Source organism: Benincasa hispida, chromosome 3, assembly GCF_009727055.1.
Source record: "Benincasa hispida cultivar B227 chromosome 3, ASM972705v1, whole genome shotgun sequence".
In the NCBI taxonomy this organism is placed as follows: Eukaryota; Viridiplantae; Streptophyta; class Magnoliopsida; order Cucurbitales; family Cucurbitaceae; genus Benincasa; species Benincasa hispida.
This window is the reverse complement of record NC_052351.1, coordinates 42702940-42755779: the sequence shown is the minus strand read 5'-3', so window position 1 is coordinate 42755779 and position 52840 is coordinate 42702940. Positions and strand designations below refer to the sequence as shown.

The 52840-nt window shown below is 34.2% G+C and overlaps 2 protein-coding genes across 3 annotated transcripts; one reads left to right on the top strand and one right to left on the bottom strand.

Moving 5' to 3' along the window:
- Positions 1–27127: 27127 nt before the first annotated feature.
- On the top strand, positions 27128–29792 carry LOC120073209. 2 transcript variants are annotated; one of them, XM_039025917.1, is made up of 2 exons: positions 27128–27359; positions 27955–29792. In XM_039025917.1, the coding sequence occupies exon 2, from the start codon at positions 28027–28029 to the stop codon at positions 29533–29535; it is 1509 nt and encodes a 502-aa protein (XP_038881845.1). In that variant the 5' UTR covers positions 27128–27359; positions 27955–28026; the 3' UTR covers positions 29536–29792. The 2 variants fall into 2 exon arrangements, with proteins under 2 accessions (XP_038881845.1, XP_038881844.1); XM_039025916.1 differs by having other exon boundaries at positions 27837–29792.
- A 2715-nt stretch (positions 29793–32507) lies between these two features.
- LOC120072752 (heat shock cognate 70 kDa protein 2) lies at positions 32508–35502 on the bottom strand. Its single transcript, XM_039025231.1, has 2 exons — positions 35173–35502; positions 32508–34498 (listed from the first exon to the last, which is right to left on the bottom strand). Exons 1-2 carry the CDS (start codon positions 35384–35386, stop codon positions 32769–32771), a joined length of 1944 nt encoding a protein of 647 aa, XP_038881159.1. The 5' UTR covers positions 35387–35502; the 3' UTR covers positions 32508–32768.
- Positions 35503–52840: the final 17338 nt, after the last annotated feature.

Below are 52840 nucleotides of genomic sequence, written 5' to 3'. Positions count from 1 at the left end.
GAAGGAACGCGTCTTCAACCATCGTGTATCAAACTCCCCGCGATTGTCTACAAGAAAGAACAAACGATTCGCTCTATTGTTTACCAACGCTCCCAGAGCTAAACGATCGTGTACCTTTTACTAAGCGATGAAGCCCGAGGTACGCGATCTCCTAGTGCATTCGCACAACGCCAGCCTTACGCGATCGTTTAAACGACTATGATGCAGCAAAACACCAACGCCTACACAGTCGCCTACGCGATCGGCAACCAACGCTACGCAATAGATTAAACAATTTACCCCATCCTTTAGCATTAGCTAAACAATCATTTAGTAAGTACTACACGATCGCTTAGATAAATCCTAACAATCGTTTACCTTAGGTTCACGATATGAAAACTCTTGATCTTCTTCCTCGTTGAGAACCGCATCACCATGCTTCGAAACTTCATCACGAACAATTCGACTAAATCAAACCCTTTGAATTACAGACTCGATTGCAAGTTAATTATACTAAAAAAACACAAGGGCCCTTACAAATTAACACTTTGTAATTAAAGAAAGCTTTAACCAAAGACAATTAAACCCAAAAATATTCATCAATCCATCCACAAATGCACTTAATAATTAAACACAAATGCAGAAAACCCACCAAGACTGTAATAGAAGTTCAAAACAACATTGAAATTTAGAATATCAGAACAACCTGGCTCTGATACCAATTGAAGGAAATCGAACACGAGGATTTCCATGAGCAGCAGAAGGATCATTCCAAATTACAATCATATATGAACTTTACAATTACAATCACAAACAAAAAATACGGTTATGCAAAATACAAAAATTACAGCTTGCTATACAAAATATCAAGGACAAGAATCAACACACTTTTGTAGATTCATCTTCAAGTTCCTTGGTCTCAAACGCTCGATCACAGCAACATAGCAACACACGAACGCTCGTTCAACACGACCGCTACATTAAACGAACACCACGAACTCGAATTAAGCAATCGCCAAGATCACGAACACCGTGAAACCCACAAACGGCCTCCACAGAACCTTGACAGTGTCGAGTTGAGTATGACACCACTAAGAAGGTTGCCTTGGTATTCTCAGTGTGAGAATTCAGAGGGTGGGCTCTGTGTGAACTTGGTTTGAGGCAGAAAACAGAAGGAATCACAATCATGTAAACGATTGAGCAAGTGGGAGATGGAAGAACCTATCGTATAGGTCGATGCCCAATCGTTTAGGAAAAGTTATGCAATCATCTAGGAAAAGCTATGCGATCGTTTAACTCATCGCTTAGCTGAGTGTCGATTGCCTAAGAACACTCCACGATCATTTAGCTAACTCCAAGTTGTCACTTAGTAAATTTAATTTACTTGACAACTATCTGTGAGTATTTTCTGAGATTGGAAATCTCAAAACCACAAATTTCTTGATTACTAAAATTAGAAAAACATTTGTCCTTTTATCTCACAGTTACCATGAATACCACCAATAACCTCCCACTCAAATGGCTATTAGAGAAAAAAAAATAATTATCCAATAATTAATATTATTATAAATACAAATGATAATTAACTTACCATAATATATTTATAACTTATAATTTTAATATTTCATCTCATGAATCATATAAATCATAGCTCTTTTTCTATTCCATGTTACTTAATGTAAATCTCATTGACATTAATCCTTCACTAGATGTATCTCATACATCATACCGATCATATCATATATAATCGAATTACCTCTTATCAATTTGAGTATTTCAAATCAACACCAAGAACTGATCCTCAACTTGAATCCATTGAGCTACCAAGGGAACCTTCTGGACCTATAGCTCGAAGCTCCAACGGTACGTGAATAACTAACTAAACTCTTTAGTCATGTGATCCACCATTCGTTAACTGTCAGACACTCCACTAAATACCGACAGCTGAACTCTCCTTCCACAGATATATTATGTGTCCATCTTAAACAATCAACAGTGCAACAACCCTTCACAGATTGCTCGTAAGTACAGCTCGGCCAATAACCATTACGTCTTTGTAGTTACATCTAACTCCTTAAGTACCATTGAATCATTTAATGAGCATAAGTCATAGTCCTACTATGACTAAGTCCTCTCTTCTAAAGAGAAGTTGTGGCCACTATGTTCAAGCCCCTGAATCGGCCCTTAAGAGATCAATCTATCTACTTACCCTGCTTCGGTGAAGGAGTGAATTCCATCTCGTGTAAGTGAGTTTCTAGCTCCCAAATCAGACAAGTCCCCAAAAAGGTAGGCATGTTGAGTTAGCAATCTGGCCACTCTCACCCATACTAATCAAAGGATTGCTCTCAAATGCAGGAGTTTCCAAAGCACTTAGAATTGAGGTCGTGTCACCTATAGTCGTTTAGGTGAGATGTAAGTCTCCAGTATCAACGGCGTTATATACAGAGTCTAGTCATCTCGTGGTCTGATCTTATACAAACTCTTTGTACAGGACACCCTCGCTCGCATGTTTCCACATGAATGGTCAGGATCTACCATCTGTAGTAGTTTACAATACTTGCAAACCTCTACAAAGCGGGTTGTATCCGTAGTGTCACTAAGATCAGGTATCGCACCTTAATCCTTATAATACAAACCTATTTAGGTTATCACTTAAGGCATGATCCGCTTGTATATCGCATATACATGCTTAAGTTTACATAAAATAACCATGAAGCTTTGTTTATTAGATATAAGTAAATGCCAAAATGAAATAATAGTTATTTTATCATAAAAATAATGTGTATGATTACAAACAACGAGACTCCGGGAGAATTAGGACACCAATCCTAATAATCTTGCCTTCAAGGCATGACTCACATACAGGTAAAGAATTTTCTTCTAACTCGCTTAGAAGTCCATTCTTCACCAATCTCTCAATCCTATTGAGATTAATGTGTCCTGGTCTTAGGTGCCAAAATTGGGCATTTTCCTTACGATAAATACTAAGTCACTTATGTTGAGTTACGACAGTTTTAAACATCTCTATATTATGGAGGACATTTGTTGCAAACGACCTTAGCACATATAAATTATTTTCCAATTTAGCAGAACATATATCAACACCATTTTTAGTAATAAATATTTTATTATAAGAAAATTTAAGATGATAATTAAGTTCCAAAAGACACTTTAAAGAAACTAAGTTCCTTCTTAAATCAGGAACAACAAATACATCATTCAAAATGAGGAATTTGTTCTGTAATGTTAACCGAAGACCTCCCACTTCCATAGCTGTGATGACGTGCCCAGTTCCAACTCACATCGTCATCTCACTAACATCAAGTTGCCGCCAAGCATTAATTCTCTGAAATGAAGAACAAACATGATTAGTGGCCCCAGAGTCAATAATCCAAGCAGAATCATCATTCTCCACTAAATAAGTTTCCAAAACAAGCAAATTACATTTACCTTATTTGGCCTTCTTCTTTTTTTTCCAAATAGCTAGGACAGTTCCTTTTCCAGTGTCCATCCTAGTTGCAATGGAAACACTTTCCATTGTCGACCCTCACTGGTTGTCTACCTCTTGGAGCAGCAACTCTTGGGTTAGTAGTAGCCTTCCCCTCTCTACCCTTCTTCTTCTTCCACTTTTTGATGTCGAAGGAAGAAGGTGCAGACTTAGTTCCAGAGATCAAACCTTTGAGGAACTTTTTAGATGATGAAAAAACATTTTCTTCACCCTTATTCTCCTTGTTTTTCAACAAGGATTGGAAAGTCTGCAGCTCGTTAAGCAGAGTAGTCAGGTTGTAGTCAATCCTGTTCAGAACAGCATTGCTACGGAAGTGAAGGAAGCTATCTGGTAGAGATTCCAGTATGATACTAACCTAGTTGGCCTCATCGATGTTTGACCCTTTCATCTTCGTAACGTTGAAGTGGATCATCATGTTGAGAACATGTTATCAAACAGATGACCCTTCTTACATACTTGAATTGAAGATGTACTTGAGAGCGTCGAGCTTAAGCTGTGTGGACAACTGTCCGAACATTCCTCTCAGGGACTCCATGATCTCATGTGCAGTGACCATGGGCTCATGCTTCTTAGCCAAGACTTCGTTAAGGCTTGCCAAGAGATATGCTCGGGCCTTCTCGTTTGCCTTTATCCATCACTCATATGCTTCCCGAACATTTCGAGCAGTAGTAAAAGGTGGAATGGAAGGACATTTCTTCATTAGGAAGAAACGTAGATCATCGATTATGAAAATTGTGTTTATGGTGTTTTTTCAACTAGTGTAATTTTCGCCAGTTAATTTGTCAGCGACAAGTAAACTTAGAGTCACGGTAACCATATAAATTGCTGAAACATAACACACTTAATTAAATCTACTTGCATTAAACCACTTTTAGAAAACCAATCATGTTTTAGCAAAATAGTCTAGTGTACCCTAAGTGATATCTATTTTTCAATGATGCTTCAGTGAGGCAGGACAAAAGTCATCGTAGGATGATCAAGTGCCCCTTCACTGAAATGAGAAATTTCCAACCATTAGACAGAAACAACTCCTTGTAATTGTAACTAATAGTCACCATTATTCGTTCCAGAATTTGTTAACATCCTTAACAATTTTGTGTAAGTATAACCCCTTATTTTAGGTTCTAGAGTCCCACCCCCAACCTTAGGAAAAAACCGATTAGAACAAGAGACTAAAGCAACCCTATCCATTTTTGGAGATCAAAGCATTATGCAAAACTGTCATCCTGTAGGGGGACACGATGCCTTAAGGCGATGCATGAAACTTTATCCAACCTAATGAGAGAGACCGAGGGATATGTTTTCACACGTCCCGCTCCCACTTACTATGAACACTCTTTCTATTCACCTTGGTATTGGCCTAACCAAATGCCACCCATAGGGGGATACCCTTGGTGCCTCGAGGCCTAGAGTAGATCTCACAGTGTGAACTTTTAGGGAGAAATGTGTAGAGGTAAAAGTGAAGTATCATATACCCCATTTTCCTCCCACTGAGTGTTCTACCTATGATTCATTAACTTAGAAAATATGGATACTGATTTTATCTAAGTGTTTGTTTAATTTGCTCACAAACAACTCTTTCTTTTATATATGATTAAACAACTTTGATTCAAGTCCCATCAAACTTTTTAACAAACTTTCATCAAATTTACATGCATGTAACAAATCTATCTAATTCACTTTTCCAGGTAGATTCTCATGTAGGGATGCAACATTTCCATCGACTTAAGTACCCCAACCTAGCCAGAAACAGCCTTAGACAAAAGGTCCCCTATAGATACATTTGTTATATATTTAATCTTTTATTAGGAATCAATTTAATCCTATTAAACCGATTTAAAAGATTAAACTTAGATTTCTAATCTCAATAGAAACGTGATCTTAGGTCTACCTCAATCAAATTTTAAAACATTTTAAAAAAATGATTAAAGCCTAAGGTTTGCATGCAACTATCTATTATTTATTTTAATTCTAATTTCATTTATTATAACACTCATAAGAAATGAAACAATTAAAACCAACCATTGCAAGCTAGACATTCATTTATTATAACACTTACCCAAAAGCTATACATAGTGTCATGCTTCATGCAATGTTCATTCATTACTAATATATAACTTTTATATAACTAAGTAATGAACTATGATATAGCATACATTCCATACAACCATTCAACCTTATATTATAACATTTATAATATAAATTATGCATGGATATGCTATAATGCATGCATGCATATGGTACAACTCTTATATTATATGATGCATGAGCATGTTTATAAACGATCGTGTAGCAAACTCCTGATTGTTGAGTATAAATGATCGTTTATATGTGATTACGTAGCTTTTGACTATGCGATGAGCATGAAAGTCTACGCAATCGTGTAGTGAGCATCGAGTATCGTATACTATGAGATCGTGTAGCTAATGACTACGCGATGAGCATGATAGTCTACACGATCGTTTAGAACGCAAGCTTGCGTCGAGTATCATATACCATGCAATCATCTACCCATCGAGCACCTACGCAATCATGTAGCCAACGCAACACAATATGTGGCAAACTCTACACGATCGTGTAGCATTAGCTATGCGATCGTTTAGCAAATGCTACACGATCATGTAGTAAACTCTACACAATTGCATAACAAAATCTAAACGATCGTTTAGCTCCAGCTACACAATGCGACAACCTTCGTTTCGTCTTCTTCATCGAAACGCACTGCAACCCTTCTTCTGAAGCCTCAGGAGTGACTCAAAACGAAACGAATACATACTTAATTGCAATTTATTGCCCAAAAACACAGGGGCCCTTACAAATTAACTTTGTAATTTAAACAGAAAGCCATAAATAAAGACTTTTTATCCCATAAACATCCATCAACAACCATCCACAAAGATTTATCATAAACTCAATGCAGAAATTAAAACCCACAACTACTATAAACAATTTCAATACATAAATAGAATTTGGATTTAGAACTACAACGTGACTCTGATACCAATTGAAGGAGCTCATTTTACATGGAGATCCTTGAGCGGAAGCGGATCGTCCAAATTTCATTTTTATTGAAAACTAAATTTACAGTAAACATACTTCAAGAGATATTACCTTTGAAGAACCTTTCTTCTTGTAAATCCCTCGAACAGTCACGAACTCAAACTCAGCAACTCTTGAAGACCGCCTTCAAGAACTTCTCGAACTAAATAGAGAACTACCATAGAGAGCCTTTGGTATTCTCAGGGTAAGAACCCAAGAGTGGTGGGCTCTGACTATTTTGGTTTGGAGGGATTGTTTGAGTTTTGGAGGAAGAAGATTGAAGAACACTTACAGAATGATTCTGTGATACATTATCGTATAGATAACTTCAATTGTGTAGTCTTTCACCTTTTTTTCTCTAAAGGAAGAATGGAAACTAATTTCTTTTATTTCTTTTTGCCATAAAATCAAATAACCACCCACTAAGGTAGTTGGAGAGCAAATAGGAATTTATTATTCAAAATAATAAAATCATATAAATAAATATGATAACTAACTTATCATATCATATTTATATTAAACTATATGTTATATCAAATATAACACATAATCTATAGTTCTAATATTGTATCATATACAATATAAACTATAGTTTCTTTTCTCTAATAACTATGAATCTCATTCATAGAAAATATATTTGAATCTCATTCAAATATTTATTTTCTCCAATTAAACTATAATGTATCAAATACATTATAACAATTATATCATATATAATTGAATCAATTTAATTATATCATATATAATTAAATTCCCTCTTATTAATTTGAACAATTCAAATTAACCCAAAAATTGATTCTCAACTAAAATCTTTTAATCTACCAATGGGACCTTTTGGACCTGTAGCTTGAAGCTCCAATGATACATGAATAATTAATTAAACTCTTTAATTACATTATCCACCATCCGTTAATTGTCAAGCACTTCACTAAAGACCGACAGTTGCACTATTCGCACTACAGATATATTTCTTTTTCCTTTGGATATAACCAATCAACAGTATGATGACCCTTCACAAATTGCTCATAAGTACAGCTAGGCCAAATTACCATTTTTCCCCTGTAGTTACATCTAACTCCTTAAGTACCACTAATCCCTCTAATGAACAATAGATCATTGTCCCACTATGACTAAACCCCTCTCAGCCCATGAGAGGGTGTGGTGTCACATTGTTCAAGGCCTGGAATCAGCCTTTAAGGGAACAATTTATCTACTTACCCCTGTTTCGGGAAAGGAGTGAATTCCATCTTGTGTAGCTGTGTTCCCAGCTCCCCAATCAGACGGATCCCCAAAATGGTAGGCTTGTTGAGTCGACGATCTGGACACTCTCGCCCATATAAGTCAAATAACCACCCTCATAGACAGTAGTTCACAACTCACTCAAGATTAAGGTCATGTTACCTATGGTCATCCTGGTGAAATGAAAGTCTCTATTATGAACGGAGTTATATAATGAGACTAAACATTTCGTGGTCCAATATTATACAAACTCCTTTATATAGAATATCCCCGCTCGCATGTCTAATACATGAATGATCAGGATCAGATCATTTGTAGCACTTTACAACACTTGTAACACCTACAAAACGGGTCATACTCACAGTGTCACAAGGACAAGGTACCCAACCTTATCCATCTACTATAAACCATTTAGGTTATCACTTAAACATAATCCACCTATATGTCTCCACATACATGTTTAAGTTACAACGATAACCTTGGATGTTAGTTTATTGGTTTATGGTTAATGCAACTAAAATATCACATATTTTATAGACAGGAGTTTACTCAGGATAACCTTAGATGTTAGTTTAAAATATCACTCAGGATCCGCTACGAGTATGGCTCGATTTGTAGATGTTACAATTGTTGTAAAGTACTACAAATGATCTGATCCTGATCATTCATGTATTAGACATGCGAGCGGGATATTCTATACAAAAGGCTTTGTATAAGACCGGACTACGAAATATTTAGTCTCATTATATAACATCGTTCATAATAGACTTTCATTTCACCAGGATGATCATAGGTAACATGACCTGAATTCTATGAGTTGTGAACTCCTACCTATGAGGGCGGTCCTTTAATTTGTATGGGTGAGAGTGGTTAGGTCGTCAACTCAACAAGCCTACCATTTTGGGGATTCGTCTGATTGGGGAGCTAGGAACACAGCTACACAATATGGAATTCACTCCTTCCTCGAAGCAGGGATAAGTAGATAAATTGCTCCCTTAAAGGCTGATTTCGGGTCTTGAACAATATGGCGCCACACCCTCTCTTGGCCCAAGAGGGGTTTAGTCATAGTAGGACTATGATCTATGCTCATTAGAGAGATCGGTGGTATTTAAGGAGTTAGATGTAACTACAGGGGCAAAACGGTAATTTGACCTAGTTGTACTTACGAGTAATTTGTGAAGGGTCATTGTACCGTTGATTGGTTATATCCAATGGACACAAAAATATATTTGTAGTGCGAAGAATGCAGCTATCGGTCTTTAGTGGAGTGACCGACAGTTAACGGATGGTGAATAATGTGATTAAAGAGTTTAATTAATTATTCATGTACCGTTGGAGCTTCAAGCTACACGTCCATGAGGTCCCCTTGGTAGTTCAAAAGGATTTAGTTAAGAATCAATTTTTGGATTAATTTAATTGTTCAAATTAATAGAGAGATTTAATTATATATGATATAATTAAATTATTTCAATTATATATGATATAATTGTCATAATGTATTTGATACATTGCAGCTAAATGGGAGGAAATAAATATTTGAATGAGATTCAAATATATTTTTCTATGAATGAGATTCATAGCTGATAAATTTAATACAAATATGATTTATATTAAATGTTATATAATAGGGAAAAGAAACTATAGTGTATATTTATGTGATACAATATTAAAACTATAGGTTATATGTTATATTTGATATAACATATAATTTAATATAAATATAATATGATAAGTTAGTTATCTTATTTATTTATATTATTTTATTATTGTTATTTGAATAATAAGGAAGGGAGTTTCCCCATCTTTTCTCTCCACCCAGTTATGTTTTTTATGGCAAAAACATTTAAAAAAAAAAAAAAAAAAAAAAAAAAGTTTTTCTTCCTCTTCAACGTTGATGTTGTTGGACAATTGAGAGTTTTATAGAAGTGTTCTGTGTTCTTATGTTCATGAGAGAATTCTCAATCCACCTCCTCCACCCAAACTTTCCTTCAAACCAAAATAGTCAGAGCTCACCGCTCCTGGGTTCTCACCCCGAGAATACTAAGGACTCTATTGTGGTTGTGTTCGAGTTTCTGTTCGAGGTTTCGTTGAATAAGGTCTTCAAGAGGTTCGTGACTGTTTGAGGGATTCGTGAAGAAAGGTTCTTCAAAGGTGATAATTCTTGAACTTATTTCTTGTAATAGCATGCTGTAATTTAACTTTAAATGCATATCTGTTGTATGTTTATTGTAAACTTTACATTCGATAATTTATGAAATTTTGTCGATCCACTTCCGCTCAAGGTTCTACTCACAAGAGTTCCTTTACTATAATGTTGCTATTGATATTATATCTGAAAATAAAGATCCTGAACCAAAATTTTTTGAAGAATGTCGACATAGAAAAGATTGGCTTCAATGGAAGGAAGCAATCGAGATAGAATTAAACTCACTTTCAAAACTTTAGGTTTTTGGACCAGTAGTTCGAACACTAAAAGGTTTCAAACCTGTGGGATACAAATTGGTATTTATGAGAAAAATAAATAGAAATAATATGGTCACAAGATATAAAGCAAATACTAGTTGCATAAGGTTTCTCACAAAGACCTAGTATTAATTATGAGGAGACGTATTCTCTATGGTGGATACAATTACATTAAGATATTTAATTGGCTGACTGTGTATGAAAATCTAGACATGCATCTTATGGATGTAGTCATGACATATTTATATGGGTCTCTTGATAATGATATTTATATGAGACTCCCAGAAAGAGTTAAAGTATCTAAGACATATAAATCAAATCCCCGAGAATTGTATTCAATAAAGTTACAAAGATCACTATATGGATTGAAACAATCAGGATGAATGTGGTACAATCACCTGAGTGGATACTTATTGAAAGAAGGATATCAAAATAAGCAAATATGTTCGTTTGTTTTTATAAATAAATCACAGTCAAGATTTGCAATTATAACTGAATTTGTTGATGACTTAAATATAATTGGAACTTCTAAAAATCTTTCAAAAGCAATAGAATATCTTAAGAAAGAATTTGAGATGAAAGATCTCGAAAAAATAAAATTTTGTCTTGTTTACAAATTGAGCATTTGGCTGATGGGATATTTGTTCATCAATCAACCTATACAGGAAAAATTTTGAAAATGTTCTATATGAACAAAGCACGTCCATTAAATATTCCAATGGAAGTCTGTTCATTTGATATAAAAAAAGATATATTTCGACCTCGAGACAATAACGAAGAATTTCTTGATCCTGAAGTACTATATCTTAGTGCAATTGGTGCACTTATGTATCTTGCTAATTGTACAAGACCAAATATTATATTTTCAGTAAATTTATTAGCAAGATATAGTTCTTCTCCAACAAAAAGACATTGGAACATAATTAAGCATATACTTCGTTATCTCCGAGGAACAACCGATATGAGTTTGCTTTATTCAAATAAATCAAACTTGGATATAGTTGGTTTGGTAGATTTTAGATATTTATTCTAATCTACACAAAGCTAGATCTTAAACAGGTTATCTATTCACATGTGGAGAAACTGTTGTATCGTGGCAGTCAGTGAAACAAACCACAATGGTTATTTCCTCAAATCATGCTGAAATTCCAATTCACGAGGCTAGTCGATAATGTATATACTAAGATCAATGACTCAGCACATTCGTGAAACATGTGGCTTGTCTTCTAATAAAAATCTTCCAACAATATTATACGAAGACAACACAGCATGTATATCCCAAATCAAAAGATGATTTATTAAAGGAGATAGAACAAAGCATATTTCACCAAAGCTTTTCTATACTCATGATCTTGAAGAAAATAGTGACATCATTGTATAACAAATTTGTTCAAAGGATAACCTAACAGACTTATTTACAAAATCATTACTAGCCGTAACCTTTGAAAAATTGGTGCAATTGGAATGTGGCGACTCAGAGATCTTAAGTGATGTTTTTATGAAGGGAGTAAATATATTGTACTTTGTTACGAGTGTATATTATATGAAACATGTATTCTTTTTTCTTCACTGGGTTTTTTTTTTTCCATTAGATTTTTCCTAGTGATGTTTTAATGAGGCATATTTCATATATATAATGCATCTAAAGGGGAGTATTATAAATATTATGATAATAGGTGCCCATTAGATGCTCATGCTTAGTTTCCATTGACCATGTGTCATACTTCTATTTTTCCAAGTGTTGTTCATGTGTCTCATGATTACACACTATTAGTGTCCACGTAATCTACCTCGTACTTGCCAAATTTCCTATAAATAGTGGCATGTGGTAGGTTTTGTAAGAGACACACATATTGGTATGAAATCCAAAAGGTTTGGAGGAAAATTTTCATATTTTTCCATTCCCTATCATTTTCTTTATTTAATTTAATTATTTAGTTATTTTATTTTATTTTAAATATATTTTATTATTATATTATATTTTCTCCATATCCTTATTCCGTTGTACTCCTCAATTTTACAATGAAAATGAATTTATAGATATTTCCAAAAAATAAAATTAGAAGGGGAAAGAAATGGGAAAAACTAGGGGCGAATTTAGATCTAGATTCAAACCTCACTCATTACATTTATTTTTACTAAATTATATAAAATCTCGTCAACAAAATTTTTGGATCTACCACTGGAAAGAAAGAGATGGAAATTAACAAAAATGAAAGATGTCCCAATAATGTCTACCTGCAAAGCTTGTATGGTTTTGAAAAAATAGTAGTTGCATATATAGCAATCAAGTATAAAATATTTACATATAATATAATACAAAAGAATTTGTAGATACAGTGAAATTTAGATTTTGCTTTCGAAATCTATTAGTGACAGATCATATATCATTTGTATAAGTCTATTAATAATAATCTCGTACCAATACAATCATTAAAAAAATAATAATAAATAAAATAAAAAATATTCCAATAATTGGGCTGACCCATGAAGTTGACCTAACAAGACTGATAAGTCCTCTCTCCTCTCAAATCATTTTGAAAACTATTGCCTCATTCAAGTTCCAACAAAAAGAATTATTTGCTATTTTTTAAAAAAAAAAAATACATTACAGTTTTCAAACCTATACCTATTTAAAATTAAAAACAATAATTTAAACAAAAAAAAAAGGAAGTAAAAATGGCTGAACTACAGAAAATAAAATGACTTATTTATTTCAATCATATATCTCATGCTATTAGATATTGACACGATTAATATGAAAGAATTATGGTTGAGATTTTAACGAAGAAATTTGCATTGTGGAATGAATATGAATTTATATTGATTTTTACGTGGGTGTAGCATAATCTCTAATGTTTGATACGATTATTTGATTTTTTCTGTCGAGTGTATGCTTCATTCGAAGGATGCTAGTTATTCTTGAACTTGTATTTTTAACTTGTCTTTAAAGGAGATTTTTATCTTTAAAATAAAACCGTCTCATCTTCAAAGTCTTCAAAGCTTAAAAATCTTTGATCATCTTGAATGTCTATGGGCTCTCAATTTTGTGAACATTGAACACAGGGGAGGTTCTATTTAGAGACTTTTTTTATGTTTTCATGGCATATCGTGGGCTTGAGCTTTGATGGATTTTGGGCCTAACTTCTTTAGACTTTAAGCCTGTCTATTTGGATTAGGATTTGGGCTTTGGACCTAACCCTTTACATTTGGGCTTTGAGCTAAATTGGGCTTGCGCTCATTTAACCAAAATAGCTATTTTAAGGACGTGTGACATTATTTAGAATTTGTCTTTTTTGTAAATAGAAAAATCAACTTTAAATACATGTCAATTTGTAATTGATAAAAAATTAATTATTTGTGATTTCAGCAATGATTTGAGAGTGATGATAATTTGTATTGTCCGAAATTTCTTAACCATCCATTATAAAACGCTAGAAACTCATAAAAAATTGTATTCTTTATTTCTATTTAAAATTGTAAGAATAATATCAACTAGGGGTGTTCAAGACCCGAAAAAACCGATCAACCCAATCCAACCCGTGTAGTTTGAGTTAGGTTGGGTTCAAATAAATGAAAATTTTATAGGTTGAGTTGGTTCATGGCTCACTTAATATAACCCAAACTAACCCGAACCAACCCGAGTTTATTATTAACTTTAAAATATATTTTTTATTACTTATAACACAATTTTTTATACATATATTGATTTTAATTTTATTTAATTCCAATATTTTTTGAATAATTTATTCTTCAACAACTCTTAAAAGTAGTTTCTTTGCACTTTAGAAAAAAAAATTCATTATATAAATTGAAATTGAGTTGTTAATCTTAATTCAATATATGAAAATAATTAAATTAGATTTTTACATATTTACGTTTTGCTTTTTTTTAGAACAAAATTTTAAATAAATTACCCAATTAACCCGAACCAACCCAACCAAAATCTTTAATGGTTGAGTTGGGTTTAAAAAGTCTTTCAACCCAACCCATAAACACCCCTAGTGTCAACGTTAAAAAAGCTTTTATTTTTAGTTTAAAAATTGTGGGGTGGAGAGGATAACACCATATCATTGACCTTTAAAATGGTAATTGACTTCCTATGCACTTACATAGAACATAACTAGTTAAGATTGTTAGATCATCAAGTAACAGATTAAAACTTTAAATTTTTCAGAACTCAAAAAATATTATGTAAATTATGATTATTTTTATTTGAAACCTCCACTTGCTTTAATTACTAAAACAAATTCAGTTCACTCAATTTGAAAATGCTCTCTTCTTTCCTTTTAAAGACAAGTCATGGAAAAATGATATTAAGTAATATTGATTGAGTCACATAGCACATTGATATTAAGGAGTGAAATAGACCAACAAATAATATGTCTTTTGGGGAAAGGAGTAAGATATTTTCATGCCCACACCCATTTTCTTGGTTTTTAATTTTAAAACCTTGTCAATGTCATTTGCTTTCAAAGATTCTTCTTTATCTAGTAGTTTAGTTTGATATTCAAAAGAAAATGATGTGGAGGATAACCAAAAAAGCCCAACATTAGGTTTAAAAAATATTATCCAATAAGAGTAAAAATGTTTAAAATATAAAATAAATCCCTTTTTTTTATTTATGATTTTATTTAATCTGTTTCATATATTTGATTTCGTTTTTAAAATTTGACTAAAAATTTATATATTTGTTTGAAAAAGCAAAAAAATTATTATAAGAATACGATAGTAATTTTTCAATAACTAAATGTTATTAGAATTTAAGACATTTGAGTTAATTGCTTTTTTAATATTTTTAATATCCTCACATCTTAAACTCAAAAAAGGAAAAACAAAAAAGTAAAAGGAGGAAAAAGAAAATATCTCTTCCAATGAGATATTTGAATTGCAAAAGAGATTTGATTCCAACCAAATCAATCAATTGGTCCAACTTAATGGGAGTGGCTTTACTTTTCTATGTATAAATATTAGCCTTTTGGATTTGTGATACAAGTTGGAATCCAATTACCACCGGTCATTTCAATTATTGATTTTTTTTTTCTAATAAAATTATTTAATGTGATTTAATCTCCATTATCAAACCATAATTCGACGGATAAAGTACCAATTATCATTTTAAAAATTGATCTTTAATCATCATTCTACAACTAAAAAAAACTTACTTGAATTCTTATTACTACGACTACTAATATATTTATAATTTTTCTCTTAATTTAAGAAACCTAAATGACTTTTATGAGGTTGGCTTATTCTAAGTCCGGTCTTTTCAACTACGGTAGTACAATATCAGTTCTTTATCATTTTTATTATTACTAGATATATACTAGTTAAAAAATAAAAAAATATATCTTTTAATTTTATATTTCATAATCATAAAGGTGACCGTCATATTATAAATAAGGATTTGAAAAAAAATATATTTTTATCTTTAAGATTTAGATATGATAAAGTATTTAGGTCTTTGAGTTTTGAAACTAACATTTTAACTCGTGGGTTTTCAAACTTGTTTCAAGAGGAAGCTCCCTTGTTTTATCTCTTTGAAATAACTAATTTGATACTATGTACAAACTCACGTATTTAATAAAATTTAAAATGCATCTTAACAATTTTATATATAAGACTAAATTAATGATTGAAGAGAACAATTTTGAATTAATTTTAGTTTATAAGTAAATAATTAGGTAATTATTATTATGTAATAACAATTAATAGCTAAAATATATTATTTATTTATTGCGATATATGGATAGAAATTTTGATGGACTTTAAATCTACCCCGAGAAAATCTAATGATTAAAAGTTTGTTATTCTATTATTATTTAATTTAATGAATAAAAATAAGTTTTTTTTTATTCAAATAAGTATATTTGTTGTCATAAAGTAAATTAAGAGTGGTTTAATGTTGGAATAACTAAACAATAAAAAATAGTTATAAATCTCAATTAAAAAATATAATAAATAAAAGGGGGGAAAATATCGATATGGTCTCTAGATTTTGAGTTTCTATTTGGTCTTTAAGTTTCAAAATTTTACACATTTAGTTCCTAAGTTTTGAGTTTGGTTTTAACTTAGCCCCTACGTTTCAAAATGTTATAATTTTACCCTTAAAATTTAAGTTTTATTTTAATTTGGTTCCTATATTTCAAGATTTTACATTTTTAAAATCAACTTTCATTAAATACGTATTTTCAATTATTGAAGTTGATTTCTTTTAATTAATTTAAAATAATTATGAAATGAAATTTTAAATTTAACTTTAAATGTATGATTAAAAATGGTGGTGAAACTTAACTGGTTATAATTATATTAATTGTTTTAAATTTATTAATATACATTAACACTAAAGACAAGAAATGGGTCTTTAGTGAAAAATCGAGATTAAAAATGTAAATATTGAAATCTAGAGACTAAATTGAAATAAAACTTAAATGTCAATGGTAAAATTGTAACCTTTTGAAATTTATGAATGACTAAATGTGTAACGTTTTGAAATTTAGGGACTAAATAGAAACTATACATAAAACCTAGGATTCAAAAAGATATTTTTCTCTAAATAAAAATATGTATCCTATTCAAATAAGTACAATTTTTTATGATAAAGTAGATTAAGAGTGGTTTAATTTTGGAATAGCCAAACATTCAAAACTACCCTAAAAATAGTTATACTTCTCAATTAAGAAATAAAATGTAGAGGGAAAAAGAAGGGACACAGGTTTAAGGAGAAAGAGTATATATATATATATATATATATATTATATATATATATATATATATATATATATAATATATATATATATATATATATAATATATATATATATATATATATTTATTTATTTATTTATTAAACATGTATAAGAGTAAATAAGGTGAAACAAACATGAATGCACCAAACCATATTCATAACCTGAAGGAAAGGGGGGAAATAGACACAAGTCATATTTAAAAAAAACTATAAAAAAATAAATACAAAGAAACTTCTTCAATAGAAAAAATAAAAAATAAAAACAAACCATGTATATATCTGAAAATAAATGGTGTAATATCGTTAATTTATAGACGAGAGAAAGACTATAGAAATAAATACAAAAGAAAATTTTTCAATAAAATAAATAAATAAAATAAAAACAAAACAATTATAGGAGCTTGGTGTATATACCTCGAACAGAAAAAAGAGATAATAAAGAAAGAGCGATTACCTTATAAAATTAATAATGTAATGTAGTTAATTTATAGATGAAGTTTAGATGTAGCTAATTTTTTAAATAGAAATTAGAGTTGATCTTAAGTCAAATCTTGAAAAATAAAATAAAAATAAAAATAGAATTGTGAAAATCAATCAAAATTGAAAATCGAATTATTTTAAGGTGATTATAATGCGATCTCCATAATATTTTGAAATTAACAAATTGTTTGATGATTATAATTGAAATATTTTTTCTTTTCTTCTCTTCTTTTTTTTTTTCAAATAATTTAAATAGATATAGATATAGATATAGATTTTATATAAAATGGGATTTTTCTAAGGGAAATTGCATTGTATGGCAAATACATCTTAAGAATCCAAAGTCATAACTTTCAACTTTTTTGTAATTGCAGGTGTGACAATCACATAGAAATCACATAAAAATCAGTTAACAATCACATATAAATCAGATAGCAATCAAATTTTCAAGTAGAAATTTTTTGACATGTTTGCAAAAAAGTAAAACTTAGAGATACGCGCCAAATTTTCATTTTTTTTTATTAAAGTTGCAATTGCCCCTTTTTTTAATGCCATTATACATGAATGGTTCCCTTTTAGAAAATAAGATTTTTTTTATATATACATACGATCATTTAAGTGAATTAGATTTTCTAAACTAATTTATTATACATTTAACTTAAATCTAATTAGATTATTTTAAAAATTTAATGTGAAATTACCCATATATCCTCATGACCCTCGATTAAAGGGGCAAAAAGAGAAATCAAATGTTTCTTCTCCTTTATGAGTAATCATTTGAATTATTAGTCAAATTCTAAATAAAAAAATAATATTTAAAAAAACAAACTACTTTTTAATCGGTTATATAACCATTTAATTTTTTTAAAATTGTATTTGATTCTTACCACTATTTTAGTATGGATTTTATCTTTTTCAATTAAACATTCGATTTCTTAATTCGAAAAAAAAAATTACATTTCTTTTTAATTTTTAAAACTCTGACTTGAATTTTAAAAAACATCTTTAAAAAATAAATAATAAATAAAGAAAGCAATAAAAAATAATAGCTCACTTAAAACAAATGTATAAAATGATGGTGTCTCAATAGCATCCAACTAAAGGACTCCAAAACTAAATATTAATAAAAATGAAATAAATCCTCTCATTTTGAACTCTTCCCAAAATGTACTTGAAGAACTATATATCTAATATTTAATTAAAAACATTTTTCAACTTTTAATCATCTTTAAACACCAATATTTAGCTTTCTAATTGGATAACTTTTCTGTTTATCCTAATTAAATAATCACTCTTTTTTTTCTCTCTTTTTATAATGCCTCATCTTTTTCCAACCAATCCCACTTGAAGATTGAAGACATCACAACTACTTCCAATACATAACCTCCACTACAACTTTGGCTTCAAAAATCAAAACTTTATTTCCATTCATCACAATCAATTTGTAATACATTGGTTTTATTTTTTAATGTTTTATTCTTATCATTTTTTTTGAATTATTAACAAGAATAAAACAATTTTAAGTTTCTACAAAATATAATTATGACCTTTCTTATTTTAATTAGAGATTTCTTTATGAAAAATGGGTTGCCAATTACTTTTATATATAAAATATTATCGGGTACATGAACTATTACTCAAGCTCAAAGTCAATTCAAACATATTTATATATATATATATATATATATATATATATTAATTTAATCATGAGTCAAATTATCTATTTTTAAGATAATAATAACTTTAGGTTTGAATTAGTTTGTAAATAAAATGCCCAAAGGTTCATTAGTTTAATCATCTTTTCTAGTTGAATTTAAAATATATATAGAAAAATTACTTTTTTAGTCTTCGAATTCATAAGAATATATGTTTTTGGTCATCAGATTTTGAAGAATAAGTGCATTTGGTCTTTAAATTTTGAAAATGTACATTTTCAGTTCTCGAATTGTTAAAAATAATTTTAAAAAATCTTTAAAGTAACTTTTTTATTATGTTTAAATTATTAGATGGCATTTTAAATTAAAAACAAAAATTTAAATATATATATATATATATATATATAATATATATATATATATTATATCTCAAACTATTTTTTTTATTATTTTCTAACTTAAATGTCATTAGTTATTTGTAATAATAAAATTACTTCACTAAAATTATTAAGTAAATTTTGAAAATTTAGAAAACAAACACACATATTCTTCAAAATTAAAAAGTTGTCCTACATAAAAAAATTAGAAATGAACAAATACTTTTTGAGGTCAAATTAAGCTTAGTTTATATATACTTAGGAGTGGCTTGGTTGGAGGCCATGGAAATGGGCACATGTATCCAAAACTCATATGTTTGGTCGCATTCAACCATTTTTCTGGGAATAAGTTATTTTCAGGCACCCTCATTTCTTACAATTAGTTACAAATAAAAATTTTCATTTTCCTTCCAAAACTGTGGGTTTTCTGTTTATCAATATATTAAATGATATTTATTGTTTAATTAATTAATCTATTAAAATTATGTAAGATTTTTATGTTTAATTTCATAAATTAAATCCAAACATAATTTTTGTTCATAAAATTTTGATAGCATTTTCCATGTACGGCACAATTATATTTGATTTCCAAACATTCTACTCCCAGACATCCTATTTTCAAGTATTTTTATTCTCAGACATCTATGAAACCTTAAACCAAACGACTCCTAAAAGGTTCTTAACGTCTCTCTCTTTCCTTTTTTTCAAAGGTCTAAAGTTTGAATTTTTTTGGTTATGATTTCACATACAATTCTTCATCAAGTCCTTAACGGTCAATAAAGCTAAGATTTGGGCTGAAAAGGAGAAAAAGGCCCAAGTTAGAACCAACCCTTAACCTGGCCCGTTACATTTCCTTTCAGATTTTTTTCTCTCTTTTTTCCCCCTTTTTAAAAAAATAAACAATTTATTTCCATTTTTACCCTTTACTAGTCAAAATATCTCAGTCAATTTGAGGCAACTACCTGCCTAGGAATGTTCAAAACCCTTCATTTTCATATGTTCGCACATGAAAAGTTAGGCTAAAAGGCAACAACATTTTCCTTATTTTCCTTATTTATCAATTTCTTTAACAATAATAATAATTGGTTGAGTTTTCTTTTTTCCCTAGTTGAAGAATGATTTTAAGGGGAAGGAATAAGCTATTGGGGTTGGTAGCCCAAATCTTGTGGTTCTCGTAATTTGTAAATTATATATATGAATTATTTATTTAATAAAATAAGAAGTTATTTTATTTGACATTTAGATTGCATTAACTCAATCTAATAAACTAAGACTCAATGTTATTTATATAACATGAATACTATGTGGTAGACATACAAGTGGATCGTGTTAAGTAATAACTTAAATGGTCTGTAGTATATAGATAAGGTTGGGTGCTTTATCCTGATGACATTATGGATACGACCTATTTTGTAAAAATTACAAAAGTTGTAAGTGTTACAAACGAAGTTATCCAAATCGTTCATGTCGAGACATGTGAGTGAGGGTATCCTATACAAAAAGTTTTTATAAGATCGGACCGTGAAAAGATTAATCTCTCCTTATAACACCGTCGACTGAAAAAATTAACATTTCGTAGGATTACCATAAGTAACTGGACCTCAATCCTAAGTGAGTTATGAACTCCTGTTTATGAGGGCAGTCATTTGATTTATATAGGTGAGAGTCACCCATATCGCTGACTTAATAAGTCTACCATTTTGGGGACTTGTCCAAGTAAGGAGCTGGGAACATAGCTACACGAGATGGAATTTCTTCATTCTCGTCTTTAAGGTAAGTAGATGAATTGTTTTCTTAAAGATTGGTATCAGGTCTTGAACAATGAGGTCTCACCCTTTCATTTGCCCAAAGGAGATTTATTTTATGGTTAGATTATAAACTGATCGTTCATTAAAGGGATCAATGATACTTAAAAGAGGTAATTATAGGGGTACAGTAGTAATTTGACCCATTTATAATTACAAGCAATTGTTGACTTACTGGTAATGGTTTTATCTGTGGACACAAAAATATATCTACAGTGCGAAGAGTGCAGTTGTATGTCTTTAGTGAAGTGACTCAAAGTTAATGAATGTTGATTAATTTAGTTAAAGAGTTTAGTTAATCAATCTTGTATTGCTTTTAATTTGTAGACCCATTAGGTCCCCTTGCTAGCTCACTAAGGACAAAACAAGAATCAATTAGTTTTGGAATAATTTGAATTGTTCAAATTAAATAAAGAAATGTAAATTAATTGTATGAGATACAATTAAAATAATGCATATGGATATGTTGTAATCTAAAGTTAATTTTGAATGAGATTCAAAATTGAACTTTACAATATAAGAGAGAGATATATTTAAATAAGATTCATATATTAATTATATCAATGAAATTCATATAGAAACTGCAGGTTAAAAGTAATATGAATGAGATTTATATTTAAACTATAGGTTATAAGAGAGATATGCATTTAAATATGATTTAAATGCAATTAAATATGTGATTTTAAATTTAATTAATTATATTATATTATATTAAACGTAACATAATTTAATATATATTTAATTAAATAAATAATATTTTTCTTTAACTTCCATACTAGGAAGTTACATAGTGGGAATGGGGAGTTAAAGTAACTCCTTGAATTTGCAACGTGTTTGTAATTGTTGGTAGAAGAACACATAGTTCTAAAAAGAACTCTCTCAACTCCCTCACAAGATCAATCTCACTCTCACACATTTTTCAGAACATTACATCTTTGTAAAGTCAATTCCTTATTCCAAAAAGGTTTTGGACCCCACAATTCAGATTCTTACCTAAGAATAGCAAGGTAGCTTAATGATAGTGTTCCTCATATTGTTTGTGGAAGAAGTTTCATATTCGTGGGAGTTCATGCAGAAAGGAAACTCGTTGAAGACAGTCTTTAAGGTTCCATACCCTGTGGTATCATGCTTAATGTTTTTCTCGTATATTGTTTCTTCTATTCTTCTATCTTTCCAAAGTTGAAAGAGAGTACATATTGTATATAATCTAATACTCTTGGAAAGAATACAGTATATTTACTTTCCCCTCATGAAAACATAACTTGAGATCTCTGAGTTGCCATTCCAATATTGTACAATAATTTTCAAAGGTTGTTGTAGCTTTTGTAAATAAGTCTGCCAAGTTATCCTTTGAACAAATTTGTTGTATAATGATGTCACCATTTTCTTCAAGATCACGAGTGTAGAAAAGTTGTGGTGAAATATGTTTTGTTATAGCTCCTTTGATTTGGAATATGCATTTTATGTTGTCTTCGTATAATATTGTTGGAAGATTTTTACTAGAAGATAAACCACATGTTCCAAAATGTGTTGAGTCATTAATCTTAGCTATACACATTCTTGACTAGCCTGTGAATTGCAAGAATTTCAACATGATTTGAGGAAGTGACTGTTATGGTCGGTTTCATTGATCGTCATGATATAATAGTTCCTCTATATATGAATAGATAACTTGTTTGAAATCTAGCTTTGTGTGGATCAGATAAATATCCAAAATCTGCATAACCAACCCGATCAAAATTCGATTTATTTGAATAAACAAACCTATATCAATCATTCCTTGGAGATAACGGAGTATATGCTTAATTCCGTTCCAATGTCTTTTAGTTGAAGAAGAACTATATCTTGCTAATAAATTTACTAAAAATGCAATATCTGGTCTTGTATTATTGGCAAGATACATAAGTGCACCAATTGCACTAAGATATGATACTTCAAAACCAAAAAATTCTTCCATATCATCTCGAGGTCGAAATATATATTTTTCTAATAAACGAACTTCCATTGGAATGTTTAATGAATGTGTTTTGTCTATATAAAATCTTTTCAAAACTTTTCCTGTATAAGTTAACTGATGAACAAATATCTCATCTGCTAAATGCTTAATTTACAAGTCAAAGTAAAATTTTGTTATTTCGAGATCTTTCATCTCAAATTATTTCTTAAGATATTCTATTACCTTCGAAAGCTCTTTAGGAGTTCCAATTATATTTAAATCGTCAACATATACAGTTATAATAGCAAATCCTGACGGTGATTTCTTTATAAAAACACATGAATATAATGGATTATTTTGATATCCTTCTTTCAACAAATATTCACTCAGGTGATTGTACCACATTCGTTCTGATTGTTTCAATTCATATAGCGATCTTTGTAACTTTATTGAATACAATTCTTAGAATTTGATTTTTATGTTTCAGGTACCTTAAATTCTTCTAGAATTCTCATATAAATATCATCAATAGATATCCATATAAATATGTCATGACTACATCCACTAATTAAACCATCTTCCTCTCCAAATTTTAAACCAACAAATTTTACATTTCATAATCCTTCAAAACTCAAAAGTTCCATTGTTGCTCTAAGTTCCCAATTTTTTTTTCATCTTATTCTTGAGAGAGTGTTATTGTATTGTGAGGATAAATTTGTTGAGTGCTTAAACTTGTAAATTCACTCTAGCGAGAGTTGTATTGTGTTCTTCAAAAATTTCATCATTTGTAACAGTTTGATCCTAAACCGTGGAAAGGATCGGGTTTGCTCTTGAACCCGAAAAAGGAGCGGTGTAACGGTTGGCTCTAATCCGTGGAAAGAGTCGGAAAGATTTTATTCAAATTCTCAAGAGGCACTTGGGGAGTGGAGTAGGTCGAGTTTGACCGAACCACTATAAAAATTACGGTGTCTTCTTCTCTACTCTTTCCTTTTTATTTTTGCAATTAATTTAAGTAATTTATTGTAAGTTTTATTTTGTTCTTATTTATTTTCTAAAATTTGATAGAATTAAATTATCACATTTTTGTCATCTTATTTGTTGCATAAATTGAATTTTTCTTATTATTTATAAAAAGTGTATTAATTAGTTTAATTGGATTAATTTTAAAAAAAAGTTTAATTAAATCCTATTCACCCCCTAGGGTTGCCATATCAATCCAACAGGTTTAATTATCAATTTTCCTTGAGAGCAAACATCACATGATAATTCATTAGATTGAAGATGATAAAAAAAAACATTAAATCTAGATATTTTCAAAGTCAAATGAAATACCTGATGTTCCATCAATTCTGCCGATTTTCTCGCCACATCCAATTTGTCATTATGGGATGGGTCAAATATGTCACTATCCTAGTATGCAAAATTTGTTTTCACATTTTTCTCTTTTTCCTTTAGGGATGCTTGATAGAGATCAACCAAGTGTTTTGACGTACAACAGATACGTGACCAATGACCAGTCATTCCGTATCGGAAACATTTATTTTTAACATTTTTTGAACTCTTATCTTGTAGAGATTTTCCTTTGTACTCATCATTTTATGTGTTGAAATTTGAATGTTTAGAACGATCACTACGAAAATAATAATTATTTATTCCTCTGTCATGATCACGATCTCGTCCCACGACTCGATCATGATTATTATTAATATTCACACCATTCACTTCTGGGAATGGTGTCGTTCCAGTTGATCGAGACTCATGATTTTTCATCAATAACTCATTATTTTGTTCGGCCACCATAAGACATGACTTAATTCAAAATACTGTTTAAAACCTTTTTCTCGATATTATTATTACAAGAGTATATTCGATACATGAAATATAGAAAATGTCTCTCTAACATATCAATATCAGTAATTTTCTCTCCGCATAATAACATTTCGAATTGATTTTAAATAATGTGGAGTTGTAATCACTTACTGATTTGAAATTTTGTAGCCTCAAGTGCATCCAAGCTTTAGGAACAATAACTGTTTTTTTATGATCATACATTTCTTTCAAATTTTTCTACAAGATAATGGAATCTTGTATTGTAAGATACTCTATTTTCAATCCCTTGTGGAGATGATAACGAAGAAAAATCATAACTTTTGCTTTGTTCTAACTGGATGTTGTATTTCCTTCTTTAATAGTCTCTCCAAGATAAGCATCCAAGTGGATTTCAACATCAAACATCCATGACAAATAATTATTGTCATGGCAACACTATCATAAAATATTGTATTTATGTTATAAATTTAATAGATATTAAATATACAAAATAACACTAAATTTATTAATTATATTGAAGAGGAAAAAATCGACATACCTTTAGGACCTACTTTTAGCGGAAAAAACGATAGAAACTCGTGCTGACAAAGTGTTGTGAATTTGAGGAGTACAAAGGAACACGAATGCCAATAAAATATAATATTAAAATAAATTAAACATAATATATATAAATATATAAAATAAAATAAATAAAATAACAAATTATGGATTTCTCCACTTTCTCCAAAGTTTTTGGAATATGCTCAATGTATGTCTTTTTGAACCCACCAAATGCTACTATTTATAAACAATTTGACAAAGTATGAGGTGGATTACATGAATATAATATTTATAGTAAATGGATAACACTTTGTAAAAATAGGGACATAACACATAGTCAATGGACACTAAGTATGCCTATTTAATGGATATCTATTTTCTATAATATTTATAATAAATTGTATTATTTGACCAAAGTAAAATTTCAATCTATTTAAATTCTAAGATGAAGATCAACTCATTCAACAAAACACACTAGAAAGAATTAGGCTAAATTATTTTTAAAAAAATATATCATTTAAATTTTGTACTTTGTGACAAAATACTTCTAAACTTTTAAATATTTCAAAAGTATCCTTTAACTACTAATATACTAAAATGGTATTGACAAAATCGTTAGTTTTAGATGAAAATCGTTAGTTTTCTTAAATACTAATATACTAAAAAAAAATAAAAAATACCTTCATCGCTAGTTTTAGATGAAAATCGTTAGTTTTCTTAAATACAATTTTGTTAAAATACTCAAGTCGTAAATTAAAATCATACAAAATTCCAAAATCAAAGTCTCTTTTAACTACTAATATACTAAAATGGTATTGACAGTTTTCGTTCATATTATATAGTAAGGATACTTTTGAACATATTTTGAAAAAATAAATAGTTTTGAAATTTTTGAAACTGTAGGGGTATTTTTTACACAAAATATAAGTAATTTTTATCCAAAATTAGTGGAAAGAATATTTTTGAATTCATCCTTTAATTTTGAAACTTTTAAAAGTTGAAGGGTATTTGGTATAATTTAGCAAAAAAAATAAAATAAAATAATTTATATGGTTCTCAAGGTTATAACTGATTCAAATTTATTGTAGTTTAATTAGAGAGAAATATAAGAACAAAATATATCTTTTCAAACAATTAGTTTATAAAAAATAATAGCTTTATTTTTAAAATTCGTTTAGTAAACAAAATTTGAGAACGTGTCTTCACAGCCACACATCTTATAAAACGTCAAAAAAAAACCCAAAAAAATACAATTTCTTAAATATAATAATTATTTAAAAAGAAAAAAAAAAAGGAAATCTATTGGGGGGGAACAATCAAATGCGGGCGAGTAGATTTTAGCAGAAAATCCCAAAAGCACAGCACAGACGAATTACACGTAACGCCGTGTGTCAAAATCTAAAGGTTTGACCTTTCTTTGTGAAATTGGCAACGTCACCGTTAACAAACAGCGAGGCAGCGTTTTGGGTGTCATCCAGTGAAGGTTTTAACCCACGAAGGCCCCCTCTTTATAATAAGATGCTGCTTCTCGCGTCTGTTCTCTTCCTCCGTTCACACCTTCACTTTCCCATTAATTTTTTTTCTTCTGGGTACTTTTTTTCTTCCTTTTTTTTTGGGGGGGAACAAGAAAAATTAGTAGTTCTTGGTGGGTTGTGTTGTTTGAGAAATGGTTTTTGATGATTTGAAGAAGACTTGCATCATGGTTGTTGGTTATGGAGGAGGTCACTCATCTTCTCGATTCCCTGACCTTTATACCAAAAGGTACTCTCATTGAAGATCCAATTCCATTTTGTTCTTCCTGGGTCAATGGAATCTAGAAATTACTTTGTTCAATTAGCTTAGTTTGTTTGTTTCTTGATTTCTTGTGTATATGGGTGAGTTTGTTTTGATGTGAGAAAAGGGTAATTTCTGGAGATCTTGTTGGAATTTCGAAATTGGAATGGATTTGATGGGTCTGATTCTGTGTTTTCCTCCTATGTGTGGGGGATATCAAGAGATTTTAGGGTTAGGGTTGGATATTGTGTTTCTATAGCGCCTGTGAAATCTGTTCTTAGATACCCTTTTTTTCTTCTTTTTTTTTTCTCTGTGTATATTACTTCACCTCCTTGACTCTGTTCTGTTCTGTTCTGTTCTTTCACCTTCTTTTGGAATTCTGTTTCTATATGGTTTTTGTTTTTGTGTTGTGTTAAATTTCTTGTGAGTTTGTGAGGTTTGTGTTATTTCATTTGATACATCTAGGGTTTTGATGGAGGGAAGATATTGTGGGGATTGATATATAAGCCACAGCTGTTTATAAGGGTTCTTCTTTCTTGAATTGTGTTTTTTGGGAATGGCTATATTTGATATAACCCATCAGCTTCAAAACTTACCACCAACAAGGAGATGATGATGATGATGAGGAGGACGACGACGACGACGAGGATTTGAAATGGGAGGTTCTAGACTTACAGCTCTTACAATGGAGAGTCATCACCCATCCACACTCTTGTCTATGGATTCCAGTGCTTCTTCTCATGATGAATTGGATTTGGAAATGAATCGCCAAGTCGTACTTTTGCGCCCGCCCGATATCAATCTTCCCTTGTCTGCTGAGCGCAGCCCACCGCAGCAACCGTGGAGCTCTGATCCATGTGATATTCTAGATGTTGGACTTGGTTCACAGGTTTATGAGACCGAGAGCTTCCTCACTGCCCCTAAGGTTGGCCGAAAATTAGTGAAGCGTGTTGATTGTATATGGGGTGCTTGGTTTTTCTTCAGTTTCTACTTCAAGCCCGCGATGAACGATAAGTCGAAGGCTAAGATCATCAGGGATAGCAATGGAGTTTCTGGCTTTGAAAAGTCTGATCTTAACCTTGATCCTTTCATGGTTCAACATGATATGGAGAATATGTATATGTGGGTCTTTAAGGAGAGGCCTGAGAATGCACTTGGGAAAATGCAGCTTAGGAGTTATATGAATGGTCATTCTCGTCAAGGGGAACGTCCCTTTCCCTTTAGTGTTGATAAAGGTTTCGTTCGATCTCACAGAATGCAGCGTAAGCATTATCGGGGTCTCTCAAATCCTCAGTGTGTTCATGGAATTGAGGTTGTTCCATCTCCTAATTTAATGGGCCTTGACGAAGAAGACAGGAAGAGGTGGGTGGAACTCACGGGCAGGGACTTGAATTTCACAATCCCCCCTGAGGCAAGTGACTTTAGTTCATGGAGAAATCTGCCGAATACCGATTTTGAACTTGAGAGGCCTCCCACTCTTAAGAGTGCATTGAATTCTCATTCGAAAAAACTTCTCAACGGATCTGTGCTGAATTTGTCAACTCAACCATCAAACCACGGTAACTGCGATGGGATGGATTTGTCACCTGTCAGCAGCAAGAGGAAGAAGGATTTCTTCTCGAATGGCAACGATGATGATTGCTACTTGGCTGTGAATAATCACACTTCCGATCGCATTTGTGATATGGAGGTCCACCCAAATGAGCCACACTGGTTGAATGACTTTAGCGGGGTAATGAAGAATGTTTATGGACCAGTAACAGCTGCTAAATCGATATATGAGGACAAAGAAGGTTATTTAATCATCATCAGCTTGCCTTTTGTTGATCTTCCAAGTGTCAAAGTTTCATGGAGGAACACGCTCACACACGGTATCATAAAAGTATCTTGTGTGAGCACGTCGGGCATGCCATTCATCAAGAGGCACGATAGGACATTCAAGCTCACAGATCCATTCCCCGAACACTGTCCCCCAGGTGAATTTGTTAGGGAGATCCCTCTAGCAACTCGGATTCCTGAAGATGCTAATATAGAAGCATATTACGATGGTCCAGGATCTGTCCTTGAGATTATGGTGCCGAGGCTCCGTGTCGGTCCCGAGGAACATGAAGTTCGCGTCTGCCTTCGTCCCCATCTCGGGGGTAATGATCTTATGTTAACTTGAGATGTCCCATCTGTTTAGATCAATAACAGTTGTTGCTGGAGGTAGCCACACTTCACTGTTTACTAACTAAGCTTCATTTTAGCGTTCTTTTATGGGAAGAGAATGTACTTTTCTATCTGTTTCCTTTGTGATTCTTTGCTCACAAAATTTATGCATCATATTTAGAAATTGATTGCAATTATACTGGGGATATTTATGAACTTGTATTTTATTTTATTTTTTTTCCAATTTATACAAATATCATTGGTTGGATTAAACCTTTTTCTTATTGGAAAACTTCTACTGTTCTCGATGAAATGTTCATAATTATTGACGTTTCTTTAATCAAATTATTGACCTTTCAGATAGTAAGATTATGATCATGTGCCGATCTTTTGGAATTCATAACATGTGAGTAATTATTTGTGATTTTCACATGCTTAAGGAACTATTAATTTATTTATGGATTTGATTTGTATATGGTTGGTGGTCTATCAGCTGCTCTTTTCTTAATATTCAAATTTGACGACTTATCTTATCAATTCCCCAAAATCAAACTCACAGCAACAGCTTTTTTTCCTTGTAAGCTCCATGTCCACTTATCAGTTTCCATAAAATTTGAATATTACCACCGACATTGACCTTAAAAAATATAATAATAAAATCCATCAAAATTATCAAGTCAATTGAAATGATTTGATTCGATCCATTAGACAAACCTTTGATCGGATCCATATGATCGGTAATTCAACGTATAAATGGGTCCACCGAATTTCTCTTTTCTATTTCTCACTTTTTAAAACCATGATATTATTATTCAGGTAATTTTATACCCTTTATACGTGCAAGACTTTTAAAATAAATAAATATCATTGTTAATTTTAATTAGTTATTAAATTTAAATATATTATTTAGACTTAAAAAATTCAATTGATACATTTATTATAGATATTTTATGTTATTTTAACTATTTAATATAATTTTTTTTTTATTAATGGTTAGTATTTTAATTAATTAAATAAATTTAATTTAAGTAATGTGATTTTAAATATTCATTTAAAGATATTATTATGAGAAATTATTTTAAATGACAAAATTGCTAAAAATATTTACATTTAATAGCAAAATATCATATTCTATCTGTGATAGATCAATACTATTCATATCTATATGTGTTGATGGACATAAATAGTAGTCTATGTTGTCTATCACAAATAGACGGTGATATTTTGTTATTATTTATAAATATTTTGATTCATTTTCCTATACTTGAAAATATTTTATTTTTATTGATTAAATAATTAATCAATATAAGAATATATTAAATAGTTAAATTTAATTATGGCTACATTATTTGTTCTCTTATATTTAATTAAATAATTATTTAGTTTTGATTTCTATATATAAAGTTGGTAAATCAAATATATTCATTTAACTTTCCGATATTAATTATCATGCATATCGAAACATAAACATTAATTATTTCAAACATTTAATATTTATACCTATGAAATAATGTGTGATCCAAAAGGCCCTTAATGTTATCAAAGAATATTAAGGAAAAAGATATTTTTGTATGGATCATTATAATTGAAAAATAACTATAAAAAAATGGAACAATGATCTTTTTAGTCCTCCAGTTTTGAGGAATATGTGCTTTTGGTTATTTAATTTTCAAAATATACTTTTTTTTAGTTCATCAGTTTTTTAGAATATGAACATTTGATTCCTAAAATTTTTAAATGTACTTTTTTTGTCTCCAAATTTTTAAAAATATGTTTAGAATGTCCATACAATAATTTATTATTATTATTATTTTAAATTAGAAAAAAAATTAAATTACCTACTCCCTAAAATTATTTTTCTTATTTTTGTAATTCAAAATGTCATAATTATATAAAACAATTAAAAGAAATTTAAGGGACCATTTTAATGTAAAATTTAGGACTAAATGAACCTGTTGTAAATTTTTTTTTTTTCAAAACTCAACTAGAAAGGTAGTTTTTCTAAACAAGAATATCGACAACTACTTCAATAATCTTCTCCTACTCCAATTTTCAATCTTCTTGAATTCTAAATTATCAACAAATTTACTAATAGTGTAATCAGTTATCAGTCCCATAAAATTTGAATATAATCACCGACAATAGACATTTAAAAAAGTTAATAAAAAAATCCATCAATATTTGACTAAATTAGTTAATCGAATAAATTTAAGTTACAAAATCAATTGAAAGGATTTGATTCGGTACATTAGATTAGCCTTTTTCCATTTGGACACGTCTCGATTTTGAATAAAAAATTATATAAATAAGTAGTACCTTCAACGTATAAATGGAGATTGGAGTCCTTCGAATTTCTGTTTTTTCTTCTTTTTTTTGAGGATTTTTTTTGTTTTTTTTTCCCTTTAATAATATAACAAATTCAGTAATTTAAAAAATAACTAAAAGAAATATCGACAGCGACTTAAACAATATTCTGATACTTCATTTTCAATACTCGAATTCCCAAACAATCAACGAATTTATCAAATAGAAAATCAGCATAGGCAAGGGTTTTTGAAACTTCAATGGATGGATTTGTCTAAAGGGGAGAGAGTCAAGTCAAGGATGGCGCCTGAGATAAGGCCTAACACATTTCTAAACCAATTATAGCCTCTCAATTATTCCGTTTTTTTAATTTATAATATTATTTCTTTATATAATAACCAACCATGGTTTTATGACAGCTGACAACGCGTGTTTTTTTTTTTAATTATTATTTTATTGTTTTTTTGTCCCTGATATTAATAAAATTAAACCGAATTTACATTTTTATTTTAATTTTAATTTTAATATTAAGTAACCTGGATAATTATTTATAATTTAGCCAATAGCTCAATAAGCCCACGAACCCAATAACTAATGGGCTTGGTTATCAACGAAACAGAAAGCCCAATTCGTATGGATGTTCGGGCTAGAAATTAGATTTTCAGATGAAGACAAAACCAGAGGGAACTGAAATATGACCACCAATTAATAAATTTCACATGCAGGAAAATATAACACAGTGTTTTTTGTGGCCAAAGTAATTTCCACCACTAAAATAAAATGTCTTCGAAACTTGAGAGAGAAAAAATTAAGCCGGTAAAGTGGCTTTCACTAATTAAGCCACGAAAATGATAATCAAAATCGATTGTTCCAAAATAAAAAAGGAAAAAGAAAAAGTAAGACAAAAGACGACATTGGAGAGAGAGAAAAACGGGTAAGCTAAGCTTAGTCGACTTCCTCAATCTTGGGACCAGCACCGCTGCCGCCGGAAGGAGCACTGTCATCAGCACCGCCACCCATGTCAGCTCCGGCACCTTGGTACATCTTGGCGATGATTGGGTTGCAGATGCTCTCTAACTCCTTCATCTTGTCCTCGAACTCGTCTGCCTCGGCGAGCTGGTTGGCGTCGAGCCATTGGATGGACTGCTCAATGGCATCGTCGATCTTCTTCTTGTCGGCCGGGGAAAGCTTAGCACCAATCTTCTCGTCGTTCACTGTGTTCCTCATGTTGTAAGCGTAATTCTCCAAAGCGTTCTTGGCTTCCACCTTCTTCTTGTGCTCCTCATCCTCAGACTTGTACTTCTCTGCTTCTTGAACCATCTTCTCGATCTCCTCCTTGGAGAGTCTACCCTTGTCATTAGTAATGGTGATTTTGTTCTTTTGACCGGTGGTCTTGTCTTCAGCAGAGACGTTCAAGATACCATTGGCATCAATATCGAAGCACACTGTGATTTGAGGAACACCCCTAGGAGCTGGAGGGATACCGGAGAGTTCAAATTTTCCAAGCAAATTGTTGTCGCGGGTTCTTGTTCTTTCGCCTTCGTATACCTGGATCAACACACCGGGCTGGTTGTCTGAGTAGGTAGAGAAGACTTGCTCCTTCTTTGTGGGAATTGTGGTGTTCCTTGGGATGAGAACAGTCATAACACCACCGGCAGTTTCCAAACCAAGAGAAAGAGGGGTGACATCCAATAGAAGAAGATCCTGCACCTTCTCATTGCCTTCACCACTCAAGATGGCAGCTTGAACTGCAGCACCATAGGCAACAGCTTCGTCGGGGTTGATGCTCTTGCAAAGCTCCTTGCCATTGAAGAAGTCTTGCAACAATTGTTGGACCTTGGGAATCCTAGTAGAACCACCAACAAGAACAACATCGTGGACGGTGCTCTTGTCCATCTTGGCGTCTCTTAAACACTTCTCAACGGGTTCCATACACTTTCTGAAAAGATCCATGTTCAATTCCTCAAATCTAGCACGAGTAATGGTGGAGTAGAAGTCAATGCCTTCGTACAAAGAATCAATCTCAATGGTGGTTTGAGCAGTGGATGAGAGAGTTCTCTTAGCTCTCTCACAAGAAGTCCTCAGCCTTCTAAGAGCTCTTGGGTTGCCACTGATGTCCTTCTTGTGTTTCCTCTTGAATTCCTGAACAAAGTGGTTGACCAATCTGTTGTCAAAATCCTCACCACCAAGATGAGTGTCTCCGGCAGTGGCCTTCACTTCGAAGATACCCTCTTCAATGGTGAGAAGAGAAACATCAAAAGTACCACCACCAAGATCGAAGATCAGAACATTCTTTTCACCGACACTTGTTGCCTTCTTGTCCAGCCCATAGGCAATGGCAGCAGCGGTGGGCTCGTTGATAATTCTCATGACATTGAGACCAGCAATGACACCGGCATCCTTGGTAGCTTGACGTTGAGAGTCGTTGAAGTAAGCAGGAACAGTGACAACGGCATTCTTCACTGTGGAACCAAGGTAAGCTTCGGCAATTTCACGCATCTTAATAAGAACCATGGAAGAGATTTCTTCAGCAGCGAACTGCTTCTCTTCACCCTTGTAGTTGACAACAATCATGGGCTTGTCACCAGGTCCAGGGATGACCTTGAATGGCCACAACTTGATGTCGCTTTGGACTGAAGAGTCGCTGAATCTTCTACCGATCAACCTCTTTGCGTCTGTCCACAGTTCAATAAGATCATTTAGTAAATAACTCAGACAAAAGAGCATCAAACAGGAATTCAATAACATAGACAGAGTTGGATTGCAATTCGACTACATCATGCGATTGGAGACATATATACGTGAATCAATGCTAGAAAACTAAAAACTATTTGGCACTATCGCAAATCTACAGAAGAACATTACAAATAAAGATCCTTCAGATACATTAAACTATGTACTGATCTCTTCGATAGACCCTAAAGATTAAAAGAATGTATATCACATGAGAATAAAGGTTATGCATGATCGAATCAATCTAAGTATAGTATTCCTATCAGATTCAAATTTCCATGAAAAGAATAAAGAACGAAAAAGACGTACCAACAGTTCTAAATATTGTTCATAAGTGGTCTCTACGTCCAAATAATTACTCCCATCGTTCTAATATGTGCTAAATAACATACATGGAAAATTCCCAACTCATTATATAACAAAGCACAACAGATCCAGATTATAATTCGATACAAGACTCAGATCCAAAAACTAGATCTACAACCACTAACATATTCATAGCCAAACGCATTCATCAGAAGCAACATTACTAACATAAAGAACAACAAAACGAAAGAAACACAATAGATCCAATAAGAAAGAAAGAGAAAATGAAAGCCAAGAAGTTAGATCTTACCAAAGACGGTGTTAATCGGGTTCATGGCGACCTGATTCTTAGCAGCATCACCAATCAAACGCTCAGTGTCGGTGAAGGCAACATAGGAAGGGGTAGTCCTGTTACCCTGGTCATTGGCAATGATCTCAACACGATCGTGTTGCCAGACACCGACGCAAGAGTAGGTTGTTCCGAGATCGATTCCGATAGCCGGACCTTCTCCCTTGCCGGCCATTTTGGTGGCTGTGTAACGGTGGTGATAGCAAGGAAGAAGAGAAAAATGGGAAAGGAGAAAGAAGCGGAGATCTGGGAAGAAGAGAGGCGAAACTAGGTTATATGAAGTGGGCGTAGCAGAGAGGAATAAGATGATTATATAGCCAACGAATTCAAAAAATTCGAGAAGGTTCGGAACCCTAGCTGAGGTTTTGAGCCGTTGGATTGGAAAGAGAATGAACGGCCGGATCGGTTCAGACGAGGTCGGCGTAGACTTCAGATTTCCCACTTTCCCTCTCGCTCCATGTATTTTCCCTACGCTTCCCTTGCGCATCACATCCAGCGAATCCGGAACAAATATTCATTTTTTTTTCTTTTTCTTTTTCTTTTATTCGTTGTTTTTGTTGAATTAAATTATCATTTTAATGTATAATGTTCCTATGATAACCATGGTGTTTAACAACCCAATTATCCATCACATGTTATTGAGAGAAGTGAAGAGAACGAAATCAGATTCGATGTCATTCTCTGTTTGTTGAAAGGTTGTCACTTTTTCGAAGGATGATTTTTTGTTGATGACTGGTTTGTGGCAATCCCCAACACGAGTTGATCAGAACCAGCAGTCCTCCTATGAACTTGCAATCAAGTATTTTAGTAATCGAGTGATGAAGGATACCTTACATCTTCGTCAACTTGAAGAAAAATACAAGGAGTTGGAGTTTGAAAATGATGAGGATGTTGTGAAGATCACAATAGTCTACTATACTGAGGTTGCAATGATGGGAAAAAACAAATAGAAAAATGTAGTGGATCTCAAACGTTTTAAGGACGTTCAAAACTTAGAGTACTACAACAGTCTTGATTGGGGTACCCTTATTTGGGAGAGGACATTGGATGCCCTAAAGACGGTGTTGAATGATAAGAGCAGTCTATACAAGACGAAGGTCAAAGGAAATAAAAATTACGTTGTGAAGTACTCTTTACGTGGATTTCCACAAGCGTTCCAGGTAAATTTGCTTAACATAATAATTGTGTTGTTTAATTTACCATTACTATTGTTCTTAATATATGTTAAATTTTATTTAGGTATGGACGTACAAGATCCTACCTGCATCGATAGCTAGGAACATTGTGGAGGGAAGGAGCAAGGTGGCTTTGCCCCACATATTATGATGATTATGCTCCCACTCAGTGTCCTTCAAAGTACTCGAGAGAGAGATATTTGAGTCTAACAATGTACGTTTACTCTATGCATAATATGTTTATTTGGTTGTTAAATTGACACTAACCAGTTTACTGGGTTGTTAATGCAGATAAAGGTTAAAGAGGGTACTGTCATGACAAATGCTGAGAGGGAGTTTCGGGATACCCCAGTGGACAGACGACCTATATTTCATCTAGGTGCGGATGATGATAGTTTTGAAAGTGGGCAATAGGTAGACCAGTGATGGGGGTAGTCCTGAAAGTGAAAGGGACGGTGATGATCATCGTGGAGATGACAATGATGAAGTTGTCAAGGTGGAGAGATGGGATGAACCTGAGCATTCTGAGCACGAGGATGCTGAATATGGAAGGGTGGAAGGAGGGACATACACACCTAGTGATGATATGTTCCATGATGTGATGGGGGACGTACGCGATGAGGACGAGTTGAACCAACTTGATGTATATCTTGCGGACTCCCGTAGAGAGCGATCTATGGATGAGGAGTGTCCTGTGTGTGCTGCCGGCCGCAAGAGGGAGCCAATCTCGACGATTCTATTTATTCGTACTTGCGGACAATTGACAGCTCACTGTTGAGGTTGGATGGCCATATATCAGGTTTAGATAGTCATGTATCCAATATGGAGGAAAACATGACGGACATGAAAGGGCAATTGTCAGCCATCCTGTCACTGTTGCAATCTATGTGCAAGGTTTGCATTTACTATCATTTATGTCTTTATGTGTTTAGTTTTTATGTGTTCGTGAACTCATCATTTTAATTTACTAATTGAAGGGTTCCACGGTGAATGAGGAGATGACAAGGTCACCTATCCCATTTTGGGATCCTGATACCAATAATGCGACTGCCTTTGACACTCCTATCCCCCCTCTACAGCCCGATACCACCATTTCACCTACTCTCATTCTCTCTCTACAGCCTGATATCACCACAACATCACCAACTGATATCGAACCTATAAAGGCCAACGTCCCACAAATAGAGCCTGACATGTCTACCTTACTCACCATGCCACATACAGAGGTTGACATGTTTAGCATCCCAGAGCCCAACACTTCTGGGATTGTTATGACCACAGAAGGAGTTACATCGGTGAGTAATTTATTGATCAGTAATCTTTGTTTATATTTTTATATTTCTTGATGAGTAATGTTTTGTTATTTATTTATGTAGAAATCTCAAAAAATTATTTGTAAGAGGAAACCTGTTGATAAACATACACCTCCAGCTCAAGTAAAGAAGAAAAGTGTGGTTAAGCATCCTCTCCTAGGTGTAGCTACGTCACTATCAGAGCGATTGTCACATACAACGTAGCACATGATATTCCACACAATATCGTTACAGAAATGATGGGCTGGATCTTGGACGAGAATACCGACAACGAGGTTCAAGAGAACTCTTTTAAACCACTCGCCAAGCAATTCTTCAAGGAATTGATTTCCTCGAGTTCGTGGGCCGAGTGTGATGTAAGTTTCCTAGTCTTGACTTCTTTACATGTTGGCTATCTTGTACTTTTACTGACATAGTAATTTTTTGTGCAGACCATAAATACTTTATTTTATTTTATGAAAGAAAAATTTTATACCCGACCCGACATGTGCATGTACAAGTTTACCATCTTGCCAATTGATGTAACGGTAAATTTTGATATTTCGTTTCTTAACTTCTCATTATATTTCGTTACTTAACTTCTCATTTTATTTGACAGAGTCACCATAATGCTTGTAGCAGGGTATTTAAACGAATAAAGAATAAGACACTTCTGGAGGCTGCCCTAGCATGGGAAGATGAAGACACGTATAAGGACTACGTCACCGGTAAATTCGATGTCAAATGGGCAGATGTGGATTTCGTTTATACAGCGATGAATATCAGTGAGCAATGGACATTAATAGAGGCCACATATTCGTGTTTGATTCACTTCCGTCATACACACCAATGAGAAAGCTGGTGAATTGGCTAGAGCCATTGACTGTCACAGAACCATCCCTACTTCACTACTGTGACGTGGATCGTTCAAAGTCGGACCTATCCACAGTCCGTTGGAAAATCTTGCGACCTATGAATTTCGACATACAACATGGGTCGCTTGATTGTGGCATCTTCGCAATAAAATTACTAGAACACTTGGTGACTGGTGCTGATCCGTCCGTAATCACTTAGAAGAAGATGAGTGAATATAGGATGCAGTTAGCGTGTCAACTATGGGCAAACACTCCATATTTTCATGTTATAAAACATGTATTTTTTATGTATGTAAAAACATTTATTTTTTATGTATAATTGAGCTACTGCTCTTTTCATTGTATTACTGTATCAATGGTACACATGTATAATTGAACATATATTTTTTTATGTAAGTTTAAAGTTCAAAATTCAAAGTTCAATATCATAATTTTATCAGAACATGTATAATTGAGCTACTGCTCTTTTCATTATATCAATGGTATGTAGAACATTATATGGTTCAAGGTTCAAAGTTCAAATATTGAGAGAGCGAGATTTTGATAGAGAGCGAGATTGAGAGTGTGAGATTTTGAGAGAGAGCGAGATTGAGAGAGTATGAAGTTATTGTTTTTTGTTACAAGTATAAAGATTGAGAGAGTATGAAGTTATTGTTTTTTGTTACAAGTATGAAGATTGAGAGAATATGAAGATGGAGAGAGTATGAAGATTGAGAGAGTATGAAGATTGTTATTATAGAAATACTCCAGCTTGTTATTGTTTTTTGTTTACAAGATGAAAGTATGAAGTATGAAGTGTTACAAGTATGAAGTATGAAAAAGTATGAAGTATGTTACAAGTATGAAAAAGTATGACGCATGTTACAAGTATACAAAAGTATGAAGTATGTTACAAGTATGAAAAAGTGTGAAGTATGTTACAAGTATGTTACAAGTATCACGTATGAAAAACTGATCAATGGTATTTATAACAAATGAAATGTTACAAGTTAGTTATAAACTAAACTAGATGAGGGGTGTTTGTGTCACGGTCTTTGGCATTTTCAACATGTCGCACGGTTGTAAGCGGTTTGGTATAATTTTGGCGGTTATGCCCATAATTCCCACACCGACCACATTTCATTTATCTGCGAAATTCTCCTCTGGATGGTATTCTTCTCACTCTCTGTCGCCCGGCTTGTGCCACAAACTTCGGAGGAAGGATAATCTTTTCTACATATTCATGAGGTCTATTCCATTTAGATATGTGGCCAAGTGGATTTATAGGCTCCGCATATACATTCATTAGAGAGTCCACTTAAAATCGACTACAAAGACTGTGGATGGGTATATTTCGTTCCTTGGTAGCAACAATTGCATGTGAACACGAGATACCAAGTGAGTCGAATTCCTTACACGTGCGTTCATTCGTGTGAAGATTGACAATACTGTCCAATCGATTATCTCACACGTGTACCCGATAACAATCAATAGGTTCAACCCGATATCGTCTGCCCTTATCAGCCCACTTGCCAATCGGGTTTCACAGTAGTCAGAGTGCAATATCGTTCGAGATGTCCAGTAATTCTCTGTTCATAGAACCACGATTAGAGCATTCCTTTAACATGTTCAATTAAGCATACTATGGGCAATGGTCGATACTCTTTAGTTAACAAATTGAAACACTCTGCACTGTTTGATGTCATGTTATCATGTCTTCGTTTTATTTGGTAAACCCGTGCCCACCTTTGAAGATCAATGTCTTCCAGATATTTCGTGACAGTACCATCTCGAAAACTACGGAGTTCGTCCCATTTTGTCTGGAACTCTGTCATGCGAAATGCCATTGCTACATCTCTAAATATCCCAACAATCGTGTTATCCTTAAAGTTTGTAACCATATTTTGTTCTATATGCCATGTGCACAATCCATGAAATGTCATGGGAAAAAATGCACGAATAGCATTGCCGATAGATGTTGGGTTTTATGTCCTAAAACTCGTGGTATGTAAACAATGGAGCTTATTCTGAAAATTTAATAAAGGTGTTATTGAATAGATCTATTGCTTGAATAGAAATCCAATAAACCTAAAAGTCCCTTGACTATTGGATGAGTATTTGGACTTTATGTGGAGACATAAAGGTGGATCAGGTTAGAGTAAATAGTCAAAATGATCTATAGTACATGGATAAGGTTGGGTACCTTATTCTGGTAACACTATTGGATATGGTATGCTCTGTAGTTGTTACAAGGAGTTGTAAAGTGCTACAAATGAAGTGATCCTAATTCGTTCATTAGGGGATCCCGCCCTCTATTCTGGTAACACTATTGGATACGATCCCTTAAGTGCTAATTCTGGGGCTTGAACAAGGGATCCCGCCCTCTATTGGTATGAGAGGGACTCGGTTTTGTGATTGGATCACAAAACAATTGTTCATTAGGGGATCAGTGGAAACTTAAGGAATAGGAGGTAATTTCGGGGGTAAAACAGAGACTTGATCCAACCGTTATTGTGAACAACCTGTGAAGGGTTAACTTACTAATCATGGTTACATTGAGTGGACATAATATTGAAAAATCTCATACCGAGAGTTCCATGAGCGGGCTTAGATCGCTCCGATTTCACAGTGATCAAAACAAAAACGATATACATTCCATACTAACAGTTATGGATATTAAACTCATCAACAACATGCTCAGAATATAATAAAATATAGAGAAAGGGGTTCATACCAGAGGAAGACGGACTTTGTTTGTGTGAACCCACAGCAGTGGAAAACTCGCACCGATCTACCAGCACCTGGTGAGTCTCTCGATTGTTACTACACGATCCAAACGTACACAACAAGGCTTCGGGGACAACACCACCACAAGGGAATCTCGGGTATCCTCAGCATAAAAAACCCAAAGAGTGGGCTCTGTTAAGTTTGGTAGAGGACGAAGAAGAGGATTTCATGTAGATGATAAGGGCGCACGAGAAGAGCTCTGCTATCGTATAGCGGGGACGCTTATCGTATAGTAGAACTACATGATCATTTAGGAAAAACTAGACGATCGTTTAGGAAAGATCATCTGTGGCAAGTCACAACACTTGTGACCATTCCACAAAGTAGGTCACGTCCGTAGTATTACCAAGATAAGGTTTCGCTCCTATATCCATATACTACAGACCATTTTGGTTATCACTCAAGACATGATCCACTTGTATGTCACCACATACATGCTTGAGTCACATACAGATAACCATGGATTTTATGTTTATTGGTTTTGTGGTAAAGCAAATAAACAAGTAAATGAGCAAAACAACAAGAGGTGAAGTAAATATCATATATTAACAATCACAGGTGTTCGTATATACTGTTTACACAACTACAGGAACACGAGACTTAGGGCATCAAATCCCAACAATCTCCCACTTATCCTAAAGCGAAGTGGGTGTACAAAAAAATTTAGTACAAAACAATAAACTAGGGCATAAAAGCCCAGTACAATAAACCTCCCACTTGCCCTAGTTTCATCCGCGGGCGATCCTGTAGACCCACGGCTCCGTAGGTGACCTTCAAACACGTATAGCCGTGAGAGCCTTCGTAAACGGGTTAGCACATTGTGCTCCAAAGCGATTTGCGTGACGATCACGTCTCCTCGATGCACTATCTCGCGGATCAGATGATACTTCCGCGCCATGTGTTTTCCGCGCTCGTGACTCTTTGCTCCTTGGAGTTCGCCACTGCCCCACTATATCACAATAAAGGGTAATAGGCCTAGACATATCTGAAAACAACTTCCAGGTTTGTCAAGAACTTCCTGAGCCAGATGACCTCCTTAGCAGCTTTACAAGCCGCTACGTACTTCGCCTCCATAGCGAAGTCGGCGATGCACTCCTACTTAGTGCTTCGCCATACTACAGCTCCTTCGTTAAGAGTGAAGACTGACCCTGATGTGGACTTGCGAGAGTTCTTATCAGACTGAAAGTCAGAATCCGTGTATCCTGTAAGGATTAAATCCCTAAGAACCATACATGAGCATGTAGTTCCTCGTTCTCGAAGATACTTGAGGATGTTTCTTCACTACGGTCCAGTGACCCTGGCTTGGGTTAGACTCATACTACTGGACTATGCCCACAGCGTAGCACATGTTTGGACGAGTACAGAGCATCACGTACATCAAACTGCCAATGGCAGACGCATATGGACTCGTCTCATTTCCTCAACCTCTTGAGGCGTTTTAGGACACATTTCCTTAAGACAAAGTGACTCCATGCCTGAACGGTAGTAAGCCCCTCTTGAAGCCCTGCATCGAGTACTTGAGCAACATCTTGTCATGTACGATGCCTGAGACAGTGCTAGCACTTTTGTTCTTACGATCCCAAAAATCTGGATCCCTAAAACAAACTAAGCCTTTCCCAAAATATTTCATTTGGAATTGGGACTCTAGCCAGTTTCTTAACTGGAGTCAGTAGACCTACATCATTCCAATGAGTAGGATATCGTCTACATACAACACTAAGAAGACTACTGAAATGTTGATGATCTTCTTGTAGGACACAAGGTAAATTCAACGTTTTGGTCAAAAGCCATATAACTTTGATTGTAGCATCAAATCGAATGTTCCAAGATCGAGAAGCCTATTTCAGTCCATAAATGGACCGATTCAGTTGCAAACTTTTTTCTCTTGTACCTTAGGCTATAACCCTTTGCCATTCAGAAAGGCCGTCTTGATGTCCATTTGCCAGATCTCATAATTATAATAAGCTGCAATGAACAGGAGGATGCGGATCGACTTTAACATGGCAAACAGGCAAGAAAGTCTCTTCATAGTCGACTCCCTCTACTTGGGTATACCCTTTTGCCACAAGTCGAGCTTTAAGGTCTGTACCTTCCCACCAGCACCCTGTTGCGCTTGTAGATCTATTTACAAACCTATAGGGTGAACCTCATCAGGCTGATCTACAGAATCCCATACTGAGTTGAAGTACATCGACTGTCAGCCCTCCCAGACTACCCTCTGAGCCTAGAAAAGGATATGACTGCAAACAGTTATCCAACCCTTTTGTTGACACGTTACTGCCTAATAACTCTTGCGAAAATAACTCTTGATACCAATGAACAAATTCAACAATCAATTGATTAAGCAAGGAGGCAAACAAACAACTGATAGGTATGCCCATTTTATTAAACAATGTAATGTTCATACAACTCCAAGACTTAATTACAAAGTTGACACCACCACAACTGTAAAACCCTTCAGAAGTGTAACTGTGTAATGTGGCAGACTTTGACCTTAGCAGCACCCTGGAACTTCTCATTTTCCGCTACCTGGGGGGGGGGGGGGACAGGGACAAGACATCTAAACCATAGAAAACGTGAGCTATAAAGCTTAGTGAGTGGCAACTTTAAACAAACACAAGTTTGGTTTTAGAAGTTCATTTTTGGGAATACAATTCCATGATCAACAACAATCACATAATAAAGTGTAATCACCCTAGCCTGTCAGTTGGACAACCTTGGTATGATCATGTATCTTCCTCGGTTATTCTCCACGAATAACCCGCGATGACCAAGTTTGGACATAATCCTATAGTCTACTAAGTATATTATTAGTTCCTGTCAGTCATGCTTGAGTACATTGACAATTCCAGTCAGGTACCTTGACATTTCAAGCCAAGCATCCACAAGGCATGCTAACAGTATCCTGAGTACAAATCTCGTTCCGACACCATGACATACACATTATGACAATAATACAACAACAATCAATTTAGGCAAAACACATTTACCGATCATGCCAATATTTCAAACATAAGCTGTATATATATTCACATATATACATAGAAATCAATTATACAAATAATAGAATAACCACTCACCTTGGTTGGTTAGGAACTTTCCTTTCCGAAGTTCCTTAGGTTTCCTTGGTTCCCTTTTGAACCCTAAATTCCAGATTCAATTATCAGCTTAGATTACTCATAGTTCCAGAACTTATTTTAAGTTACTTCCTTCTGAAAACATGTTCTAAAATGTCTCAGGAATCTTACAAAATCTTAGCTCCGAACTCCTCGTGGTTTGACTGGAATCATCAAAACATCCGGGCTGGCTCAAGCTTACCCTACAGCTCGATCTTTCTGTTTTTTCCTCATTCTCCAACCTGATTCCTTGGAGCTTCTTCTCCAGCAGCCCTACCCTGAAAACTAGACTCTCCTAGCTTTCAAGTGGCTTTGAAATCACATCAAACGCACGAGTATTCTGGGAGAACTTCTCTTCCCAAGTTGATGCTACTTCCTGTCCTTTCTGTCTGGCAGCATCTCCCCTCTTGGAATCTCTTGACCAATGCATGGTCTTGCTATCAACGCATGGTCTCCTCCCAATACACTCTTCTTTACGTCCTTTGAAGAGATTTTGAGTTCTCATATGAAGTCCTTGGCCCTATTTATAGGCGTCCAAGTCTGCTCTAAGGCCGACACCTCCTACTTGGCCGCATGTTCAAGTGTCTCTTCCTTATACTATTACCGCAATCTTGCATCAGCACAACCCAAGGTGTCTTGCTCCCCTTTTACCAATGCACAACCCTCAAATTTGCATGTCTTCTCATGTAACCACCTCATTTTCTTAAGGCCTAAGACTCCTTCTTATCAAGCCACATGTCTGGATGACGTCCTTGAATGCGTCCATCCTTCATATGCATTCATTCTTCATGTGTGTCCACCCAACTTCATATGCGTTCAACTAGGATGATGACCAACACCCTTTCAACGCATACTACTAGCCTTGTCCTATGCACCCACATGCCCTCGGATGTCCAATGCATAACACATCACCAATGCATAGCAACCTTTGGGTTGACTTGGTTCTCAACTCAACACCTCAAGGCATAGCTCACCATCACCTAGGTTCTTGCTAACGCATCTCTTATGACCAACGCAACCCACCTCATTAACCTTGTTACCGTAAGCCTTAACAACGTAAGGGAATCACTATGCGTCCACCTTAGCTTGTTACATCGCATAGCTTATACCTTAGCACGGTCGCTGCATGCCATCGCATCCATCGTGCAACATACTTTCGGCCGCATCACCGCATGCCCTCAGTCGCACACTCTCGCGTAGCAAGGCCGCCGCATGCCACCAACGCATAGCACTGTCGCATGACATCAACGCATAGCATCGCCGCATGTCATCAACACATAGCGTTGTCGCATAGCATCACCGTGTGACACCAACGCATAGTGCTGTCGCATACCATCAACGCATACACCCAGCGCCGTATGCCATTCATCGTTGCATGCTGCCAACGCATCCATCGTATCCATCGCAACCGTCTTATCACATGCGTTGTTCTAACCTCTCAAGATAGTGGTTGCCGTATGCGTTGTCCTTGGTCAATACTTCAGCCTCTCTCCATGCTCAAGTAAACCTTCAAGATTACTATAGCCAAACGCAATGGGCCACTACATCACGTCATAGACTTCCAATCGACTTGATTCCATTTTTTTCTTCTTTGGCTTTCCACGCAATGAGGTATTACTCTGCAATGCCTCTTACCCAAACTTCGGCTTAATCATGCGTCCAACCTTACAAACGCATGTTGCCTTTCAACTTTATGCTTATGTCTCCTAACTCTTAACGCATGGGTGTTTTTTTAAACTTTATACTTAAGCCCAAATTTCATCACTCGTAAAGCTTAACTCTAACAACTATCTCAAGTGAAAAAATGCTATTTCAAACACTTAGAAAGTTTCTTCTATTTTAACATAGGATTAACTTTTCACTTAGTTAATTTCCTTTACCACCTGCTTAAGTAGGGGAAAATGGAAATTTCGGGTTTCACATCGACTCCATCTCGAGATCCATGAACTTTACCCATTCATCCGATTAACATCCTCCATTTGCCCTTCATATAAAACAACGGCATCCTCAACGTCGGCCATCTTGCACCATAGCAAAGCGAATTTCTGTGAAACGCCAGATAGTGAATGGTGTGGTTCGCAACCCTCCACTACGTCGAGGTTCCCTCAACTCTTAAGATGGAACCGAATCTACGGATGAACTCCCATTAACAACTCTTGTTGATGTAGCAGGCCTTCAACAAACCTTTGTTGAAGTTTCAATAGTTTCATTGGAAAGTTCACGTAACACGACTTTGCTTCGTGGACTGGTGCTCCCTTATATGATCCTCCTCTAGGAAAGTAAGCGTTTGTTGAAACGTACACCCTAATTTTCGTCGCGATCATAAAAAATAACCCCCTACGTGTACCTTTGGGTACCTACAAAGAGGCATAACTCTGATTGTGGTTCCAACTTCTTGGGATTAGCCTTCAAGCACATGTGCAGGGCCAACCCAAATGTGGAAATGACGTAAACTAACTTTATGCCCATATCCACAACTTCAGAGGTGGTTCTTGCAACACACTTAGAGGGAACACAGTTGAGTATGTACAAGCGCAATCTCCCGCTGCGAATCTCAAAATGAGTCCGGTAAGGAAGCGTAACTCATTATCAAATGAACCATGTCTAACAAAGTCCTATTTCTCCTCTCCACTACACCATTTTGCTGATGTGTACCTTGCACTGAGAGTTGGGAAATGATTCCATGTTCTATCAAAATAGTCCTAGAATGCGGAGTCCCAAAAAATCCTCACACCTCGATCTGATCAAAGTGTTTTTAATCCGTCTATCCAATGCGTTTTTCAACTTCAGCCTTTGAACTTTTCAAAGGATTCAGACTTCCGTTGCAAAAGATAAACATACCCGTACCTGGAGTAATCATCAGTAAAACTGATAAAATACTCATAGCTACCTCGGGCTCGCACATTCATAGGACACAAAGGTCAGAATGTACTAACTCAAGAGGCTCTTTGGCTCTAAAACCTTTTCCAGTAAAAGGTCGTTTAGTCATCTTACCCTCAAGACAAGATTCGCACACAGGTAAAGAATTTTCTTCTAACTCACTTAGAATTCCATTCTTCACCAATCTCTCAATCCTATTGAGATTGATGTGCCCTAAACGTAGATGCCAAAGTTGGGCATTTTCTTTTGGTGAAATACGTTGACGTTTTGATTGAGTTACGAAAGTTTTGAACATTTCAGTATTATGAAGGAAATTAATGGCTAACAGCCTAAGCACATATAAATTTGATTCCAGATTTGCTGTGAAAATAAAAACACCATCTTTGTGAATAAATGCTTTACTCAAATTGAAAGAAAAAGTGTATTTACATTGCAATAAGCACTTTACAGAAATAAGGTTCCTTTTTAGTTCAGGAACAATATATACATCATTTAAATTTAGAAACCTATTCTGTAAAGTCAACTGGATCTCTCCCACTACCACAGCTGAGACGACGTGCCCGGTGCCTACTTGCATCGTCATCTCACCAGCCCTCAGTTATCGCCAAGATCTAATCCCCTGAAAAGAAGAACAAACATGGTTAGTGGCGCCTGAATCAATTATCCAGGCCGAATCATCATTCTCACTAAACAAGTTTTGAGCACAAGTAAATCATATTTACCTTTATTCGCCTTGGCCTTAGCCTTGGCTGCTTTCTTCTCCTTCAGATATGGAGGATAGTTCCTCTTCCAATGTCCATCTTGATTGCAATGGAAACACTTTCCCTTAGCAACTGGTGAACGCCTCCTCGGGGTGACAGGCGGTGGGTTAGCAGGTGCCTTCCCTTTTCCCTTATCACCCTTTTTCTTCTTCCCCTTTGTAGAGTTAGAAGTAGAAGGTGTAGACTTTGTTCCTGAGGTCGAACCTCTATGGAACGTCCTTGAGGATGAAGCAACGTTTGCCTCACCCTTCTGCCTCTCTTTACTTTTTCAGTAAAGATTGGTATGTCTGCAACTCGTTGTGGAAAGTTATAAGGTTATACTTCACTTTGTTAAGAATCACATTACTAACAAAGTGTAGGAAGCTCTCGGCAAAGAATGCAGGATTATGCTAACCTAACTGCCCTCATCGATAGTAGACCCATTCAACTCCGCCACATTGAAGTGAACCATCATATTTAGCACATGTTCACGAACAGAGGTGCCTTCTTGCATTTTGGAGTTGAAAATGTATTTAAGAGCCTCATGCATAAGCTGTTTAGACGGTTGTCCAAACATCCCCTGCAGGGACTCCATGATCTCACGAGCTGAGACCATAGGCTCATGCTTCTTGGCCAAGATGTCAAAAAGACTGCCAAGATATAGGCTCGAGCCTTCTCATTCGCCCTTGTACATCGCTCGTATGCCTCTTGAACATTTCCAGCAGCATTTAGAGCTGGAATAGGAGGACAAGCCTCTATGAGAGCGAACATGAGATCCTTGATGATTAGAATCGTCGTGATCATGTGTTTACATGTTGAAAAATTGTCGCCAGTTAATTTTTTGACGCTTAACAAAGATAAGGTGGCTGTAGCCATTTGAAAAAGTTGTTGAAAATATGAACAAATCTTGATTAGTTTTGCTAAACCACTTTTAAACCAATTAGTTTTGCAAAACAGTTTCAAGTACCCTAAGTTATAGACTTCTATTTTGTAATGATGCGCCAGTGAGTCAGGAGAAATGCCATTGGTGGGGTGATTAGTTGCCCCTTCACTGGGATGAGACATTCTCAACCATTAGGCAGAACCAACTCTTGGAACTGAACCTAATAGCCACCATTTTTTGGTCCAGAATCGTTATCATTTAACTATTCCGTGTAAGTTTAACCCCTCGTTTTCGGTGCTAGAGTCCCACCTTAATGTGAGAAAAGACAGATTAGGACAAGAGACTAAGTTACCTTATCCTTTTACAGGAGATCAAATAAAGAAACGCGCAAAACTTCCATCCTTTAGGGGGACACTCCCAGGGTGCCTCGAGGTGATGCGCAGTAACTTTATTCAACCTAACGAGGGAGATCGAGGGATATGTTATCGCACTTCCTGCTCCCACTTACTATGAACATTCTCTCCATCCACCTTGATATTGACCTACCTAAACACCATCCGTTGGGGGGACACGCTAAAGATGTCGCGAGGCCGAGGGTAGATCTCACAGTGTGGACTCAAGGAGAAAAATGAAAGGTTTAAGTGAAACATCTTATGCCCCAAGTACCTCCCACTGAATGTTCTACCTAGGGATTCATTAACCTAGACAATCTGACTACTGATTTTAGTCTAAGTGGTCTTTTTAAAGTTTGCTCATAAACAACATTTGTTTATGAAATATAAACAAGTTCAAGTTGTCACATTTAAACACTTTAATAGATTGTCCTTAACTTGCATGCATGCATCAAATCTATCTAATTCACCTTTCCAGGTAAGTTCCCAAGTAGGGGTGTTACATTTTCGTCAACTTAAATACCCCAACCTAGACAGAACCCGCCTCAGACAAAAAGTCCCTTATAGATAGATTTGCTACACTTTAACCTTTTATTAGCCAATTTAATCCTACTAAACTGATTAAAAGATTAAAGCCTTAGAGTTGCTAATCATATTAGAACCGTGATCTTAGGTCTATGTGATCCAAGTTTTAAACATTTTAAAACATGAATTAAACCTAAGTGAGCATGCATGTCTTTCTTATTTCTTTTAGTTCTAATTTCTCTTTAACTCTTAAAAAGAAACAACTAAAAAATATTACGTATAACGAGGCATTTATAACAATTATAAAGTAACCTATGTGTCATGCTTCATGCAATGTCCGATCATTACTATATAACTTTTATATAAAGCGTAATAACCAAGCAAACATTCTATCATTCACCCTTATACTATAACAATTATAATATAAAGATGATGCATGTCAATGCTTTTTATGCATGCATAAATATAACCACTACAGGAATTCTGGCTTTTCCCGACGTCATATTTCGTCGGAAAAGTGTCGAAAATTCATCGGGAGAGGATCTCCCAATGCATAAACGATCGTCGGGAGTTTGGTCAGGAGAAATCCGTCAGGAAAGGATCTCCTGACGAACTTTTGAATGGCGTCGGGAGTTAGGGGGAACTCCCGATGAGCTACAACGCGTCGGAAGTTCCCCCTAACTCCCGACGGCACATAAGCATCGAGAGTTCCCCCTAACTCCCGATGCCATTTTAGAGTGCGTCGGGGGATCTTATATGTGTGGGGAGTATTAAAATTAATATATCATTTGTAATTTTTTAAAATTTGATACGAAATCCTGTGAAACATATTATACCAAATAAAGATTCTCATAAACGAAAATGAAGTCCATTTTATAACAAGTAAAAAATTACAATATCCAAATGAAGTCGATAAACATTCATATCAGAAATACATAAAAGAAGTAAAATGAGAACAACATCTAAAACACTTCTCGAACACAGCATCTTCAACAATTGTCCCAGCTCATCTCCGAACAACATTCTACAATAAAACAAAAACATGAAATTTAATCGATAATACAAAAATTCAATTTCCTCTATTTTTCAATTTTTGAAAGTCCTATATGATCTTTTAGATTGGAATCTAGTAAAAATTAAATTTGCATGAGAAGTATGTAAGAAGGGCTAGCTTATCTTAAAATAATATTAGTGCATGCATAGGATAATGGGGTAGAATAATAGTAAAGAAATATTCTTGGAAGGGGGAACGAAACAAAGTCTATCAGTGATAGACTTCATCGTTGGTAGGAGTCTTTTGATGATAGAGTTTATCACTGATAAGAGTTTATTAGTGATGGAGTCTATTATTGATAGATTTTGTTATTTTGCAATTCTTTAAATATATTGTTATTCATTTGATTAATACCCCTAAAAGTACCACTTATTGCAATTACCCTTTCTTCTTTTATTCTAATGGGTCCAAGTGGAGAGCTTTCAATTCAAATCCATATCCATTTATGCAAGTTTGGGCCTTAGGAATATTGAAACAACAATTGTTGCGGGCCTTTCATTTCTCTTAATGATAGGATGGGCCTTGATTCTAGCCCAATCCATAGTTGGGGCTCATTGGGCTAACTACCCCTTTACTATGTAATTTGCTTAAGTCTCCCTTTTAATTCCTTTGTTATCACAAGTTAAGGCTCCCTCTAATTTAATAATAAAAATAAGATCAAAAGTAAAGGAAAAGCACAATTACACATCTTAATTAAATATAACAGTTGAGAATTTCTTATGAGTTTAGGATGAATATAACAGTTGAGAATTTCTTATTCGTTGCTTACATTACAAAATTCAATGATATGAACCATATTCATATGCAAGCATGAACGAACAAAAGTACAATTACACATCTTAATTAAATTAAAACAGGACATAAAATAGTGATCCCTTTTAAGATTTTAAAAAAAGTTGAATTAAATTAACATATGTTTTGCAAGGCATGGTGGGAGAGAGCGAGATTCTAGTCCTTACATGGTGATGGATGATTTGACTATGAAACCAATGTCCACCATTTCTAGTATTACTCTCCTGAACAAGTTTAATATCAAAGAAGTTGGTGCTTTGGTGGAGAAAGTCATTACTTTGGATGTCAATCAGGGTGTGAAGCTGCTGAGGGCATCTTTGCAAGTGAGATTCAGGGAGAGAGCGAAATTCATGGAGAGAGCGAGATTCAGGGACTGTGATTGGGCTTTTGAAACATAAAGGCATGGTGGGATGCTTATCTAATTTGTATGAGAGTGTTGAAGCTTTAAATGACATAACGAAAGACATAACTAAACTTTGCTACCATAACTGCATGAAGCTACTTAAGACATAACTAAACTTTGCTACCATAACTGCAGGATAACAACATATTACACAACTAAATAATGTAGTAATCATACCTAATTTGATGGGTCTCCTCTATGTGATCGTACCATGTCTTCAATCATCTATTTCATTTCTTCAATTTGTCTCGCATGATCCTCTTGCATTCTTCTCTGAACATCTTCGAGTTCCTTAATCCTCGACTGAGACTGTTGGAAATTGACTCACAATTCATCCATTCCCACCTCCGTTCCTTGAGTAGATGACGAGCTTGATGAATTGGTACTCCTTCTTGACTTAGGCTTAGGGCCTCAACCTAGACCTTTTGAATATCCGGGTCGTCTACCCAAAACCGTCTCACAGATTTCATCCCTTGTTAGTGGTTGAGAACCTTCTACAGTACTGAGGCTGGATTGTAATTCCAACATTTGATACTAGACATAATAATTAAATGGGTAAGAACGAGCGACTAAAGTTAAAAGTGGAAAAAAAAATGACAGTAAAGAAAAAAATGTTACATGTGCACTTTCAGCTGCCGAGTTCACAAACTTGCCACCTTTAGAGTGTGTTTCCCTAAATAGGTCAACACGTCCCATTTCTCGACCCTCCCTTTCCTGCAACTCTGCTTGAATTTGC

What these genes read in the sequence shown, in the direction of transcription:
- LOC120073209 (XM_039025917.1), top strand. Translation starts at nt 28,027, where the DNA reads ATGGGAGGTTCTAGACTTACAGCTCTTACAATGGAGAGTCATCACCCA.
- LOC120072752 (XM_039025231.1), bottom strand. Translation starts at nt 35,386, where the DNA reads ATGGCCGGCAAGGGAGAAGGTCCGGCTATCGGAATCGATCTCGGAACA. An exon ending in CCCGATTAACACCGTCTTTG is followed by an intron (nt 34,499 to 35,172) that starts GTAAGATCTAAC and finishes AACTGTGGACAG; the next exon opens with ACGCAAAGAGGTTGATCGGT.